A 55,064-nucleotide genomic window follows, 5' to 3' on the forward strand; every position below is an offset into this window, starting at 1 on the left:
TGTAGTGGCCAATCGATTCAAAAACATGACACGACCAGAGAACTTTTGAATTCAATGATAGACTTTAATACACCCTCGTATCAGAAAGCCGGAGAGCTCCGCAGACCCAAAGGACCCACAGAACACACCCTTTTCCAGAGCCCTGGCCCCAGTATTTATCCACATATGAGCCCATCCCCATATGTAAATTACGTTACATTCCAATCTGTGCGCCTGCTTGTTCAGCTCAATAATGCTCATACCTGCTTTCCGTCAGATTATAAATGATGACAATACCTTTGCTTTGTTCCTGCACTTAACTAAATGCATTCTTTGTTTGTGAATTATCTAAGATCAGCAGACTATGTGTCTCCTCAGTTTCTAGCGTGTCCAGCTATACTAAAAATACTATACATTCCTCTTATTTTACAGCCCTATGCTTTGGCTCTGTAATTAACTCTGTGTCCCTCTGCATGTGTGCCTTTACCTCAGAGCAACAGACTATGTGTCTTCTCTGTCATTCCTTCTGCATCTCTACGTCCTAAAAATATGCAAACTATGTCTATTGGTCATCAGTTAGTCATTTGACTGACCCCCTCCTTTGTTATATCCCTCTGGCCTTGGTATGTCCAGCTATCCTGGCAGCTATGTCACCTTTCCTTCATGTAGTCTGTTTTTAGTGTTCAACTATTCCATATATCTTATGCATTTGTCTATGTGTTACATCTGCAACCACAACAGTAGCTAGCTAGAATGGGGTTGGAGAGAGTCCTCTGGGTAGTAGCAGGACAGTAGCTAGAATGGGGTTGGAGAGAGTCCTCTGGGTAGTAGCAGGACAGTAGCTAGAATGGGGTGGGACAGAGTCCTCTGGGTAGTAGCAGGACAGTAGCTAGAATGGGGTGGGACAGAGTCCTCTGGGTAGTAGCAGGACAGTAGCTAGAATGGGGTGGGACAGAGTCCTCTGGGTAGTAGCAGGACAGTAGCTAGAATGGGGTGGGAGAGAGTCCTCTGGGTAGTAGCAGGACAGTAGCTAGAATGGGGTGGGAGAGAGTCCTCTGGGTAGTAGCAGGACAGTAGCTAGAATGGGTTGGGACAGAGTCCTCTGGGTAGAAGCAGGACAGTAGCTAGCTAGAATGGTGTGGGAGAGAGTCCTCTGGGTAGTAGCAGGACAGTAGCTAGCTGGAAGTGGGTGGGAGAGAGTCCTCTGGGTAGTAGCAGGACAGTAGCTAGAATGGGTTGGGACAGAGTCCTCTGGGTAGTAGCAGGACAGTAGCTAGCTAGAATGGGGTTGGAGAGAGTCCTCTGGGCAGTGGCAGGACAGTAGCTAGCTAGAATGGGGTGGGAGAGAGTCCTCTGGGCAGTGGCAGGACAGTAGCTAGCTAGAATGGGGTGGGAGAGAGTCCTCTGGGTAGTAGCAGGACAGTAGCTAGCTGGAATGGGGTGGGAGAGAGTCCTCTGGGCAGTGGCAGGACAGTAGCTAGCTAGAATGGGGTGGGAGAGAGTCCTCTGGGTAGTAGTGGTACAGTAGAGTCCTCTGGGCAGTGGCAGGACAGTAGCTAGCTAAAATGGGGTTGGCGAGAGTCCTCTGGGTAGTAGCAGGACAGTAGCTAGCTAGAATGGTGTGTGAGAGAGTCCTCTGGGTAGTAGCAGGACAGTAGCTAGCTAGAATGGGGTGGGAGAGAGTCCTCTGGGTAGTAGCAGGACAGTAGCTAGAATGGGGTGGGACAGAGTCCTCTGGGTAGTAGCAGGACAGTAGCTAGAATGGGGTGGGACAGAGTCCTCTGGGTAGTAGCAGGACAGTAGCTAGCTAGAATGGGGTGGGCGAGAGTCCTCTGAGAAGTAGCAGGACAGTAGCTAGAATGGGGTGGGAGAGTCCTCTGGGAAGTAGCAGGACAGTAGCTAGCTAGAATGGGGTTGGAGAGAGTCCTCTGGGTAGTAGCAGGACAGTAGCTAGAATGGTGTGGGAGAGAGTCCTCTGGGTAGTAGCAGGACAGTAGCTAGAATGGGTTGGGACAGAGTCCTCTGGGTAGTAGCAGGACAGTAGCTAGCTAGAATGGGGTTGGAGAGAGTCCTCTGGGCAGTGGCAGGACAGTAGCTAGCTAGAATGGGGTGGGAGAGAGTCCTCTGGGCAGTGGCAGGACAGTAGCTAGCTAGAATGGGGTGGGAGAGAGTCCTCTGGGTAGTAGCAGGACAGTAGCTAGCTGGAATGGGGTGGGAGAGAGTCCTCTGGGCAGTGGCAGGACAGTAGCTAGCTAGAATGGGGTGGGAGAGAGTCCTCTGGGTAGTAGTGGTACAGTAGAGTCCTCTGGGCAGTGGCAGGACAGTAGCTAGCTAAAATGGGGTTGGCGAGAGTCCTCTGGGTAGTAGCAGGACAGTAGCTAGCTAGAATGGTGTGTGAGAGAGTCCTCTGGGTAGTAGCAGGACAGTAGCTAGCTAGAATGGGGTGGGAGAGAGTCCTCTGGGTAGTAGCAGGACAGTAGCTAGAATGGGGTGGGACAGAGTCCTCTGGGTAGTAGCAGGACAGTAGCTAGAATGGGGTGGGACAGAGTCCTCTGGGTAGTAGCAGGACAGTAGCTAGCTAGAATGGGGTGGGCGAGAGTCCTCTGAGAAGTAGCAGGACAGTAGCTAGAATGGGGTGGGAGAGAGTCCTCTGGGAAGTAGCAGGACAGTAGCTAGAATGGGGTGGGACAGAGTCCTCTGGGTAGTAGCAGGACAGTAGCTAGCTAGAATGGGGTTGGACAGAGTCCTCTGGGTAGTAGCAGGACAGTAGCTAGAATGGTGTGGGAGAGAGTCCTCTGGGTGGTAGCAGGACAGTGGCTGGAATGGGGTGGGAGAGAGTCCTCTGGATAGTAGCAGGACAGTAGCTAGAATGGGGTGGGACAGAGTCCTCTGGGTAGTAGCAGGACAGTAGCTAGCTAGAATGGGGTTGGAGAGAGTCCTCTGGGTAGTAGCAGGACAGTAGCTAGCTAGAATGGGGTGGGAGAGAGTCCTCTGGGTAGTAGCAGGACAGTAGCTAGCTAGAATGGGGTTGGAGAGAGTCCTCTGGGTAGTAGCAGGACAGTAGCTAGCTAGAATGGGGTGGGAGAGAGTCCTCTGGGTAGTAGCAGGACAGTAGCTAGCTAGAATGGGGTTGGAGAGAGTCCTCTGGGTAGTAGCAGGACAGTAGCTAGAATGGGGTGGGACAGAGTCCTCTGGGTAGTAGCAGGACAGTAGCTAGAATGGGGTGGGAGAGCGTCCTCTGGGTAGTAGCAGGACAGTAGCTAGAATGGGGTGGGACAGAGTCCTCTGGGTAGTAGCAGGACAGTAGCTAGAATGGGGTGGGAGAGAGTCCTCTGGGTAGTAGCAGGACAGTAGCTAGAATGGGTTGGGACAGAGTCCTCTGGGTAGAAGCAGGACAGTAGCTAGCTAGAATGGTGTGGGAGAGAGTCCTCTGGGTAGTAGCAGGACAGTAGCTAGCTGGAAGTGGGTGGGAGAGAGTCCTCTGGCTAGTAGCAGGACAGTAGCTAGAATGGGTTGGGACAGAGTCCTCTGGGTAGTAGCAGGACAGTAGCTAGAATGGTGTGGGAGAGAGTCCTCTGGGTAGTAGCAGGACAGTAGCTAGCTGGAATGGGGTGGGAGAGAGTCCTCTGGATAGTAGCAGGACAGTAGCTAGAATGGGGTGGGAGAGAGTCCTCTGGGTAGTAGTGGTACAGTAGAGTCCTCTGGGCAGTGGCAGGACAGTAGCTAGCTAAAATGGGGTTGGCGAGAGTCCTCTGGGTAGTAGCAGGACAGTAGCTAGCTAGAATGGTGTGTGAGAGAGTCCTCTGGGTAGTAGCAGGACAGTAGCTAGCTAGAATGGGGTGGGAGAGAGTCCTCTGGGTAGTAGCAGGACAGTAGCTAGAATGGGGTGGGACAGAGTCCTCTGGGTAGTAGCAGGACAGTAGCTAGAATGGGGTGGGACAGAGTCCTCTGGGTAGTAGCAGGACAGTAGCTAGCTAGAATGGGGTGGGGCGAGAGTCCTCTGAGAAGTAGCAGGACAGTAGCTAGAATGGGGTGGGAGAGAGTCCTCTGGGAAGTAGCAGGACAGTAGCTAGAATGGGGTGGGACAGAGTCCTCTGGGTAGTAGCAGGACAGTAGCTAGCTAGAATGGGGTTGGACAGAGTCCTCTGGGTAGTAGCAGGACAGTAGCTAGAATGGTGTGGGAGAGAGTCCTCTGGGTAGTAGCAGGACAGTAGCTAGCTGGAATGGGGTGGGAGAGAGTCCTCTGGATAGTAGCAGGACAGTAGCTAGAATGGGGTGGGACAGAGTCCTCTGGGTAGTAGCAGGACAGTAGCTAGCTGGAATGGGGTGGGAGAGTCCTCTGGGAAGTAGCAGGACAGTAGCTAGCTAGAATGGGGTTGGAGAGAGTCCTCTGGGTAGTAGCAGGACAGTAGCTAGCTAGAATGGGGTGGGAGAGAGTCCTCTGGGTAGTAGCAGGACAGTAGCTAGCTAGAATGGGGTTGGAGAGAGTCCTCTGGGTAGTAGCAGGACAGTAGCTAGAATGGGGTGGGACAGAGTCCTCTGGGTAGTAGCAGGACAGTAGCTAGAATGGGGTGGGAGAGCGTCCTCTGGGTAGTAGCAGGACAGTAGCTAGAATGGGGTGTGGAGACAGAGTCCTCTGGGTAGTAGCAGGACAGTAGCTAGAATGGGGTGGGGAGAGAGTCCTCTGGGTAGTAGCAGGACAGTAGCTAGAATGGGTTGGGACAGAGTCCTCTGGGTAGAAGCAGGACAGTAGCTAGCTAGAATGGTGTGGGAGAGAGTCCTCTGGGTAGTAGCAGGACAGTAGCTAGCTGGAAGTGGGTGGGAGAGAGTCCTCTGGCTAGTAGCAGGACAGTAGCTAGAATGGGTTGGGACAGAGTCCTCTGGGTAGTAGCAGGACAGTAGCTAGAATGGTGTGGGAGAGAGTCCTCTGGGTAGTAGCAGGACAGTAGCTAGCTGGAATGGGGTGGGAGAGAGTCCTCTGGATAGTAGCAGGACAGTAGCTAGAATGGGGTGGGACAGAGTCCTCTGGGTAGTAGCAGGACAGTAGCTAGCTGGAATGGGGTGGGAGAGTCCTCTGGGAAGTAGCAGGACAGTAGCTAGCTAGAATGGGGTTGGAGAGAGTCCTCTGGGTAGTAGCAGGACAGTAGCTAGCTAGAATGGGGTGGGAGAGAGTCCTCTGGGTAGTAGCAGGACAGTAGCTAGCTAGAATGGGGTTGGAGAGAGTCCTCTGGGTAGTAGCAGGACAGTAGCTAGAATGGGGTGGGACAGAGTCCTCTGGGTAGTAGCAGGACAGTAGCTAGAATGGGGTGGGAGAGAGTCCTCTGGGTAGTAGCAGGACAGTAGCTAGAATGGGGTGGGACAGAGTCCTCTGGGTAGTAGGACCTCTGGGTAGTAGCTAGAATGGGTTGGGACAGAGTCCTCTGGGTAGAAGCAGGACAGTAGCTAGCTAGAATGGTGTGGGAGAGAGAGTCCTCTGGGTAGTAGCAGGACAGTAGCTAGCTGGAAGTGGGTGGGAGAGAGTCCTCTGGCTAGTAGCAGGACAGTAGCTAGAATGGGTTGGGACAGAGTCCTCTGGGTAGTAGCAGGACAGTAGCTAGAATGGGGTGGGAGAGAGTCCTCTGGGCAGTGGCAGGACAGTAGCTAGCTAGAATGGGGTGGGAGAGAGTCCTCTGGGCAGTGGCAGGACAGTAGCTAGCTATAATGGGGTGGGAGAGAGTCTTCTGGGTAGTGGCAGGACAGTAGCTAGCTAGAATGGGGTGGGAGAGAGTCCTCTGGGTAGTAGTGGTACAGTAGAGTCCTCTGGGCAGTGGCAGGACAGTAGCTAGCTAAAATGGGGTGGGAGAGAGTCCTCTGGGTAGTAGCAGGACAGTAGCTAGCTGGAATGGGGTGGGAGAGAGTCCTCTGGGTAGTAGTGGTACAGTAGAGTCCTCTGGGCAGTGGCAGGACAGTAGCTAGCTGGAATGGGGTGGGAGAGGGTCCTCTGGGCAGGACAGTAGCTAGCTGGAATGGGGTGGGGAGAGAGTCCTCTGGGTAGTAGTGGTACAGTAGAGTCCTCTGGGCAGTGGCAGGACAGTAGCTAGCTAAAATGGGGTGGGAGAGAGACCTCTGGGTAGTAGTGGTAAAGTAGAGTCCTCTGGGCAGTGGCAGGACAGTAGCTAGCTGGAATGGGGTGGGAGAGGGTCCTCTGGGCAGTGGCAGGACAGTAGCTAGCTAGAATGGGGTGGGAGAGAGTCCTCTGGGTAGTGGCAGGACAGTAGCTAGCTGGAATGGGTGAGAATAGAGTCCTCTGGGTAGTGGCAGGACAGTAGCTAGAATGGGGTGGGAGAGAGTCCTCTGGGTAGTAGCAGGACAGTAGCTAGCTAGAATGGGGTGGGAGAGAGTCCTCTGGGTAGTAGCAGGGCAGTAGCTAGCTAGAATGGGGTGAGGATAGTCCTCTGGGCTCCTAACCTTCTGCACTCATTATTGTACACTCCTGGTTACCCATGTCTATATCAAACACTGATTGACAGAAATAATAAACATCAGCAGACACTCAGGCCCCAGTTGCCTGGTTGCCTGGTTACCTGTTATAGAAGTTCTGATGGATATTATCGGTTCTATTCATGTGAATCTGTATTTTAACAGGGCTTTCTATTGTTAAAAGAGATGCAGAGGAGGAGGGAGGTGGCGGAGATGAGACCAACTCCGGTAATCACAGACCACAATAACCATTCATGGGGATGATAAAAGCTTTGGTTGTATCCACTTTGATAGTTTATAGTGTTTACGTAAGAGAACATTGATCTTAAAGAGATACACACGGTTCTCCGACCGTATTTAACCTGTAGTGTTGTCACGGAAACAGGAGGGGCGCCAACTCGGACACAGACAGTTCAGACGGGGAGAATGAACAGAGTTCGAACGCTCAGAGTGCAGTGGAGAAGCCACACCCTTGCTCCCAGTGTGGCAAGACCTTCATCACCGTGGGGAGCCTGAAGAGGCACACACAGACTCACAGCGGAGAGAAACCCCACCGGTGCTCCGTCTGCGGGGAAATGTTTCTCACGCTCAGATGACATGAAGAGACACCTCACCATCCACACAGGTTATTGTGAACAATTATTATTTTTCAGTATTTGGCATAGACTATTACAAGATAGAATATAGCTGTAAGCAGCCATGGTGGTGCTCAAGCCTTATTGCACCACAGCGCCAACTTCAGTACACCAGACCATGCCTGCCAATTATCACAACTCAACATCCAGCAGACCAGACCATGCCTGCCATAACATCACAACATCCACCTGACCATGTGGTATGCTTCTGGTGGATTTGGGACCATTTTTAGTGACGTCGACTACTTCTCTAAGTAGAAGTGCTGTGAAGTGTAGAGGTCTTCTCATGTAAATGCTAAATAAATCCGTATCCACACAGGAGAGAGGGGTCCGTCACATTTTAAAAGTTGTATGTATTATTATCATAGTAAGAGAGAGGTGAGCATGTGCCACACATCTAATGAGGGGCTGAATCAAACATATGTCTAGCAATGGGAAATATCACTTAAATGTATTATGTTTAGATGACAAAATGTTGGAATCGATATACAGTGGGGCAAAGTATTTAGTCAGCCACCAATTGTGCAAGTTCTCCCACTTAAAAAGATGAGGCCTGTAATGTTCATCATAGGTACACTTCAACTATGACAAAATGAGAAGGAAAAAAATCCAGAAAATCACATTGTAGGATTTTTAATGAATTTATTTGCAAATTATGGTGGAAAATAAGTATTTGGTCACCTACAAACAAGCAAGATTTCTGGCTTAGATGACAAAATGTTGGAATCGATATATATGGATGCTCTTGATCGACTTTATCGGTACCTCTAACTCATCCCTAGGAGAGAGGGTGAGCCACGTCTGTCATCAGTGTGGGAAGACTTTCACCAGTCTGGGAGGGCTGAAGAAACACCAGATGACCCACACAGGTGTAGTGCTCCTTCTTCCAGGTGTATAGAGGATGATGTCATGGGATGTTTGTTGATGATGAGGGCGCGCATCGTAGCCTAGTGGTTAGGGGCGTTGGGCCAGTAACCGAAATGGTTGCTGGATCGAATCCCCCGAGCTGACAAGGTCAAAATCTGTCGTTCTGCCTCTGAACAAGGCAGTTAACCCACTGTTCCCCGGTAGGCTGTCATTGTAAATAAGAATTTGTTCTTAACTGACTTGCCTAATTAAATTAAATAAAAATACATGATGTTAATGATATGACGTAATGTATTATAACAGATATTGATATTATAATTGCCTACAAATGTTATCAGTGTCTCAACTCTCTTTGATTGGGCCTCAATGTGTTTTTTTTAACTCTGTTATTTGTGACATTGAAACGTTCTGTCTGTCTATGTATCAGGAGAGAAGCCGTTCCAGTGTTCTGAGTGTGGGAAAGGTTTCACTGCGCAGGGTAACCTCAAGATCCACCAGCTCATCCACACAGGTCTGTTATATAATACATGTGCCGTTTTACCTCTCAGGTTTATATCTCTCAGAAAGACACTCAACGTTTTGTACCGGCTTTTAAATTAAAATGTATTTATGTTCATCTTGTTTGTCTACCATGTCATTGGTATTTATGTTCATCTTGTTTCTGTCTCCCATATCATTGGTATTTATGTTCATCTTGTTTCTGTCTCCCATATCATTGGTATGTGTTCTGTGTAGAGTTCTCATTCTCAGCCCGACGGTTTCAGGCTTGCCATGCTGTGTTAAGGGGGGGGGGGGGACTATGGAAGTCTGCCCACCTTTTCAGCCCACTACGTTTCTCTCTCAGCCGCAGCAGCAGCCAGGATTCCAGTAGTGGCTGGGCCAGAGACATTTGTGGCCATGATGAAACGTTTTGGAAAAAGTCAAGGGGTTGTGAATTCAGTCTGATGTACAGACAGCGATTTAAGTTGAATAAAATCTCATTGACTGATTATCAGACAAGACACAGGCTTTTGGTTGGGAGGAGGACAGGCTGCCACGCCAGAGAAGAGCAGAATCCACTTGTTAAGCTACATAACACGCTGGCAAAATGCTCTGATCACTTGATTCCAGTTTGCTCATATATTAAGTTACTCACTTAGCTAACATTTCTCCGGCCTAATTGTTGTCCAATATCCAAACGAACATTCAGCGAATTTAAAAAAATCTGCCATTTTAGTTAATTGATTTATCAAGACGAGTCACCCACACTCTTCTTAAAGCAATATGTGGTGGCGCTGTCCCAATCAAGTCAGTGCTGACATGATCATTTAGGTGACCACACACACACACACACGACTATTGCTTTAAATTAGTATAATGGTTGGATATGACATTGGCAGTTTCAGTATAAGCAAGTATCTGATACATGCCTTCAATTGCATTAGCTTATTTTATTGCATTTTTTTTTTTTACATTTTGATTCGTTGATTATAACTAAGCGCAGAGAGAAACTCCCTTATCTGTTTCTTCGTCCCCTCACTCCGCTGCCGCCTGCGCTTCTGCAAAGTAGTTTAAATCAATATAAACTTTATAAAAAAAAATGAAGTTATTCTATTCACAGGGGAGAAACCGTACCAGTGCTCCCAGTGTCAGAAAAGCTTCTCCCGGCTGGCCCACTATAAAGACCACCAGCAGACTCACCGGGAGGAGAAACCGTACCACTGCAATGACTGTGGGAAAAGCTTCTCCTACTTCAAGGTTCGTTGTTGTTTTACGGTCTTAATTGATCTATTTACTCCTCGTCTGCTGTTTAGTTTTTATCTTTCTCACGGTTTATTGATTTTATGTATGGGAAGCACTTTGCACTGCATTTTGTTGTAAGTAATGATCTAAATAAAGTTTGTTTTGATTGAAGTCGCTCAAGTGCCACCAGATGATCCACAAAGGGGAGAACCTCCACCACTGCTCCGTATGTGGTAAAGGGTTCGCCATCCGCGGCAACCTGAAGACCCATCTGCAGACACACACCAAGGAGAAACCACACCAATGCTCAGAGTGCGGGAAACGGTTCTCCCGAGCCCACGACCTGAAGAAACACAAGCTGCTCCACACGGGGCAGAAGACCTACCACATTTGCCAGTGTGGCAAGGTGCGTGTCAATTAAAGTTACCTTATGTAGCTTTGTGTACGAACCAACAGTTTTCAGATAGAAATGAGAGTTATAGATTTTCCATTCTCTTTGAAAGCAAGTCTTATAAGCCGTTATATGTGCGATATCTCTGTTTCCCCTCTTTCATTTGTGTCTTTTGTTTATCTGTCTCCAATCGAAGAGCTTCACGGAGCTGGGAACCTGCGGACCCACCAGAGAACCCACACCGGAGAGAAACCATTCTGCTGTTCCTTCTGCGGCCGAACCTTCTTGCGTGCTGGAGACCTGAAGAGCCACCAGCGGACACACACCGGAGAGAAACCTTTCATCTGCGCCATATGTGGGACCAGTTTCGCCCAATCTGGCAACCTAAAAGTGCATCAGATCACACACACTAAAGAGAGGCCGTACCCTTGTACTGTCTGTGATAAGGGGTTCACCACACCGGGGAGTCTGAAGCTACACATGAGGACACACACCGGGGAGCGGCCTTTCCTGTGTAGCGCATGTGGGAAAGGGTTCACGGCGTCAGGGCAGCTGAAGAGGCACCAAGAGTGTCACATGAGAGACACTGTCCAATCATCTCCTAGTGAAGACACGGCGGTGGCTTCAAAATAATAGTCCTCTCTAAGCGGACTACAAAATAAGAGTACTGGAAACGTGCCAATGTGTGTCTGAACTGTGATCATGATGGGAGGTTTTATTGCTTCATGATGTCCCTAATGGGACACCATTCACTATGGGCTCTGGTCAAACAAGACACCATTCACTGTGGGCTCTGGTCAAACAAGACACCATTCACTGTGGGCTCTGGTCAAATGGGACACCATTCACTGTGGGCTCTGGTCAAATGGGACACCATTCACTCTGGGCTCTGGTCAAATGGGACACCATTCACTCTGGGCTCTGGTCAAATGGGACACCATTCACTCTGGGCTCTGGTCAAATGAGACACCACTCACTATGGGCTCTGGTCAAATGAGACACCATTCACTATGGGCTCTGGTCAAATGGGACACCATTCACTATGGGCTCTGGTCAAATGGGACACCATTCACTCTGGGCTCTGGTCAAATGAGACGCCATTCACTATGGGCTCTGGTCAAATGGGACACCATTCACTCTGGACTCTGGTCAAATGGGACACCATTCACTCTGGGCTCTGGTCAAATGGGACACCATTCAGGACCTACACTAGTCCTCCCTTTTGCAGAACGTCAGTTGTTTACTCTGTGAGCTCAAATATGAGCTTTTTAAAGTGTCAGAATGTGATGTTTGACAAGAAATTGTTAATCTGAGTCCTGAATGACACCCAATTTAGTGCACTACGTTTGACCAGGGCTTATAGGGTTCTGGCTAAAAGTAGTGCACTATATAATAGGGAATAGGGTGCCATTTGGGACCCTGATCTGAATGGTAAAATGTCATCCATCCATTTAGAATGTGCACAATCTGATATTGATCATATAACATGATTCCCAAATGGCATCCTATTCCCTATATAGTGCTCTAATGTTGATCAGAGCCTATAGTAGTGCACTATATAAGGAATAGGGTGCCATTAGGGACACAAAACAGTGTATAGTATACTACAGTACTAATGAACACAGTCTCTGGTAAACACAGTTTACTGATTTTGTATTTTTTATTATCTGAGTATTGATCTGATTTTAATAAATAAACTATTCTACTAATGCGTTTCATCCTGTGAAAACTCAGTTTGAAATAATTAAGTTCCCCTGTCGTCATGTAGGTGGTGCTATTGAGTCGTATTCACAATGCAGTCCGTAGTTTCCCCTGTCGTCCTGTAGGTGGTGCTATTGAGTCGCATTCACAATGCAGTCCGTAGTTTCCCCTGTCGTCCTGTAGGTGGTGCTATTGAGTCGCATTCACAATGCAGTCCGTAGTTTCCCCTGTCGTCCTGTAGGTGGTGCTATTGAGTCGCATTCACAATGCAGCCAGTGAAGTTTGTTTATAGCCCATAGCGCTCTGTAGTGCACTGTATAGGGAATAGTGTGCCATTTGTTATGTAGCCTTAGTCCCTCCCTTTAGTTTCACACTAAAGTATGTTTCCTACTGATAAGGAACTCTTCCTCAGAATAAACATTGTATTAAAAAAACAGGTGGTTTATAATGAAGAATGGACTAAATTAGTCATACCAAAGACTGTAAACAAAATGGGGTGTCGGGGAACTACATGTAATTTAACTACACTGAACAAAAAATATAAATGTAATAATTTCAAAGATTTTACTGAGTTACAGTTCATATAAGGAAATCAGTCAAGTGCTTGCTCAGGTGAAATTTAAAAGCGGCTGGGCCAGTGGGCTTGAGAGATGTGGAGGGTCAACACCTTTAGTTTGCATCCCGCTTTGATTTCTAGATAAACATTCCTGTGTCTGATCTTCCCAGTTTTGGTTTTGCTTCCTGTCTTTTCAGTTTGGGTTTTATTTTGTTTGCCTCTTGGGAAAATTTAGTGGGTGTCTTTTACGTTCCGGTTGTTGTTGTTGCTAGTCAACTATCAGTGGACACCCCCATGAGTGTCTTTCAGAACCCCTCCTGTTTTGTTTTGGTTACACTTTATTTGGATAGTGCAGATTTGGTATCTATAGATCCTCTACAGTTGGTCATACTATCAACAAACAATCTGTTCATAAGCAACTGCTTGCCAAGGTTAGAATAAGGGTTATGGTAAGGGTACGTTTAGGGTCAGGATAAGGGTTATGGTAAGGGTAAGTTTAGGGTCAGGATAAGGGTTATGGTAAGGGTAAGTTTAGGGTTAGAATAAGGGTTATGGTAAGGGTAAGTTTAGGGTTAGGATAAGGGTTAAGGGTACGTTTAGGGTTAGAATAAGGGTTATGGGTACGTTTAGGGTTAGAATAAGGGTTATGGTAAGGGTAAGTTTAGGGTTAAGGTAAGGGTACGTTTAGGGTCAGGATAAGGGTTATGGTAAGGGTACGTTTAGGGTTAGAATAAGGGTTATGGTAAGGGTAAGTTTAGGGTTAGGATAAGGGTTATGGTAAGGGTACGTTTAGGGTCAGGATAAGGGTTATGGTAAGGGTACGTTTAGGGTTAGGATAGGGGTTATGGTAAGGGTACGTTTAGGGTTAGAATAAGGGTTATGGTAAGGGTAGGTTTAGGGTTAGAATAAGGGTAAGTTTAGGGTCAGGATAAGGGTTATGGTAAGGGTACGTTTAGGGTTAGAATAAGGGTTATGGTAAGGGTAAGTTTAGGGTTAGGATAAGGGTTATGGTAAGGGTACGTTTAGGGTCAGGATAAGGGTTATGGTAAGGGTACGTTTAGGGTTAGGATAGGGGTTATGGTAAGGGTACGTTTAGGGTTAGAATAAGGGTTATGGTAAGGGTAGGTTTAGGGTTAGAATAAGGGTAAGTTTAGGGTCAGGATAAGGGTTATGGTAAGGGTAAGTTTAGGGTCAGGATAAGGGTTATGGTAAGGGTAAGTTTAGGGTCAGGATAAGGGTTATGGTAAGGGTAAGTTTAGGGTCAGGATAAGGGTTAAGGGTACGTTTAGGGTTAGAATAAGGGTTATGGGTACGTTTAGGGTTAGAATAAGGGTTAAGGTAAGGGTACGTTTAGGGTCAGGATAAGGGTTATGGTAAGGGTAAGTTTAGGGTTAGAATAAGGGTTAAGGTAAGGGTAAGTTTAGGGTTATGGTAAGGGTAAGTTTAGGGTTAGAATAAGGGTTATGGTAAGGGTAAGTTTAGGGTTAGGATAAGGGTTAAGGTAAGGGTATGTTTAGGGTTAGAATAAGGGTTATGGTAAGGGTAAGTTTAGGGTCAGGATAAGGGTTATGGTAAGGGTACGTTTAGGGTTAGAATAAGGGTTATGGTAAGGGTACGTTTAGGGTCAGGATAAGTGTTATGGTAAGGGTAATTTTAGGGTTAGAATAAGGGTTATGGTAAGGGTAAGTTTAGGGTCAGGATAAGGGTTATGGTAAGGGTAAGTTTAGGGTTAGGATAAGGGTTAAGGTAAGGGTACGTTTAGGGTTAGAATAAGGGTTATGGTAAGGGTACGTTTAGGGTCAGGATAAGTGTTATGGTAAGGGTAATTTTAGGGTTATGGTAAGGGTAAGTTTAGGGTCAGGATAAGGGTTATGGTAAGGGTTAAGGTAAGGGTACGTTTAGGGTTAGAATAAGGGTTATGGTAAGGGTAAGTTTAGGGTCAGGATAAGGGTTATGGTAAGGGTACGTTTAGGGTTAGAATAAGGGTTATGGTAAGGGTACGTTTAGGGTCAGGATAAGGGTTATGGTAAGGGTACGTTTAGGGTTAGGATAGGGGTTATGGTAAGGGTACGTTTAGGGTTAGAATAAGGGTTATGGTAAGGGTAGGTTTAGGGTTAGAATAAGGGTAAGTTTAGGGTCAGGATAAGGGTTATGGTAAGGGTAAGTTTAGGGTCAGGATAAGGGTTATGGTAAGGGTAAGTTTAGGGTCAGGATAAGGGTTATGGTAAGGGTAAGTTTAGGATAAGGGTTAAGGGTACGTTTAGGGTTAGAATAAGGGTTATGGGTACGTTTAGGTTAGAATAAGGGTTAAGGTAAGGGTACGTTTAGGGTCAGGATAAGGGTTATGGTAAGGGTAAGTTTAGGGTTAGAATAAGGGTTAAGGTAAGGGTAAGTTTAGGGTTATGGTAAGGGTAAATTTAGGGTTAGAATAAGGGTTATGGTAAGGGTAAGTTTAGGGTTAGGATAAAGGTTAAGGTAAGGGTATGTTTAGGGTTAGAATAAGGGTTATGGTAAGGGTAAGTTTAGGGTCAGAATAAGGGTTTAGGGTTAGAATAAGGGTTATGGTAAGGGTACGTTTAGGGTCAGGATAATTGTTATGGTAAGGGTAATTTTAGGGTTAGAATAAGGGTTATTTTAAGGGTAAGTTTAGGGTCAGGATAAGGGTTATGGTAAGGGTAAGTTTAGGGTTAGGATAAGGGTTAAGGTAAGGGTACGTTTAGGGTTAGAATAAGGGTTATGGTAAGGGTAAGTTTAGGGTCAGGATAAGGGTTATGGTAAGGGTACGTTTAGGGTTAGAATAAGGGTTATGGTAAGGGTACGTTTAGGGTCAGGATAAGTGTTATGGTAAGGGTAATTTTAGGGTTATGGTAAGGGTAAGTTTAGGGTCAGGATAAGGGTTATGGTAAGGGTAAGTTTAGGGTTAGGATAAGGGTTAAGGTAAGGGTGCGTTTAGGGTTAGAATAAGGGTTATGGTAAGGGTAAGTTTAGGGTCAGGATAAGGGTTATGGTAAGGGTACGTTTAGGGTTAGAATAAGGGTTATGGTAAGGGTACGTTTAGGGTCAGGATAAGGGTTATGGTAAGGGTACGTTTAGGGTCAGGATAAGGGTTATGGTATGGGTAAGTTTAGGGTCAGGATAAGGGTTATGGTAAGGGTAAGTTTAGGGTTAGAATAAGGGTTATGGTAAGGGTAAGTTTAGGGTTAGGATAAGGGTTAAGGGTACGTTTAGGGTTAGAATAAGGGTTATGGGTACGTTTAGGGTTAGAATAAGGGTTATGGTAAGGGTAAGTTTAGGGTTAAGGTAAGGGTACGTTTAGGGTTAGAATAAGGGTTAAGGTAAGGGTACGTTTAGGGTTAGAATAAGGGTTAAGGTAAGGGTACGTTTAGGGTCAGGATAATGGTTATGGTAAGGGTAAGTTTAGGGTCAGAATAAGGGTCAAGGTAAGGGTAAGTTTAGGGTTAAGGTAAGGGTAAGTTTAGGGTCAGGATAAGGGTTATGGTAAGGGTAAGTTAGGGTTAGAATAAGGGTTAAGGTAAGGGTACGTTTAGGGTCAGAGAGAGAGGGGTTGGAGAGTGGCATGGCAGGCAGAGAGAGAGGGGTTGGAGAGTGGCATGGCAGGCAGAGAGAGAGAGGGGTTGGAGAGTGGCATGGCAGGCAGAGAGAGAGAGGGGTTGGAGTGGCATGGCAGGCAGAGAGAGAGAGGGGTTGGAGAGTGGCATTGAAGGCAGAGAGAGGGGTTGGAGAGTGGCATGGAAGGCAGAGAGAGAGAGGGGTTGGAGAGTGGCATGGAAGGCAGAGAGAGAGGGGGGTTGGAGAGTGGCATGGAAGGCAGAGAGAGAGGGGTTGGAGAGTGGCATGGAAGGCAGTGAGAGAGAGGGGATGGAGAGTGGCATGGCAGGCAGAGAGAGAGGGGTTGGAGAGTGGCATGGCAGGCAGAGAGAGAGAGGGAGAGTGGCATGGCAGGCAGAGAGAGGGAGAGTGGCATGGAAGGCAGAGAGAGAGAGGGGTTGGAGAGTGGCATGGAAGGCAGAGAGAGAGAGAGGGGGGGGGTTGGAGAGTGGCATTGCAGGCAGAGAGAGAGAGGGGGTTGGAGAGTGGCATGGAAGGCAGAGAGAAAGAGGGGTTGGAGAGTGGCATGGAAGGCAGAGAGAGAGGGGTTGGAGAGTGGCATGGCAGGCAGAGAGAGAGGGGGGTTGGAGAGTGGCATGGCAGGCAGAGAGAGAGGGGTTGGAGAGTGGCATGGAAGGCAGAGAGAGAGGGGGGTTGGAGAGTGGCATGGAAGGCAGAGAGAGAGGGGTTGGAGAGGGGCATGGAAGGCAGAGAGAGAGGGGTTGGAGAGTGGCATGGAAGGCAGAGAGAGAGGGGTTGGAGAGTGGCATGGAAGGCAGAGAGAGAGGGGTTGGAGTGTGGCATGGAAGGCAGAGAGAGAGGGGGGAGAGAGAGAGGGGGGGTTGGAGAGTGGCATGGAAGGCAGAGAGAGAGAGGGGTTGGAGAGTGGCATGGAAGGCAGAGAGAGAGGGGGTTGGAGAGTGGCATGGAAGGCAGAGAGAGAGGGGGTTGGAGAGTGGCATGGAAGGCAGAGAGAGAGAGAGGGGGGGTTGGAGAGTGGCATGGAAGGCAGAGAGAGAGAGAGAGAGTGCAGATATTCTTGGGGAAGGAGTGGCAAGTGAGATTGGAAAAGTTTGAGGAGAGAGAGAGGCGGCGAGTGGAGAGTATGAGTGTGGAATATGTGTGTGGCTATTTCTGGGTGTACACAGTTTAAGTGGTTTCAGATTTCTCATCCTACTTCACACAGGCTCAGAATATACTACTGTGTCCGTGAGAAGCAGGGCTATTGCTCAAGTCCATGTAGAATAAGAGCACCTCCTCCCAGCTGCCCACTGCTCTGAGGCTAGGAAACACTGTTACCACCGATAAATCCACTATATTTGAGAATTTCAATAAGCATTTCTCTACGGCTGGCCATGCTTTCCACCTGGCTACACCTACCCCGGTCAACTGCTCGGCACCCTCCACAGCAACCCGCCCAAGCCCCCACCATTTCTCCCTCACCCAAATCCAGATAGCTGATGTTCTGAAAGAGCTGCAAAATCTGGACCCCTACAAATCAGCCGGGCTAGACAATGTGGACCCTCTCTTTCTAAAATTATCTGCCGAAATGGTTGCAACCCCTATTACTAGCCTGTTCAACCTCTCTTTCGTATCGTCTGAGATTCCCAAAGATTTGGAAAGCTGCCGTGGTCATCCCCCTCTTCAAAGGGTTAACAAACAGATCACCGACCATTTCGAATCCCACCATACCTTCTCCGCTGTGCAATCTGGTTTCAGAGCTGGTCATGGGTGCACCTCAGCCACGCTCAAGGTCCTAAACGATATCATAACCGCCATCGATAAGAGACATTACTGTGCAGCCGTATTCATCGACCTGGCCAAGGCTTTCGACTCTGTCATTCACAACATTCTTATTGGCAGACTCGACTGCCTTGGTTTCTCAAATGATTGCCTCGCCTGGTTTACCAACTACTAGTTCAGTGTGTCAAATCGGAGGGCCTGTTGTCCAGACCTCTGGCCGTCTCTATGGGGTGCCACAGGGTTCAATTCTCGGGCCGACTCTCTTCTCTGTATACATCAATGATGTAGCTCTTGCTGCTGGTGATTCTCTGATCCACCAATACACAGACGACACCATTTTGTATACCTCTGGCCCTTCTTTGGACACTGTGTTAACTAACCTCCAGACGAGCTTCAATGCCATACAACTCTCCTTCCGTGGCCTCCAACTGCTCTTAAACGCAAGTAAACTAAATGCATGCTATTCAATCGATCACTGCCCGCACCTGCCCTCCATCATCACTACTTTGGACAGCTCTGACTTAGAATACGTGGACAACTACAAATACCTAGGTGTCTGGTTAGACTGTAAACTCTCCTTCCAGACTCGCATTAAGCATCTCCAATCCTAAATTAAATCTAGAATTGGCTTCCTATATCGCAACAAAGCATACTTCATTCATGCAGCTAAACATACCCTCGTAAAACTGACCATCCTACCGATCCTCGACTTCTGCAATGTCATTATAAATTAGCCTCCAACACTCTACTCAACAAATTGGATACAGTCTATCACAGTGCCATCTGTTTTGTCACCAAAACCCCATATACTACCCACCACTGTGACCTGTACGCTCTCGTTGGTTGGCCCTCGCTTTATACTCGTCGCCAAACCCACTGGCTACAGGTTATCTACAAGTTTCTGCTAGGTAAAGCCCCGCCTTATCTCAGCTCACTGGTCACCATAGCAGCACACACTCGTAGCACGCGCTCCAGCAGGTATATCTCACTGGTCACCCCCAAAGCCAATTCCTCCTTTGGTCACCTGTCAATGACTGGAACGAACTGCAAAAATCACTGAAGCTGGAGACTCATATCTCTCTCACTAGCTTTAAGCAGCAGCTGTCAGAGTAGCTCACAGACCACTGCACCTGTACATAGCCCATCTGTAAACAGCCCATCCAATCTACCTCATCCCCATACTGTATTTATTTATTTATCTTGCTCCTTTGCACCCCAGAATCTCTACTTGCACATTAATCTTCTGCACATCTACCATTCCAGTGTTTAATTGCTATATTGTAATGACTACGCCACTATGGCCTATTTATTGCCTTTAACTCCCTTATCTTACCTCATTTGCACTCACTGTATATAGACGTTTTGTTTAGTTCTTTCTACTGTATTATTGACTGTATGTTTTGTTTGTCCATGTGTAACTCTGTGTTGTTGTATGTGTCGGAATTGCTATGCTTTATCTTGGCCAGGTCGCAATTGTAAATGAGAACTAGTTCTCAACTAGCCTACCTGGTTAAATAAAGGTGAAATAAATGTAAAAATAAAAATGCAAGCCATTTCAATATACGGTGTCCACACATTTATGTTGTCAGACAGAACCAGTACCTCACAGGTTCGCTAAGCAGGGAACTTCAGCTTCCTATTGGAATCCAGCCAGAGTGAGGATAGCCAACAATTAGAATGTTTGTTCACCCCCCAATCTGCATTCAGAATGATTGACAGGGTTAGAGAGATAAATACATTAGACTCCCTTAACCATCTAACACTAACTACTCAAACAACCATTTCAGTAACAGGTGCAATAAATCCAACTAACAGATTATTAGTTTAGGAACATGTTTGTTATTAATCTGTGTGTAGCATGAGATTAATTGTATCAATAAATGCACATGTAAAAACACATAGAAACAAAAACATTCTAAAAATCAAACTGTACTAGAGCATGCTGGGAAATATGATAATGATGAGTGAGTGTGGTTTTGCCAGCTAGACCAGCTTGGTCACCAGCATCACCAGCTTGTCCAGCTAGCCTAACCAGTTAGACCAGCTGTAAAAAAAAAAAAAATGTGATTTGATTTGACTGACAGGAATATCAAACCTACATGCTTCACAGAGGGAGGCCAGTGTCAGAAACAGCTGGACATCACAGTTTATAGTGAGTGATGTTTCTCTCTAGTGGGTTTTTTTTTCCCCTTTTTCCTGGTATCCAAATTGGTAGTTACAGTCTTGTCCCATCGCTGTATCTCCGTACTAACTCAGGAGAGGCGAAGGTCGAGAGCCGTGCATCCTCTGAAAACACTACCCAACCAAGTCGCACTGCTTCTTGACACAATGCCCACTTAACCTGGAAGCCAGCTGCACCAATGTGTCGGAGGAAACACCTGGCGACTGTGTCAGCATACACTGCTCCCGGCCCGCCACAGGAGTCGCTAGTGCATGATGGGACAAGAACATCCCTGCCAGCCAAACCCCACTCCTAACCTGGACGACGCTGAGCCAATTGTGCGCCGCGCCATGGGTCTCCCGGTCGCGGCCCGGCTGCGACAGATCCTGGACTCGAACCCAGAATCTTAGGTGGCACAGCCAGCACTGCAATACTACTCGGGAGGCCCCTTCACTGGTGTTTCTGAATGTTTACTGCAGTATGACTCTGCACTGTTTAATCAGTGTGTGTGTGTGTGTGTGTGTGTGTGTGTGTTTCCATTCCTCCACAGAGCTTTCAGACTGTGTGTCCATCAGCTATTTGCTGCAGCCTCCACCCTCTGGTCTAATGGTTGAAGGGGGATCAGGACCAGCTAGTGTGGTGACCATGGAGTTGAGGGGGATCAGGACCAGCTAGTGTGGTGACCATGGAGTTGAGGGGGATCAGGACCAGCTAGTGTGGTGACCCATGGAGTTGAGGGGCATCAGGACCAGCTACAGTGTGGTGACCATGGAGTTGAGGGGGATCAGGACCAGCTACAGTGTGGTGACCATGGAGTTGAGGGGGATCAGGACCAGCTACATTGTGGTGACCCATGGAGTTGAGGGGGATCAGGACCAGCTACAGTGTGGTGACCATGGAGTTGAGGGGGATCAGGACCAGATACAGTGTGGTGACCATGGAGTTGAGGGGGATCAGGACCAGCTACAGTGTGGTGACCATGGAGTTGAGGGGGATCAGGACCAGCTACAGTGTGGTGACCATGGAGTTGAGGGGGATCAGGACCAGCTAGTGTGGTGACCATGGAGTTGAGGGGGATCAGGACCAGCTAATGTGGTGACCATGGAGTTGAGGGGGATCAGGACCAGCTACAGTGTGGTGACCATGGAGTTGAGGGGGATCAGGACCAGCTACAGTGTGGTGACCATGGAGTTGAAGGGGATCAGGACCAGCTACAGTGTGGTGACCATGGAGTTGAGGGGGATCAGGACCAGCTACAGTGTGGTGACCATGGAGTTGAGGGGGATCAGGACCAGCTACAGTGTGGTGACCATGGAGTTGAGGGGGATCAGGACCAGCTACAGTGTGGTGACCAAGGTACTGCTCTCATTGACAGCCTCACTGTGACCTTCTACAGGCGCCAAGAGTGTTGAACAGACAACTATACACACAAACAGCCATTTCATTTGGGGGGTGTGACAGCTTTTTCTGAGGACTTCTTCCCTCGTCTTGGTGATGATTTGATTGTGACTGACAGGAAGATCAAACCTTCGTGCTTCACAGAGGGAGGCCAGTGTCAGAAACAGCTGGACTTTACAGTTTATAGTGACAGCAGCTGTTTCTGGAGGACTTCTTCCTTAGTAGTGGTGATGATGAGGCCCTGTTCTGGAGTTCTGGAGTTCTGGAGTTCTGGTGTTCAACCTCAATCAAAAAAAAAGCTATTATGCATTGAAACAACTTCACACTCAAACATTACAATGTTTGGTTTATGGCCCCTCAAAGATAATATTTGCTTATGATCAGCTTATATACTACTTCCCCAAGTCAGATTCAGCATGGGTCTACAATACTTCTATATTGTTAGAGTATTGGTACATAGCAGAAAAACGCTCTGAGCCTGATTTAGATATAGTCGACATGATAACTTTTCAGCTAGCTAGCTAGAAGGCGTGGTAGACGATGGAATGAACACACGTCAGTCCAATCAAAGTAACCGGAGAAAATACGTTGACGTATTAGTGGCTGATGACCTCAAGCCTTATTGGACTGGCATTGCCAATGTAACTATGGCAGCACCCAAGTGCGCAGAAGTTGCCTGTTTTTTTTGTTTGCTAACTGATATGATATAATGTTTGGAGGTGTAACTTGTAGGAGGCGTGGCCTTAAAAATCGCTCGCTGTGAACACCAGTGGGAGGAAGTGTCAACGCCAAATTGTCTGGTATGTTGACAATAAAGATGAAACTTGTACGTTGCCAGTTCTGTAGTCTTAATGAGACTGACTTAAAATCACGCGATACCAAAGAGAACGTTAGGGTTCTATTTTCAAGACAGTGAACATTTTATCACGATATTGTGACACGAATGAATGGCAGAATTAGGTGTACTTACTCTTTCTCTCTCTTACCCTCTATCCTTTATCTCTAACTTTTATTTTATTTTTTTATCTCTCTTACAATAGCTTACAGGGGGATATCCGGGGGGCTTGAGGTACCGGAACGCATGAGAAAAAAAAGTGTCAACCACAAAGTAGCAGCGCAGCAGAGTAAACAGCCAAGTAGCCTACTATATATGGTGGTGAAACGGACAGCGCGCTTCAAGGTGATGATTCCTTCAAACCATTTTAGACGTCACTACTGAACACCCGTCATACGCATAGCCTATACCAGGGGTAGTCAACTCTGACCCTACGAGGTCCGGAGCCTGCTGGTTTTCTGTCCTGCCTGATAATTGATTGCACACACCAGGTGTAAATCATTCCCTGATTAGAAGGGAACCATTTTTAAAATCTACAGTGGAACTGGCTTCAAGATCCAGAGTTGAGTTTGAGGGGCCTATAGTATGCCAACCTACTCGAGTTTAGCTGTGGGGCTTAAACAAGTCTGAATTTCTTATAGCCTAATTTTCGAGACATCAATATTGAGCAACATGTTTAGACAGTTATTGCAGAACAAGGGCCATATGCACATGAACACACACAGCTGTGGGCCTTACAACAAATCAATGTAACAGTAGAACAAATATCAGAATATAACTTCAAATAAAATAAATCAATGTAGACTACAGCAGAACACACACTCTGCTGTGGGCCTTACAACACATCAATGTAACAGTAGAACAAATATCACAGTATCAGAATATAACTTCAATCATTGTAGACTACAGCAGAACACACATGAGGATATATCGGCCTCGTTCTGTTATAATATGAAGCACGTTCATGTTAACTTCACAGTACACAACTGTGTTCCTGTCTTAGTTTTCTCAACCTTCCCACAATGCCTTTCCACATGTCAAGTCTATTTAACTCCTGACAGTCAATGTATTGTGACTGTGACATGTATCCTCTTTGTAAGTCTGTTCGAAAGACTTAATTTTGAGTGTTTACTATAAGCTGGATGTACTCTTTAGCTTGGTCTACAATACTTGCTGCCACTAAATGCACCTTGGTTCGGGATGTTCCATTTCTTGCTCAAAGCCATTGTAAGGCTGTCAGGAAGACTGCATATTTTCTTTCTCTCTGTTGGATCTAGTCAACTTCCTGCCTTCCTGCAGATTCACTTCCTCTGTTTAGCTCCCCGGCGACTGGACCAACATGACCTTTACCATGGAGACACCGTGAACTTAATTGATCGGGGAATATGAGAAAATATCAATAGAATGTGTTTTTCAGGGGTTTCAGAGAGAAACACCAATGATTCTTTCATTCTGGTTCTGTTTGATTAAAGTGACACCTCTAACCTAAACAACACTCTATTATAGACTACTGTCCTGATCTGGGTCACTGTTATTGTTACTGTTTGATGAAAGACACCTCTAACCTAAACAACACTCTATTATAGACTACTGTCCTGATCTGGGTCACTGTTACTGTTTGATTAAAGTGACACCTCTAACCTAAACAACACTCCATTATAGACTACTGGGTCACTGTTACTGTTTGATGAGAGACACCTCTAACCTAAACAACACTCTATTATAGACTACTGTCCTGATCTGGGTCACTGTTACTGTTTGATGAAAGACACCTCTAACCTAAACAACACTCTATTATAGACTACTGTCCTGATCTGGGTCACTGTTACTGTTTGATTAAAGTGACACCTCTAACCTAAACAACACTCTATTATAGACTACTGTCCTGATCTGGGTCACTGTTACTGTTTGATGAGAGACACCTCTAACCTAAACAACACTCTATTATAGACTACTGTCCTGATCTGGGTCACTGTTACTGTTTGATTAAAGTGACACCTCTAACCTAAACAACACTCTATTATAGACTACTGTCCTGATCTGGGTCACTGTTACTGTTTGATGAAAGACACCTCTAACCTAAACAACACTCTATTATAGACTACTGTCCTGATCTGGGTCACTGATACTGTTTGATGAAAGACACCTCTAACCTAAACAACACTCTATTATAGACTACTGTCCTGATCTGGGTCACTGATACTGTTTGATGAAAGACACCTCTAACCTAAACAACACTCTATTATAGACTACTGTCCTGATCTGGGTCACTGATACTGTTTGATGAAAGACACCTCTAACCTAAACAACACTCCATTATAGACTACTGTCCTGATCTTCACTGATACTGTTTGATGAAAGACACCTCTAACTAAACTCTCTACTGTCCTCTCTCTCTCTCTCTCTCTCTCTCTCTCTCTCTCTCTCTCTCTCACTCACTCACTCACTCACTCACTCACTCACTCACTCACTCACTCACACACACATATATATATATAGATTGGACACCAGTGTCAGTGATAGAATTATGTGTGTGACAATGCAGATGTTGGTTGACTGGTTGATATCTGCCCTGCTGCCTCTATACCCTCTTCCTCTCCACCCCTGCCCTCTATCCTCTCCTATTGTCCCATACACTAATCTATACTCTTATTTATGCTTTGGGCGAGTGCACTGCAGTTCTCCCTCGAGTTCGTGACCCCGACTATGAATATCACTGCTGTAGATAATAGAAGACTCAGAGAGAGAGAGAGAGAGGAGGAAGAGGAGGGGTCGTTGGGGCGTTACTTTCACTTTCAACGAGCGCATTTCTTCTTCAGCTCGTCGAACAGAACAGCGGAATACTTCGCCGAGGGACGTTCGTTTGAGTGACGTTCGTTTGATGGACAATGGCGATTTTCATTGGTCTACTTATTTCATCATTGTCTCTGTATTGTGACTTCATCGGTAAGTTAGACTTCTGTCTAATTCCACAACCCTGTGGCGGAATTAAGTTGAGTTTAATAGTTTAGGTATTTTTTCTGTTTTGTTTCCTTAAACAAATGTTGGTACTGTGCATTTGATTTCAAGTATTTTAGATAACTAATGACTGACAGTGAATGGTTGAATTCTTTCCCTCCTGCCATGGTTCAATGACGTACTAAATTCCATGTGTGTGTAGTTGTTAGTGGTGCGCAGGTCAGCTGTTTGTTCAACCGCACCCGCCCGGAATTGCTAATAACCCATCCACAACAACCCGACTAGATGTGATAAAGTGAAAATCTGAGGGCCGCACCCAACCCTAACCCGCAAATATAGAAAATATGCAATAGGCTACAGTCAAAGAGAGCGGAACGATTTTTTTTGACAGGGGGAGTAGTTTTTTTATAAACCTGATTTAGATTTAAATGATCATTTCCTACATTTTGGTAGGCTATTTGTTCGTCGACTATTCTATAATTAGATGCATGTAGCTTCTCCTTTGTCATTATATGTTGACCTAGAATACTACATAAACCCTTGATCAACATAATAATGTAATAGATCGATAGAATGAACGCTTCAATCTAGTTGACATCCGTAAAGTTCCCGCTGTCATCTTTCGCAGAGCGAAGACGTTTAGGGACCGGCGAGAAAATACAATGACGCAACAAAAATAAAACGGAAAAGATTTTCTGTGCAAAATGTCCAAATTACATCAATTTGACCGGTTGTAAAGGAGAAAGAAAGCTGTGAAAATGAAACCCAATATGTTTCTGATGAGATTGCAGTTCGGCTTTTATGTGGTTGAAATACTATCAGGTTTTATGATGTTTAATGATGAAGACGGCACCTCTACAGATGGTATCTAACGGAGCTTTGTATTCTCTCAAGAAGGCAGAAATAAAGAATTCGTATTTCTACGCTCCTGTTTCCAAGTCCACATTTTGTCAACATTTGGTGTATCATTTTACTGCAAGACATGCTTAGTTCTGCAAGAGTTCATATTATGGCTATATGAGAAGTTATAGACCTACCAACAGATTTCCGTTTCCATGTCAACAGATGTCATAGTAATACATCTGAACAGAAGGCTGCAGTTCCCTTGATGTGCCATAGCCCCTATTTCCATGTAATACATCTGAACAGAAGGCTGCAGTTCCCTTGATGTGCCATAGCCCCATGTCCATGTAATACATCTGAACAGAAGGCTGCAGTTCCCTTGATGTGTCATAGCCCCTATTTCCATGTAATACATCTGAACAGAAGGCTGCAGTTCCCTTGATGTGTCATAGCCCCTATTTCCATGTAATACATCTGAACAGAAGGCTGCAGTTCCCTTGATGTGTCATAGCCCCTATTTCCATGTAATACATCTGAACAGAAGGCTGCAGTTCCCTTGATGTGCCATAGCCCCATGTCCATGTAATACATCTGAACAGAAGGCTGCAGTTCCCTTGATGTGTCATAGCCCCATGTCCATGTAATACATCTGAACAGAAGGCTGCAGTTCCCTTGATGTCGCTCTGGATAAGAGCGTCTGCTAAATGACTTAAATGTAAATGTAAATAGCCCCTATTTCCATGTAATACATCTGAACAGAAGGCTGCAGTTCCCTTGATGTGTCATAGCCCCTATTTCCATGTAATACATCTGAACAGAAGGCTATTTGAAGTCCCGTCTTGTGACTGTCGAATATATATATTACCTCCCAATCATCTCTTTTACCACTTCTTTTCCAAACGTTACTTTTCTGGCTCTCCTTTCTCTTTATTTTTCAACTTGCCCTTCGCAGCATTTCGTCTTATTTAATTAAACTTCGACAATGTCCCTTTTTGCCCTCCGTGGATTGACGTTAACTTTTGCTGCCAAAAGCACTATTTGCCGATTGTCCGTTTCGGCTATTTGCCGATTGTCCGTTTCGGCTATTTGCCGATTGTCCGTTTCGGCTATTTGGCAAGTGTGCAGTTAAGCTCTAAAGTTTAGGCTTATACACTAATACCAGATAGCCTAAAACAATGAAAGAAAAACCTCCATTTAGTCTGTATAAAGTGCACAAGATTTATACATTTATAGATTTATTTAAGCTATACTTCCTCTTTTTTCAACCCACTCAACCCGCCCTTCAGCCACACACAATTTAATGACCATATGAGTCAACACGTGCATCACTAGTGTGTGCGGTATGTGTGTATGCGTGTGCATGTTGCTCTTCGTGTGTGTGTGTGGCAACTTCTGGGTTATGGAGTGTAACATGTAGTTGATTAACATACAGATAGATATAAACATGAGACAATAATATCGTCCTGTTTGGTTTGAACAATAAAATCAACATTAACAGAACAATAAAGTTTTCACTTGTCCTTGGTCTTCCAGATGCTGAGTGCCTGGTGATCAGTCCTGCCAGGCTGGTGGTGAAGTATGGAGACCCAGCCTCCTCTAACTGCAGCTCAGATACCCCTGTAGAGATGGGCTGGGAAGCCACCCAGGGAGGAGTTGGTCTAACAGACAACAAGGTGAAGATCCTAAACTGGAAGGCGGACCGGTAAGAGAGGCAGACACAGCTGAGACTTTTAAAACTTGTAAAAAACAACAACACCTTTTTAGTTTGACTTTAATGTTATTTAGCTTCGATGGTCTTTAATGAGGTTTTACTGTTATTTTATAAATTTATTCATCGCTTGTATTTCCTTCTGTTTTTTTTTTTTTTCATTGATTTATTTTAAATACACTTTAAATATTTCATTTGTTTTGACAGTGTGACTGACTGGAAGATCAAACCTTCATGCTTCACAGAAGGAGGCCAGTGTCAGAAACAGCTGAACATCACAGTTTATAGTGAGTGACATCTCTCTCTTATCTTCTCTGGTGTTTCTGAATGTATTCTTAGTGTGGCTCTGCACTGTTAATCACTGTGTTTCCATTCCTCCACAGAGCTTCCAGACAGTGTCTCCATCAGCTACAGGAAGTACCCTGATCCGATGGTTGAGGGGCATCAGTACCTGCTGCAGTGTCTTGTCCAGAACATCGCTCCTATTGGGAGCCTCAGGGTGACCTTCTTCAAAGTCTCTACCACTGGTGAACGGACAGAATTAGACACACAACAGAAATCCAAGGACAACATCAAGACACCAGAGAATGGGACCTACACCCTGGACTTCACCCCTGGTAGTGTTGACGACGGGGCCCAGTTGTTGTGTTCAGCCATGTTGGATCTGGGACCAGAGGGACCCCAACCTCCTCCTGTAATGGACTCAAACTGCCTCAACACCAACGTGCACTGTGAGTCCTTCTGGTTCTCTGTCTACACACATTTAGTACAACAGTTAGTTAGATACCAGACGAGTCATGACGTTGACAGATGTTGTTTTCACTTCATTTTCTCTCATTAATCAACTTGTTTCTCATCTCTCTTTATCGCTCATTAATCAACTTGTTTCTCATCTCTCTTTATCTCTCATTAATCAACTTGTTTCATCTCGTTCCCCCCCAGACAAGCCTCAGATCACTAGTCCTGGATGTTTCTCCATGAGCATCACGGAGGCGACACCCTATCACTTAACTGTAGTGCAAATGGTAACCCTGCCCCCTCCTACAATTGGTTGCTCCCCCATGCCGACCCCAACACCATGGAAGAGAGATCCGTAGTGACCATCACCAACATAGCCAAGTCTCACTCTGGAGATTACACCTGCATCGCCAGAAACACCCTGGGAAAAAGCACCTGTACTGTTAACGTGGAAGTCACAGGTGAGATGGATGGATGATTGGTAGGTTTGTTGAAAGATTGGTTGGATGGCTGGTAAGTTGGAAGATTGATTGGTTGTTAGGTTAGTTGGATGATAGTTTGGTTGGTAGGTTGATAGATTCGGTCGTCCATCGGTCTTGGTCTGTCGAGAAGGTCCTGTTATGGAAAAATATATATATGTTAAAAATGAAACAATAGAATTCACACATGGTATAATGAAAAACCTCTGTGACCGCGCTCTCCTTGTAATGACAAGCCCTCCTATTACCTCTGTGACCGCGCTCTCCTTGTAATGACAAGCCCTCCTATTACCTCTGTGACCGCGCTCTCCTTGTAATGACAAGCCCTCCTATTACCTCTGTGACCTCCTTGCAAGCTCTCCTTGTAATGACAAGCCCTCCTATTACCTCTGTGACCGCGCTCTCCTTGTAATGACAAGCCCTCCTATTACCTCTGTGACCGCGCTCTCCTTGTAATGACAAGCTCTCCTATTACCTCTGTGACCGCGCTCTCCTTGTAATGACAAGCTCTCCTATTACCTCTGTGACCGCGCTCTCCTTGTAATGACAAGCCCTCCTATTTCCTCTGTGACCGCGCTCTCCTTGTAATGAAAAGCCCTCCTATTTCCTCTGTGACCGCGCTCTCCTTGTAATGACAAGCCCTCCTATTACCTCTGTGACCGCGCTCTCCTTGTAATGACAAGCCCTCCTCTCCTAACCTGTGACCGCGCTCTCCTTGTAATGACAAGCTCTCCTATTACCTCTGTGACCGTGACTCTCCTTGTAATGACAAGCTCTCCTATTACCTCTGTGACCGCGCTCTCCTTGTAATGACAAGCTCTCCTATTACCTCTGTGACCGCGCTCTCCTTGTAATGACAAGCCCTCCTATTTCCTCTGTGACCGCGCTCTCCTTGTAATGAAAAGCCCTCCTATTACCTCTGTGACCGCGCTCTCCTTGTAATGACAAGCTCTCCTATTACCTCTGTGACCGCCCTCTCCTTGTAATGACAAGCCCAATACAAGCACTGTGATGTTGACATTCCAGGTGTGTTTATGTTATATTCGATGTGTCCCCCCCCCATATACTGCTAACATAGAGCAGGTCAACTCTGACCTCATGACTATACGATGTGCCCCCCATATACTGCTAACATAGAGCAGGTCAACTCTGACCTCATGACTATACGATGTGTCCCCCCATATACTGCTAACATAGAGCAGGTCAACTCTGACCTCATGACTATACGATGTGTCCCCCCCCCATATACTGCTAACATAGAGCAGGTCAACTCTGACCTCATGACTATACGATGTGCCCCCCCATATACTGCTAACATAGAGCAGGTCAACTCTGACCTCATGACTATACGATGTGTCTATTCTGTAGTTGAATTGTGAATAATTCTCCCCCCCCCCACATACTGCTAACATAGAGCAGGGTTCTCCAACCCTGTTCCTGGAGAGCTACCCTCCTGTAGGTTTTTAACTCCAACCCTGTTCCTGGAGAGCTACCCTCCTGTAGGTTTTAACTCCAACCCTGTTCCTGGAGAGATGCCCTCCTGAAGGTTTAAACTCCAACCCTGTTCCTGATTAACACTGATGTAGTCTCTGATAGGGCAGCAGTAACACTGATGTAGTCTCTGATAGGGCAGCACTAACACTGATGTAGCCTCTGATAGGGCAGCAGTAACACTGGTGTAGTCTCTGATAGGGCAGCACTAACACTGATGTAGTCTCTGATAGGGCAGCACTAACACTGATGTAGTCTCTGATAGGGCAGCAGTAACACTGATGTAGTCTGATAGGGCAGCACTAACACTGATGTAGTCTCTGATAGGGCAGCACTAACACTGATGTAGTCTCTAACACTGATGTAGTCTCTGATAGGGCAGCACTAACACTGATGTAGTCTCTGATAACACTGATGTAGTCTCTGATAGGGCAGCACTAACACTGATGTAGTCTCTGATAGGGCAGCACTAACACTGATGTAGTCTCTGATAGGGCAGCACTAACACTGATGTAGTCTCTGATAGGGCAGCACTAACACTGATGTAGTCTCTGATAGGGCAGCACTAACACTGATGTAGTCTCTGATAGGGCAGCACTAACACTGATGTAGTCTCTGATAGGGCAGCACTAACACTGATGTAGTCTCTGATAGGGCAGCACTAACACTGATGTAGTCACAGCAAACACTGATGTAGTCTCTGATAGGGCAGCAGTAACACTGATGTAGTCTCTAATAGGGCATTATTAACACTGATGTAGTCTCTGATAGGGCAGCACTAACACTGATGTCGTCTCTGATAGGGCAGCAGATAACTCCCTCGGGTAGATAACGTCGGTAGTCCAGTTGTGAAGGCCTGGTGGGGAGGATAGCTCCCTCGGGTAGATAACGTCGGTAGTCCAGTTGTGAAGGCCTGGTGGGGAGGATAGGTGATTGTAGCCCAGGAGTGACTGATGGAACTCTTCAGCTGGCTAGCTCCGGAATAATTGATGTTTGCTCCGGAATCGACGTAAGCCGATAGTCACACGGATAGCAGCTAGCTAGCTGCGAGATCCAGGTATAAATGTCCAGAGTTAGTGGTTGAAATCCGGGGACATGGAGAGAAAAATAGGTCCGGTATGTTCCGAGCTGCGCCGTACAAAACTGGCGATAGATTTTCGAGCTAAAGGATAGCTGATGACCACAAACTGTGGTTAGCTGAATACTAACGATTAGCCAGTAAAGAAGCTAACTAGCTTCTGATTAGCTTCAGGCTAGCTTCTGGATTATCTTCTGGCTAGCTTCTGGATTAGCTTCTGGCTAGCTTCTGGTTAGCTTCTGGATTAGCTTCTGGCTAGCTTCTGGTTAGCTTCTGGATTAGCTTCTGGCTAGCTTCTGGTTAGCTTCTATGGAGGATTACAGATTTGAGGTAAATAATACTTTATTTTTTTATAAATATAAATTGGTGAGGCGGGTTGCAGGAGAGTGTTTTGAAGATGAGTTTATGGAAAATAAAACATATATATAAAAAGGTATGCGAAGAAAGTTGTAAATATATACATATATATATACGGACAAGGACAAAAGACGTCTAAACTGCTATGCCATCTTGGAGCAGAGGAAGGATGCAATGCTCATTTCCTCTCTCTGTTCCGTTAAACTTTGGGGTGGTAGTCTTGGTAACGGTAGGTCATATGCAAAACCACTTCAGTGTAAAAAAAAAAATGAATCTGAGCATCCTTGTATATGGAGTATGGGAATTGTATCAGGATTGAGATCCACATATGAATGTAGTTTAAATCAAAACTGAAAAGATAAACTCATGTCGTTTTTTGAGCTGTTGACATATTGGGGGGAAAAAAATCAGATATATATCAGGCATGCCAATTTATTGTCAAATGATCAGAATTGGGTTGCCTGTGTAAACGCAGCCTAAACGTCTGTTTCCCTCCTCAGGAGCTTCCTGTCAGACTGCTGGAAGTGCCTTGGTGGCTGTGCTGCTCCTCCAACTCATTCATTGGCTTTAAGACCACTTCCTGAACCCACTGATTGGCTGAATACATGTGCTTTTATTTTTTTCTTCTTCAAAATCCCTAACTGTGATTGGTGGCTGTCTGTCCACTTTCTGCTAACTATTGATTAATTTTTTTTTAAATTATTGATTGATTGATAACCATGACAACAATACTTTGATAATATTACCTTGTAACTTTATGATTTTGCCTTAAATCAACAGTTTGGATCCACCTACACATTAAAGGGTTTTTCTTTATTCGTACTATTTTCTACATTGTAGAATAACAGTGAAGACATCAACTATTATGCTGTACCAATAGTAGGACACACCTACTATTCCATGGTTTCCATGGTTTCTATATATGTATATGTATATGTGTATATGTATATATATTTATCATGGATTTAATTCATTTTACACCTACTATTCCATGGTTTCTATATGTGTATATATATCATGGATTTAATTCATTTTACAGTGTTATTGCCTGTGTTTTATTTCACTATCTCTGACCATTCGTGATCTTCGTCAGCTATGACACATAATACTTCACTTCACATTTCCTTATTAAGTGTTATGGTGTCAGATAACATACAATGAAACTAGACTTTTGTTAATATACAAATGACCTTGTTCCAGATGAGGATGTTGTTCTGCACTAGTGTGTCAATAGCAGGACATCTTTGACTCTAGATTACACCTACTAATCATATTACATTGTTTGGTGGGTATGTTGTTCTGCACTAGTGTGTCAATAGCAGGGCATCTTTGACTCTGGATTACACCTACTAAACATATTACATTGTTTGGTGGGTATGTTGTTCTGCACTAGTGTGTCAATAGCAGGGCATCTTTGACTCTGGATTACACCTACTAATCATATTACATTGTTTGGTGGGTATGTTGTTCTGCACTAGTATGTCAATAGCAGGGCATCTTTGACTCTAGATTACACCTACTAATCATATTACATTGTTTGGTGGGTATGTTGTTCTGCACTAGTGTGTCAATAGCAGGGCATCTTTGACTCTGGATTACACCTACTAAACATATTACATTGTTTGCCAGATCAGACGTTGTATATTATTCTAATCATCCGAATGTTCATTGTAGGCAGTTGCTTTCATTTCAGAGCGTCTAATTTGTAAACGTTTTGACTGTATTAAATGATAATTTTGTCGATTCCGTGGGGCCATGTGCACATGAACACACACTCTGCTGTGGGGGCCATTACTGGGGCCATGTGCACATGAACACACACTCTGCTGTGGGGGCCATTACTGGGGCCATGTGCACATGAACACACACTCTGCTGTGGGGGCCATTACTGGGGCCATGTGCACTAACACACACTCTGCTGTGGGGGCCATTACTGGGGCCATGTGCACATGAACACACACTCTGCTGTGGGGGCCATTACTGGGGCCATGTGCACATGAACACACACTCTGCTGTGGGGGCCATTACTGGGGCCATGTGCACTAACACACACTCTGCTGTGGGGGCCATTACTGGGGCCTGTGCACTAACACACACTCTGCTGTGGGGGCCATTACTCATCCATGTGCACTAACACACACTCTGCTGTGGGGGCCATTACTGGTGCCATGAACACTTGAACACTTGCTGTGTAACACACACTCTGCTGTAACACACACTCTGCTGTAACACACTCTCTGCTGTAGGGCCTTACCAGACATCACTGTAACACACACTCTGCTGTAGGGCCTTACCAGACATCACTGTAACACACACTCTGCTGTAGGGCCTTACCAGACATCACTGTAACACACACTCTGCTGTCAGGGCCTTACCAGACATCACTGTAACACAACTCTGCTGGGGCACTTACCAGACATCACTGTAACCACACTCTGCTGTAGGGCCTTACCAGACATCACTGTAACACACACTCTGCTGTAGGGCCTTACCAGACATCACTGTAACACACACTCTGCTGTAGGGCCTTACAGACATCACTGTAACACACACTCTGCTGTAGGGCCTGGCCAGACATCACTGTGGAACACACACTCTGCTGTAGGGCCTTACCAGACATCACTGTAACACACACTCTGCTGTAGGGCCTTACCAGACATCACTGTAACACCACTCTGCTGTAGGGCCTTACCAGACATCACTGTAACACACACTCTGCTGTAACACACACTCTGCTGTAAAGCCTTACCAGACATCACTGTAACACACACTCTGCTGTAGGGCCTTACCAGACATCACTGTAACACACTCTGCTGTGTAACACACACACTCTGCTGTAACACACACTCTGCTGTAGGGCCTTACCAGACATCACTGTAACACACACACTCTGCTGTAGGGCCTTACCAGACATCACTGTAACACACACTCTGCTGTAGGGGGACATCACTGTAACACACACATGTGCTGTAACACACACTCTGCTGTAGGGCCTTACAAGACGTCACTGTAACACACTCTGCTGTAGGGCCTTACCAGACATCACTGTAACACACACTCTGCTGTAGGGCTTTACCAGACATCACTATAACACACACTCTGCTGTAACACACACTCTGCTGTAGGGGCCTTACAAGACATCACTGTAACACACACACTCTGCTGTAGGGGCCATTACCAGACCATGTGCACTGTAACACACACTCTGCTGTAGGGCCTTACCAGACATCACTGTAACACACACTCTGCTGTAGGGGCCTTACCAGACGTCACTGTAACACACACTCTGCTGTAGGGCCTTACCAGACATCACTGTAACACACACTCTGCTGTAGGGGCCTTACCAGACATCACTGTAACATACACTCTGCTGTAGGGCCTTACCAGACATCACTGTAACACACACTCTGCTGTAGGGCCTTACCAGACATCACTGTAACACACACTCTGCTGTAGGGCCTTACCAGACATCACTGTAACACACACTCTGCTGTAGGGGTTTACAAGACGCACTTAACAGACACTCTGCTGTAACACACACTCTGCTGTAGGGCCTTACCAGACATCACTGTAACACACACTCTGCTGTAGGGCCTTACCAGACATCACTGTAACACACACTCTGCTGTAACACACACTCTGCTGTAGGGGATTACAGACATCACTGTAACACACACTCTGCTGTAGGGCCTTACCAGACATCACTGTAACACACACTCTGCTGTGGGCCTTACCAGACATCTGCTGTAACACACACTCTGCTGTAGGGCCTTACCAGACATCACTGTATAACACTCTGCTGAAACTGTGTGTCTGTACACAGAGGGACAGAGCTGTACACACACTCTGCTGTAGGGCCTTACCAGACATCACTGTAACACACACACTCTGCTGTAGGGCCTTACCAGACATCACTGTAACACACACTCTGCTGTTGGGCCTGACATCACTGTGTTACCTCTGCTGTAACACTCTGCTGTAGGGCCTTACAAGTTGCTCACTGTAACACACTCTGCTGTGTTAGTCCTTGTTGCTGACATCACTGTAACACACACTCTGTTGTGACTTTACCAGACATCACTGTAACACACACTCTGCTGTTGCACACTCTGCTGTCCTGGGCCTTACAAGACATCACTGTAACACACACACTCTGCTGTAGGGGCTTACCAGACGTCACTGTAACACACTCTGCTGTGTTAGTCCTTACCAGACATCACTGTAACACACACTCTGCTGCTGAGGGGCCTTACCAGACGTCACTGTAACACACACTCTGCTGTAGGGCCTTACCAGACATCACTGTAACACACACTCTGCTGTAGACTGGGCCTTGTTGACATCACTGTAACATACACTCTGCTGTTAGGGCCTTACCAGACATCACTGTAACACTGCTGTTAGTCCTTACCAGACATCACTGTAACACACACTCTGCTGTGTTGCTGACTGTGTTACCAGACATCACTGAACATGCTGTAGTCCTTACAGACATCACTGTAACACTCTGCTGTAGGTCCTGTGTTGCTGACTGTAACACACACTCTGCTGTTGCCTTACTCACTGTAACACTGTGTTGCTGACTCTGTGTTAGGGGTTTACAAGACGTGACTGTAACCTGTGTTCTGACTGTGTAACACTGTCTGCTGACTGGGCCTTAGTCCTGACATCACTGCTGACTGTGTTAGTCCTGTGTTGCTGACTGTGTTACCTGTGTTGTCACTGTAACACACACTCTGCTGTGTTAGTCCTGTGTTGTGACTGGGATTACAGACGTCACTGTAACACACACTCTGCTGTAGGGGATTACAAGACATCACTGTAACACACACTCTGCTGTGGGGCCTTACCAGACATCACTGTAACACACACTCTGCTGTAGGGGCAGAGGATCCACTATATAACAGCTGAAACTGTGTGTCTGTAATGAGAGGGACAGAGGATCCCCTATATAACAGCTGAAACTGTGTGTGTGTTTCCTGCCTGCATGGCTTTCCTGTGTTGCTGACTGTGTTAGTCCAGTGTTGCTGACTGTGTTAGTCCTGTGTTGCTGACTGTGTCAGTACCGTGTTGCTGACTGTGTTAGTCCTGTGTTGCTGACTGTGTTAGTCCTGTGTTGCTGACTGTGTTAGTCCTGTGTTGCTGACTGTGTTAGTCCTGTGTTGCTGACTGTGTTAGTCCTGTGTTGCTGACTGTGTTAGCCCTGTGTTGCTGACTGTGTTAGTCCTGTGTTGCTGACTGTGTTAGTCCTGTGTTGCTGACTGTGTTAGTCCTGTGTTGCTGACTGTGTTAGTCCTGTGTTGCTGACTGTGTTAGTCCTGTGTTGCTGACTGTGTTAGTCCTGTGTTGCTGACTGTGTTAGTCCTGTGTTGCTGACTGTGTTAGTCCTGTGTTGATGACTGTGTTGCTGACTGTGTTAGTCCTGTGTTGCTGACTGTGTTAGTCCTGTGTTGCTGACTGTGTTAGTCCTGTGTTGCTGACTGTGTTAGTCCTGTGTTGCTGACTGTGTTAGTCCTGTGTTGATGACTGTGTTGCTGACTGTGTTAGTCCTGTGTTGCTGACTGTGTTAGTCCTGTGTTGCTGACTGTGTTAGTCCTGTGTTGCTGACTGTGTTAGTCCTGTGTTGCTGACTGTGTTAGTCCTGTGTTGCTGACTGTGTTAGTCCTGTGTTGCTGACTGTGTTAGTCCTGTGTTGCTGACTGTGTTAGTCCTGTGTTGCTGACTGTGTTAGTCCTGTGTTGCTGACTGTGTTAGTCCTGTGTTGCTGACTGTGTTAGTCCTGTGTTGCTGACTGTGTTAGTCCTGTGTTGCTAACTGTGTTAGTCCTGTGTTGCTGACTGTAAGCAGACTGTGTGTAACACACACTCTGCTGTAGGGGATTACAAGACATCACTGTAACACACACTCTGCTGTAGGGGCCTTACCAGACATCACTGTAACACACACTCTGCTGTAGGGGCAGAGGATCCACTATATAACAGCTGAAACTGTGTGTCTGTAATGAGAGGGACAGAGGGTCCACTATATAACAGCTGAAAGTGTGTGTCTGTAATGAGAGGGACAGAGGATCCACTATATAACAGCTGAAACTGTGTGTGAGAGGGACAGAGGGTCCACTATATAACAGCTGAAACTGTGTGTCTGTAATGAGAGGGACAGAGGGTCCACTATATAACAGCTGAAACTGTGTGTTGTGTTTCCTTTGCCTGCATGGCTTTCCTGTGTTGCTGACTGTGTTAGTCCAGTGTTGCTGACTGTGTTAGTCCTGTGTTGCTGACTGTGTCAGTACCGTGTTGCTGACTGTGTTAGTCCTGTGTTGCTGACTGTGTTAGTCCTGTGTTGCTGACTGTGTTAGTCCTGTGTTGCTGACTGTGTTAGTCCTGTGTTCCTGACTGTGTTAGTCCTGTGTTGCTGACTGTGTTAGCCCTGTGTTGCTGACTGTGTTAGTCCTGTGTTGCTGACTGTGTTAGTCCTGTGTTGATGACTGTGTTGCTGACTGTGTTAGTCCTGTATTGCTGACTGTGTTAGTCCTGTGTTGATGACTGTGTTGCTGACTGTGTTAGTCCTGTGTTGCTGACTGTGTTAGTCCTGTGTTGCTGACTGTGTTAGTCCTGTGTTGCTGACTGTGTTAGTCCTGTGTTGCTGACTGTGTTAGTCCTGTGTTGCTGACTGTGTTAGTCCTGTGTTGCTGACTGTGTTAGTCCTGTGTTGCTGACTGTGTTAGTCCTGTGTTGCTGACTGTGTTAGTCCTGTGTTGCTGACTGTGTTAGCCCTGTGTTGCTGACTGTGTTAGTCCTGTGTTGCTGACTGTGTTAGTCCTGTGTTGCTGACTGTGTTAGTCCTGTGTTGCTGACTGTGTTAGTCCTGTGTTGTTGACTGTGTTAGTCCTGTGTTGCTGACTGTGTTAGCCCTGTGTTGCTGACTGTGTTAGTCCTGTGTTGCTGACTGTGTTAGTCCTGTGTTGCTGACTGTGTTAGTCCTGTGTTGATGACTGTGTTGCTGACTGTGTTAGTCCTGTATTGCTGACTGTGTTAGTCCTGTGTTGATGACTGTGTTGCTGACTGTGTTAGTCCTGTGTTGCTGACTGTGTTAGTCCTGTGTTGCTGACTGTGTTAGTCCTGTGTTGCTGACTATGTTAGTCCTGTGTTGCTGACTGTGTTAGTCCTGTGTTGCTGACTGTGTCAGTCCTGTGTTGCTGACGGTGTTAGTCCTGTGTTGATGACTGTGTTGCTGACTGTGTTAGTCCTGTGTTGCTGACTGTGTTAGTCCTGTGTTGCTGACTGTGTTAGTCCTGTGTTGATGACTGTATTGCTGACTGTGTTAGTCCTGTGTTGCTGACTGTGTTAGTCCTGTGTTGCTGACTGTGTTAGTCCTGTGTTGATGACTGTGTTGCTGACTGTGTTAGTCCTGTGTTGCTGACTGTGTTAGTCCTGTGTTGCTGACTGTGTTAGTCCTGTGTTGCTGACTGTGTCAGTCCTGTGTTGCTGACTGTGTTAGTCCTGTGTTGCTGACAGTGTTAGTCCTGTGTTGATGACTGTGTTAGTCCTGTGTTGCTGATTGTGTTGCTGACTGTGTTAGTCCTGTGTTGCTGACTGTGTTAGTCTTGTGTTGCTGACTGTGTTAGTCCTGTGTTGCTGACTGTGTCAGTCCTGTGTTGCTGACTGTGTTGCTGACTGTGTTAGTCCTGTGTTGATGACTGTGTTGCTGACTGTGTTAGTCCTGTGTTGCTGACTGTGTTAGTCCTGTGTTGCTGACTGTGTTAGTCCTGTGTTGCTGACTGTGTTAGTCCCGTGTTGCTGACTGTGTTAGTCCTGTGTTGCTGACTGTGTTGCTGACTGTGTTAGTCCTGTGTTGATGACTGCGTTGCTGACTGTGTTAGTCCTGTGTTGCTGACTGTGTTAGTCCTGTGTTGCTGACTGTGTTAGTCCCGTGTTGCTGACTGTGTTAGACCTGTGTTGCTGACTGTGTTAGTCCCGTGTTGCTAACTGTGTTAGTCCTGTGTTGCTGACTGTGTTGCTGACTGTGTTAGTCCAGTGTTGCTGACTGTGTTAGCCCTGTGTTGCTGACTGTGTTATCCCTGTGTTGCTGACAGTGTTAGCCCTGTGTTGCTGACTGTGTTAGTCCTGTGTTGTTGACTGTGTTAGTCCTGTGTTGCTGACTGTGTTAGTCCTGTTTTGCTGACTGTGTTGCTGACTGTGTTAGTCCCTTGATGCTGACTGTGTTAGTCCTGTGTTGCTGACTGTGTTAGTCCTGTGTTGTTGACTGTGTTAGTCCTGTGTTGCTGACTGTGTTAGTCCTGTGTTGCTGACTGTGTTGCTGACTGTGTTAGTCCCGTGTTGCTGACTGTGTTAGTCCTGTGTTGCTGACTGTGTTAGTCCTGTGTTGCTGACTGTGTTAGTCAGTCTCACTGTTGTTCATAGGCTCGGTCTTAACTGGGGAGGAGAGGAAAGAAATGAGGGCAGAGTTCACCGGATATAATAGCAGAAACTGTGAGTATGTGTAATGAGAAGGGCGCAATTCACAGGATATAATAGCAGAAACTGTGAGTGTGTGTAATGAGAAGGGCGCAATTCACAGGATATAAACCGTGTGTGTGTGTGTGTGTGTGTGTGTGTGTGTGTGTGTGTGTGTGTGTGTGTGTGTGTGTGTGTGTGTGTGTGTGTGTGTGTGTGTGTTGTGTGTGTGTTAGATGAGGAACAGTGACAAAGGAAATCAGAAGTAACAGTTAAGTCATACTTACCAGAACAGTACGAACTGTCATATATCCACCTGGATGATATGGGTCGTAACTCAGAACACAAACACACTTGATGGCTGTTAAACATGGTTACTAAGCCCATGTATGTGGTATTACTGATTGGCTATCAACTCCATCTCCTGGGTAACGATTAACCAATGATATAATATTAAACATGGTTACTAAGCCCATGTATGTGGTATTACTGATTGGCTATCAACTCCGTCTCCTGGGTAACTATTAACCAATGATATAATATTAAACATGGTTACTAAGCCCATGTATGTGGTATTACTGATTGGCTATCAACTCCGTCTCCTGGGTAACGATTAACCAATGATATAATATTAAACATGGTTACTAAGCCCATGTATGTGGTATTACTGATTGGCTATCAACTCCGTCTCTTGGGTAACGATTAACCAATGATATAATATTAAACATGGTTACTAAGCCCATGTATGTGGTATTACTGATTGGCTATCAACTCCGTCTCCTGGGTAACGATTAACCAATGATATAATATTAAACATGGTTACTAAGCCCATGTATGTGGTATTACTGATTGGCTATCAACTCCGTCTCCTGGGTAACGATTAACCAATGATATAATATTAAACATGGTTACAAAGCCCATGTATGTGGTATTACTGATTGGCTATCAACTCCGTCTCCTGGGTAACGATTAACCAATGATATAATATTAAACATGGTTACTAAGCCCATGTATGTGGTATTACTGATTGGCTATCAACTCCGTCTCCTGGGTAACGATTAACCAATGATATAATATTAAACATGGTTACTAAGCCCATGTATGTGGTATTACTGATTGGCTATCAACTCCATCTCCTGGGTAACGATTAACCAATGATATAATATTAAACATGGTTACAAAGCCCATGTATGTGGTATTACTGATTGGCTATCAACTCCGTCTCCTGGGTAACGATTAACCAATGATATAATATTAAACATGGTTACTAAGCCCATGTATGTGGTATTACTGATTGGCTATCAACTCCGTCTCCTGGGTAACGATTAACCAATGATATAATATTAAACATGGTTACTAAGCCCATGTATGTGGTATTACTGATTGGCTATCAACTCCGTCTCCTGGGTAACGATTAACCAATGATATAATATTAAACATGGTTACTAAGCCCATGTATGTGGTATTACTGATTGGCTATCAACTCCGTCTCCTGGGTAACGATTAACACACACACACATAACATGTTACAAAAGAACACAACTTCATTTTTACTTTGATTGATATTCTGCTATTAGCAGTACTGCAGCTCTGCTGTATGTCTCTCTGCTATTAGCAGTACTGCAGCTCTGCTGTATGTCTCTCTGCTATTAGCAGTACTGCAGCTCTGCTGTATGTCTTTCTGCTATTAGCAGTACTGCAGCTCTGCTGTATGTCTTACTGCTATTAGCAGTACTGCAGCTCTGCTGTATGTCTTACTGCTAGCAGTCTGCTGTATGTCTTTCTGCTATTAGCAGTACTGCAGCTCTGCTGTATGTCTTACTGCTATTAGCAGTTGCAGCTCTGCTGTGTGTCTTACTGCTATTAGCAGTACTGCAGCTCTGCTGTGTGTCTTACTGCTATTAGCAGTACTGCAGCTCTGCTGTGTGTCTTACTGCAATTAGCAGTACTGCAGCTCTGCTGTGTGTCTTACTGCTATGAGCAGTACTGCAGCTCTGCTGTATGTCTTACTGCTGTTCTGCTGTACTGCAGCTCTGCTGTTGTCTTTCTGCTATTATAGCAGTACTGCAGCTCTGCTGTCTTTCTGCTATTAGCAGTACTGCAGTGCTGTACTGCTATTTGCAGTACTGCAGCTCTGCTGTGTGTCTTCTGCTAGCAGTACTGCAGCTCTGCTGTATGTCTTACTGCTATTAGCAGTACTGCAGCTCTGCTGTATGTCTTACTGCTATGAGCTCTGCTGTATGTCTGCTGCTCTGCTATTAGCAGTACTGCAGCTCTGCTGTGTGTCTTACTGCAGCTCTGCTGTGTGTCTTAGCAGTACTGCAGCTCTGCTGTGTGTTAGTGCTATGTCTTCTGCTGCTATTAGCAGTACTGCAGCTCTGCTGTGTGTCTTACTGCTATTAGCAGTACTGCAGCTCTGCTGTGTGTCTTACTGCTATTAGCAGTGCAGCTCTGCTGTGTGTCTTACTGCTATTAGCAGTACTGCAGCATGTCTTACTGCTATTAGCAGTACTGCAGCTCTGCTGTGTCTTACTGTATTAGTCTGTCTGCTGTACTTTCTGCTATTAGCAGTACTGCAGCTCTGCTGTATGTCTTTCTGCTATTTAGCAGTACTGCATTAGCAGTACTGCTGTGTGTGTCTTTCTGCTATTAGTCTCTGCTGTATGTCTGCTATTAGCAGTACTGCAGCTGTGTGTCTGCTGCAGTACTGTCTTACTTTCTGCTATTAGCAGTACTGCAGCTCTGCTGTGTCTGTCTCTGCTATTAGCAGTACTGCAGCTCTGCTGTATGTCTTACTGCTATTAGCAGTACTGCAGCTCTGCTGTGTGTCTTTCTGCTATTAGCAGTACTGCAGCTCTGCTGTATGTCTTACTGCTGTATGTCTGCTGTGTCTGCTATTAGCAGTACTGCAGCTCTGCTGTATGTCTTACTGCTATTATTAGCAGTACTGCAGCTCTGCTGTGTGTCTTACTGCTATTAGCAGTACTGCAGCTGCTGTATGTCTTACTGCTATTAGCAGTACTGCAGCTCTGCTGTGTGTCTTACTGCTATTAGCAGTACTGCAGCTCTGCTGTTATCCTTAGTGTTTAGCACTGCAGCTCTGCTGTGTGTCTTACTGCTGTTAGCAGTACTGCAGCTCTGCTGTGTGTACTGCTATTAGCAGTACTGCAGCTCTGCTGTATGTCTTACTGCTATTAGCAGTACTGCAGCTCTGCTGTGTGTCTTCTGCTATTAGCAGTACTGCAGCTCTGCTGTATGTCTTACTGCTATTAGCAGTCCTCTGCTGTGTGTCTTACTGTGCAGCTCTGCTGTATGTCTTACTGCTATTAGCAGTACTGCAGCTCTGCTGTGTGTCTTTCTGCTAATAGCAGTACTGCAGCTCTGCTGTATGTCTTACTGCTATTAGCAGTACTGCAGCTCTGCTGTGTGTCTTTCTGCTATTAGCAGTACTGCAGCTCTGCTGTATGTCTTACTGCTATTAGCAGTACTGCAGCTCTGCTGTGTGTCTTACTGCTATTAGCAGTACTGCAGCTCTGCTGTATGTCTTACTGCTATTAGCAGTACTGCAGCTCTGCTGTATGTCTTTCTGCTATTAGCAGTACTGCAGCTCTGCTGTATGTCTTACTGCTATTAGCAGTACTGCAGCTCTGCTGTATGTCTTTCTGCTATTAGCAGTACTGCAGCTCTGCTGTGTGTCTCTCTGCTATTAGCAGTACTGCAGCTCTGCTGTATGTCTTACTGCTATTAGCAGTACTGCAGCTCTGCTGTGTGTCATGTCTTACTGCTATTAGCAGTACTGCAGCTCTGCTGTATGTCTTACTGCTATTAGCAGTACTGCAGCTCTGCTGTGTGTCTTTCTGCTATTAGCAGTACTGCAGCTCTGCTGTATGTCTTTCTGCTATTAGCAGTACTGCAGCTCTGCTGTATGTCTTACTGCTATTAGCAGTACTGCAGCTCTGCTGTATGTCTTTCTGCTATTAGCAGTACTGCAGCTCTGCTGTGTGTCTTACTGCTATTAGCAGTACTGCAGCTCTGTGTGTCTGCTATGTCAGCTCTGCTGTATGTCTCTCTGCTATTAGCAGTACTGCAGCTCTGCTGTGTGTCTTACTGCAGCTCTGCTGTGTGTCTCTCTGCTATTAGCAGTACTGCAGCTCTGCTGTATGTCTTTCTGCTATTAGCAGTACTGCAGCTCTGCTGTATGTCTTACTGCTATTAGCAGTGCTATTAGCAGTACTGCAGCTCTGCTGTATGTCTTACTGCTGCAGTATGCAGCTCTGCTGTATGTCTTACTGCTATTAGCAGTACTGCAGCTCTGCTGTGTGTATTAGCAGTACTACTGCTGTATGTCTTATGCTATTAGCAGTACTGCAGCTCTGCTGTATGTCTGCAGTACTGCAGCTCTCCTGTATGTCTTACTGCTATTAGCAGTACTGCAGCTCTGCTGTATGTCTTACTGCTATTAGCAGTACTGCAGCTCTGCTGTGTGTCTTACTGCTATGGCAGTACTGCTCTGCTGTATGTCTTTCTGCTATTAGCAGTACTGCAGCTCTGCTGTGTGTCTTTCTGCTATTAGCAGTACTGCAGCTCTGCTGTATGTCTTACTGCTATTAGCAGTACTGCAGCTCTGCTGTACTGCTATTAGCAGTACTGCAGCTCTGCTGTGTGTCTTTCTGCTATTAGCAGTACTGCAGCTCTGCTGTATGTCTTACTGCTATTAGCAGTACTGCAGCTCTGCTGTGTGTCTTTCTGCTATTAGCAGTACTGCAGCTCTGCTGTATGTCTTACTGCTATTAGCAGTACTGCAGCTCTGCTGTATGTCTTACTGCTATTAGCAGTACTGCAGCTCTGCTGTATGTCTTACTGCTATTAGCAGTACTGCAGCTCTGCTGTATGTCTTACTGCTATTAGCAGTACTGCAGCTCTGCTGTGTGTCTGCTATTAGCAGTACTATCTGCTGTAGCTCTGCTGTGTGTCTTACTGCTATTAGCAGTACTGCAGCTCTGCTGTATGTCTTACTGCTATTAGCAGTACTGCAGCTCTGCTGTATGTCTTTCTGCTATTAGCAGTACTGCAGCTCTGCTGTATGTCTTACTGCTATTAGCAGTACTGCAGCTCTGCTGTATGTCTCTCTGCTATTAGCAGTACTGCAGCTCTGCTGTGTGTCTTACTGCTATGAGCAGTGCTGCAGCTCTGCTGTGTCTCTCACTGCTATGAGCAGTACTGCAGCTCTGCTGTATGTCGTACTGCTATTAGCAGTACTGCAGCTCTGCTGTGTGTCTTTCTGCTATTAGCAGTACTGCAGCTCTGCTGTATGTCTTACTGCTATTAGCAGTACTGCAGCTCTGCTGTATGTCTTACTGCTATTAGCAGTACTGCAGCTCTGCTGTGTGTCTTTCTGCTATTAGCAGTACTGCAGCTCTGCTGTATGTCTTACTGCTATTAGCAGTACTGCAGCTCTGCTGTATGTCTTACTGCTATTAGCAGTACTGCAGCTCTGCTGTATGTCTTTCTGCTATTAGCAGTACTGCAGCTCTGCTGTATGTGCTGCTGCAGCTCTGCTGTATGTCTCTCTGCTATTAGCAGTACTGCAGCTCTGCTGTGTGTCTTACTGCTATTAGCAGTACTGCAGCTCTGCTGTGTGTCTTACTGCTATTAGCAGTACTGCAGCTCTGCTGTATGTCTTACTGCTATTAGCAGTACTGCAGCTCTGCTGTGTGTCTTTCTGCTATTAGCAGTACTGCAGCTCTGCTGTATGTCTTTCTGCTTTGCAGCTCTGCTGTGTGTCTCTCTGCTATTAGCAGTACTGCAGCTCTGCTGTATGTCTATTCTTTCTCTGTTTGTCTCTGTTTGTCACGTCTCTGTTTGTCTCTGTTTGTCTCTGTTTGTCTCTGTCTCTGTTTGTCTCTGTTTGTCTCTGTCTCTGTTTGGCTCTGTCTCTGTTTGTCTCTGTTTGTCTCTGTTTGTCTCTGTCTCTGTTTGTCTCTGTCTCTGTTTGTCTCTGTTTGTCTCTGTCTCTGTTTGTCTCTGTTTGTCACATCTCTGTTTGTCTCTGTCTCTGTTTGTCTCTGTCTCTGTCTCTGTTTGTCTGTTTGTCTCTGTTTGTCTCTGTTTGTCTCTGTTTGTCTCTGTCTGTCTCTGTTTGTCTCTGTCTGTCTGTTTGTCTCTGTCTCTGTTTGTCTCTGTTTGTCTCTGTTTGTCTCTGTCTCTGTTTTGTCTCTGTCTCTGTTTGTCTCTGTTTGTCTCTGTCTGTCTCTGTTTGTCTCTGTCTCTGTCTTGTTTGTCTCTGTTCTGTTTGTCTCTGTTTGTTTGTCTCTGTTTGTCTCTGTTTGTCTCTGTCTTGTCTCTGTTTGTCTCTGTTTGTCTCTGTCTCTGTTTGTCTCTGTTTGTCTCTGTCTCTGTTTGTCTCTGTCTCTGTTTGTCTCTGTTTGTCTCTGTTTTGTCTCTGTCTCTGTTTGTCTCTGTCTCTGTTTGTCTCTGTTTGTCTCTGTCTCTGTTTGTCTCTGTTTGTCTCTGCTGTCTCTGTTTGTCTCTGTTTGTCTCTGTCTGTTTGTCTCTGTCTCTGTTTGTCTCTGTCTCTGTCTGTCTCTGTTTGTCTCTGTCTCTGTTTGTCTCTGTTTGTCTCTGTTTCTCTGTGTCTCTGTTTGTCTCTGTCTCGGTTTGTCTCTGTTTGTCTCTGCTGTCTCTGTGTCTCTGTTTGTCTCTGTCTCTGTCTGTTTGTCTCTGTCTCTGTCTTGTCTCTGTTTGTCTCTGTCTCTGTTTGTCTCTGTTTGTCTCTGTTTGTCTCTGTTTGTCTCTGTTTGTCTCTGTCTCTGTTTGTCTGTTTGTCTCTGTTTGTCTCTGTCTCTGTCTCTGTTTGTCTCTGTTTGTCTCTGTTTGTCTGTCTCTGTCTCTGTTTGTCTCTGTTTGTCTCTGTCTCTGTTTGTCTCTGTTTGTCTCTGTCTCTGTCTCTGTTTGTCTCTGTCTCTGTTTGTCTCTGTCTGTCTCTGTTTGTCTCTGTCTCTGTTTGTCTCTGTTTGTCTCTGTCTCTGTTTGTCTCTGTCTCTGTTTGTCTCTGTCTCTGTTTGTCTCTGTCTTGTCTCTGTTTGTCTCTGTTTGTCTCTGTCTCTGTTTGTCTCTGTTTGTCTCTGTTTGTCTCTGTCTCTGTTTATCTCTGTCTCTGTTTGTCTCTGTTTGTCTCTGTTTATCACTGTCTCTGTTTGTCTCTGTCTCTGTTTATCACGTCTCTGTTTGTCTCTGTTTGTCAGTCTGTCTCTGTTTGTCTCTGTCTCTGTTTGTCTCTGTCTCTGTTTGTCACTGTCTCTGTTTGTCTCTGTTTGTTTGTCTCTGTTTGTTTGTCTCTGTTTGTCTCTCTGTTTGTCTCTGTCTCTGTTTGTCTCTGTTTGTTTGTCTGTCTGTTTGTTGTCTCTGTCTCTGTTTGTCTCTGTTTGTCACTGTCTCTGTTTGTCTCTGTTTGTCTCTGTTTGTCTCTGTTTGTCTCTGTCTCTGTTTGTCTCTGTCTCTGTCTTGTCTCTGTCTGTCTCTGTTTGTCTCTGTCTCTGTTTGTCTGTCTCTGTTTGTCTCTGTCTCTGTTTGTCTCTGTCTCTGTTTGTCTCTGTCTCTGTTTGTCTCTGTTTTTCTCTGTTTGTCTCTGTCTCTGTTTGTCTCTGTCTCTGTTTGTCTCTGTTTGCCTCTGTTTGTCTCTGTCTCTGTTTGTCTCTGTTTGTCTCTGTCTCTGTCTCTGTCTCTGTTTGTCTCTGTTCTGTTTGTCACTGTCTCTGTTTGTCTCTGTCTCTGTTTGTCTCTGTCTCTGTTTGTCTCTGTCTCTGTTTGTCTCTGTTTGTCTCTGTCTCTGTTTGTCTCTGTTTGTCTCTGTTTGTCTCTGTTTATCTCTGTCTCTGTTTGTCTCTGTTTGTCTCTGTTTGTCTCTCTGTCTCTGTTTATCACGTCTTGTCTCTTTGTCTCTGTTTGTCACGTCTCTGTTTGTCTCTGTTTGTCACGTCTCTGTTTGTCTCTGTTCTGTCTCTGTTTGTCTCTGTCTCTGTTTGTCTCTGTCTTGTTTGTCTCTGTTTGTCTCTGTCTCTGTTTGTCTCTGTCTCTGTTTGTCTCTGTCTCTGTTTGTCTCTGTTTGTCTCTGTCTCTGTTTGTCTCTGTTTGTCACGTCTCTGTTTGTCTCTGTTTGTCTCTGTCTCTGTCTCTGTCTCTGTTTGTCTCTGTCTCTGTTTGTCTCTGTTTGTCTCTGTCTCTGTTTGTCTCTCTGTTTGTCTCTGTTTGTCTCTGTCTCTGTTTGTCTCTGTTTGTCTCTGTCTCTGTTTGTCTCTGTTTGTCTGTCTCTGTTTGTCTCTGTTTGTCTCTGTCTCTGTTTGTCTCTGTCTCTGTTTGTCTCTGTCTCTGTTTGTCTTGTCTCTGTTTGTCTCTGTTTGTCTCTGTCTCTGTTTGTCTCTGTCTCTGCTTGTCTTGTCTCTGTCTCTGTTTGTCTGTTTGTCTCTGTTCTATCTCTGTTTGTCTGTTTGTCTCTGTTTGTCTTGTCTCTGTGTCTCTGTTTGTCTCTGTGTCTCTGTCTCTGTTTGTCTCTGTCTCTGTTTGTCTCTGTGTCTCTGTTTGTCTCTGTCTCTGTTTATCACTTCTCTGTGTGTCTCTGTTTGTCTCTGTTTATCACATATCTGTGTGTCTATGTTTATCACTTCTCTGTGTGTCTCTGTTTATCACGTCTCTGTTTGTCTCTGTTTGTCTCTGTCTCTGTTTATCACGTCTCTGTTTGTCTCTGTTTATCACGTCTCTGTTTGTCTCTGTTTGTCTCTTTTTATCACGTCTCTGTTTGTCTCTGTCTCTGTTTATCACGTCTCTGTCTCTGTCTCTGTTTATCACGTCTCTGTTTGTCTCTGTTTGTCTCTGTTTATCACGTCTCTGTTTGTCTCTGTTTATCACATATCTGTGTGTCTCTGTTTATCACTTCTCTGTGTGTCTCTGTTTATCACGTCTCTGTTTGTCTCTGTTTGTCTCTGTCTCTGTTTATCACGTCTCTGTTTGTCTCTGTTTATCACGTCTCTGTTTGTCTCTGTTTGTCTCTGTTTATCACGTCTCTGTTTGTCACGTCTCTGTTTGTCTCTGTTTGTCTCTGTCTCTGTTTATCACGTCTCTGTTTGTCTCTGTTTATCACGTCTCTGTTTGTCTCTGTTTATCACGTCTCTGTTTGTCTCTGTTTATCACGTCTCTGTTTGTCTCTGTCTCTGTTTCTCTGTCTCTGTTTATCACGTCTCTGTCTGTCTCTGTTTGTCTCTGTCTCTGTTTGTCTCTGTTTGTCTCTGTTTGTCTCTGTTTATCACGTCTCTGTGTATAAAACCTGTCCATGTTTTAGTGTTTTTTGTTAATATTAATGGTTTCATCCCTGATGTTTGGCAATTTTTGTTAATAGTAATAAACCATACAATTCGGAGAACACATTTGTTATAAAATAATATTTTTATTAGTGTTGCTATGTTATATAAAGTATTATAAACTGGGTGCTTCGAGCCCTGATTGCTGATTGGCTGACAGCCGTGGTATATCAGACCGTATGTATACCAAAGGTATGACAAAACATTTATTTTTACTGTGCTAATTATGTTGGTAACCAGTTTGTAACAGCAATAAAGCGTCTCAGGGTTTGTGATATATGGCCAATATACCACGGCTACAGGCTGTGTTCTATCTTCTTCTTTTATTTATTTAAATGTTTTAATTATTTTTTACTTCAGTTTATTTTAGTAAATATTTCCTTAGCACTTATTTTTCTTAAAAAGGCATTGTTGGTTAAGGGCTTGTAAGTAAGCATTTCACTGTAAGTCTTTATACCTGTTGGATTTGGCGCATGTGACAAATAACATTTGATTTATCCAGGCACTCTGCGTTGGGTCATGCATTAAGAACAGCCCTCAGCCGTGGTATATTATGGCCATATACCACACACCCTCGGGCCTTATTACTTAATCATAAAATGTGTGGTTTGCATCACTTAACAACCCATGTTAAATATAAGCAACATGAATTTTAAGTGGCTATACTATACGTCTCTGGACATCTAATGAGCATTTCGCATTGAACTCACCTTTTTGACCACAGACTGTTTCGGAGGAGCAGAACTGCCTTGTTGACAATCTGCAAAGGCGTGCAATTTAGAATGATGATTTCTGGTCTGGTAATTACAAAGATCGGCCACTAGATGGTGACAAAACTGTTTATTTCTAGGATCTCGTCTAAGATTAAAAAAAATTAAAAATCATGTTTTGATCGGCTACAGGCACGATAGACCTGCACCAGAGGCTCCTCTGTCCTCCACTCATTACCTGTATTAATGGCACCTGTTTGGCACGATAGACCTGCACCAGAGGCTCCTCTGTCCTCCACTCATTACCTGTATTAATGGCACCTGTTTGGCACGATAGACCTGCACCAGAGGCTCCTCTGTCCTCCACTCGTTACCTGTATTAATGGCACCTGTTTGAACTTGTTATCAGTATAAAAGTTCACAACCTCAAACAGTCACACTCCAAACTCCTCTATGGCCAAGACCAAAGAGCTGTCAAAGGACACGAGAAACAAAATTGTAGACCTGCACCAGGCTGGGAAGACTGAATCTGCAATAGGTAAGCAGCTTGGTTTGAAGAAATCAACTGTGGGAGCAATTATTAGGAAATGGAAGACATACAAGACCACTGATAATCTCCCTCGATCTGGGACTCCATGCAAGATCTCACCCCGTGGGGTCAAAATGATCACAAGAACGGTGAGCAAAAATCCCAGAACCACACGGGGGGACCTAGTGAATGACCTGCAGAGAGCTGGGACCAAAGTAACCAAGCCTACCATCAGTAACACACTACGCCGCAAGGGACTCAAATCCTGCAGTGCCAGACGTGTCCCCCTGCTTAAGCCAGTACATGTCCAGGCCCGTCTGAAGTTTGCTAGAGAGCATTTGGATGATCCAGAAGAAGATTGGGAGAATGTCATATGGTCAGATGAAATCAAAATATAACTTTTTGGTAAAAACTCAACTCGTCGTGTTTGGAGGAGAAAGAATGCTGAGTTGCATCCAAAGAACATAATACCTACTGTGAAGCATGGGGGTGGAAACATCATGCTTTGGGGCTGTTTTTCTGCAAAGGGACCAGGACGACTGATCCGTGTAAAGGAAAGAATGAATGGGGCCATGTATCGTGAGATTTTGAGTGAAAACCTCCTTCCATCAGCAAGGGCATTGAAGATGAAACGTGGCTGGGTCTTTCAGTATGACAATGATCCCAAACACACCGCCCGGGCAACGAAGGAGTGGCTTCGTAAGAAGCATTTCAAGGTCCTGGAGTGGCCTAGCCAGTCTCCAGATCTCAACCCCATAGAAAATCTTTGGAGGGAGTTGAAAGTCAGTGTTGCCCAGCAACAGCCCCAAAACATCACTGCTCTAGAGGAGATCTGCATGGAGGAATGGGCCAAAATACCAGCAACAGGGTTTGAAAACCTTGTGAAGACTTACAGAAAACGTTTGGCCTCTGTCATTGCCAATAAAGGGTATATAAAAGTTATTGAGATAAACTTTTGTTATTGACCAAATACTTATTTTCCACCATAATTTGCAAATAAATTCATTAAAAATCCTTACAATGTGATTTTCTGGATTTTTTTCTCATTTTGTCTGTCTATAGTTGAAGTGTACCTATGATTAAAATTACAGGCCTCTGTCATCTTTTTAAGTGGGAGAACTTGCACAATTGGTGGCTGACTAAATACTTTTTGCCCCACTGTATATATACACACACACACATGCTGTCATCAAGGCAAAGGGTGGCTACTTTGAAGAATCTAGAATATGTTTTCATTTGTTTAACGCTTTTTAGTTTTTTTGGTTAAGTGTGGGTAGTCAGTACCAAGGGTAGTCAGTACCAAGGGTAGTCAGTACCCAGGGTAGTCAGTACCCAGGGTAGTCAGTACCAAGGGTAGTCAGTACCAAGGGTAGTCAGTACCCAGGGTAGTCAGTACCAAGGGTAGTCAGTACCAAGGGTAGTCAGTACCCAGGGTAGTCAGTACCAAGGGTAGTCAGTACCAAGGGTAGTCAGTACCCAGGGTAGTCAGTACCAAGGGTAGTCAGTACCCAGGGTAGTCAGTACCCAGGGTAGTCAGTACCAAGGGTAGTCAGTACCAAGGGTAGTCAGTACCAAGGGTAGTCAGTACCAAGGGTCAGTACCAAGGGTAGTCAGTACCAAGGGTAGTCAGTACCAAGGGTAGTCAGTACCAAGGGTAGTCAGTACCAAGGGTAGTCAGTACCCAGGGTAGTCAGTACCCAGGGTAGTCAGTACCAGTAGTCCCAGGGTAGTCAGTACCCAGGGTAGTCAGTACCAAGGGTAGTCAGTACCCAGGGTAGTCAGTACCCAGGGTAGTCAGTACCAAGGGTAGTCAGTACCAAGGGTAGTCAGTACCAAGGGTAGTCAGTACCAAGGGTAGTCAGTACCAAGGGTAGTCAGTACCAAGGGTAGTCAGTACCCAGGGTAGTCAGTACCAAGGGTAGTCAGTACCAAGGGTAGTCAGTACCAATGCCAAGGGTAGTCAGTACCAAGGGTAGTCAGTACCAAGGGTAGTCAGTACCAATGCCAAGGGTAGTCAGTAGCAAGGGTAGTCAGTACCAAGGGTAGTCAGTACCAAGGGTAGTCAGTACCCAGGGTAGTCAGTACCAAGGGTAGTCAGTACCCAGGGTAGTCAGTACCAAGGGTAGTCAGTACCAAGGGTAGTCAGTACCAGGGTAGTCAGTACCAAGGGTAGTCAGTACCAAGGGTAGTCAGTACCAAGGGTAGTCAGTACCCAGGGTAGTCAGTACCAAGGGTAGTCAGTACCAAGGGTAGTCAGTACCCAGGGTAGTCAGTACCAAGGGTAGTCAGTACCCAGGGTAGTCAGTACCAAGGGTAGTCAGTACCCAGGGTAGTCAGTACCAAGGGTAGTCAGTACCAATGCCAAGGGTAGTCAGTACCAAGGGTAGTTAGTACCAAGGGTAGTCAGTACCAAGGGTAGTCAGTACCAAGGGTAGTCAGTACCCAGGGTAGTCAGTACCCAGGGTAGTCAGTACCAAGGGTAGTCAGTACCAAGGGTAGTCAGTACCCAGGGTAGTCAGTACCAAGGGTAGTCAGTACCCAGGGTAGTCAGTACCCAGGGTAGTCAGTACCAAGGGTAGTCAGTACCCAGGGTAGTCAGTACCCAGGGTAGTCAGTACCAAGGGTAGTCAGTACCAAGGGTAGTCAGTACCAATGCCAAGGATTGTCTGTACCAAGGTCAAGGGTAGTCAGTACCAAGGGTAGTCAGTACCCAGGGTAGTCAGTACCCAGGGTAGTCAGTACCAAGGGTAGTCAGTACCAAGGGTAGTCAGTACCAATGCCAAGGGTAGTCAGTACCAAGGGTAGTCAGTTCCCAGGGTAGTCAGTACCAAGGGTAGTCAGTACCCAGGGTAGTCAGTACAAGGGTAATAGGTGCCAAGGCCAAGGGTAGTCAGTACCAAGGGTAGTCAGTACCAATGCCAAGGGTAATAGGTGCCAAGGCCAAGGGTAGTCAGTACCAAGGGTAGTTAGTACCAATGCCAAGGGTAGTCAGTACCAAGGATAGTCAGTACCAATGCCATGGGTGTTAGGTGCCAAGGCCAAGGGTAGTCAGTACCAAGGGTAGTTAGTACCAATGCCTAGGGTAGTCAGTAGCAAGGATAGTCAGTACCAATGCCAAGGGTAATAAGTGCCAAGGCCAAGGGTAGTCAGTACCAAGGATAGTCAGTACCAATGCCAAGGGTAATAGGTGCCAAGGCCAAGGGTAGTCAGTACCAAGGGTAGTTAGTACCAAGGCCAAGGGTAGTCAGTAAAGGCCAAGGGTAGTCAGTAACAAGGGTAGTCAGTACCAATGCCAAGGATTGTCTGTACCAAGGTCAAGGGTAGTCAGTACCAAGGGTAGTCAGTACCAAGGCCAAGAGTAGTCAGTACCAAGGGTAGTCAGTACCAAGGGTAGTCAGTACCAAGGCCAAGGGTAACAAGTGCCAAGGCCAAGGATTGTCAGTACCAAGGCCAAGGGTAGTCAAGGCCAAGGGTAGTCAGTACCAAGGGTAGTCAGTACCAAGTCCAAGCTTAGTCAGTAGCAAGGCCAAGGGTAGTCAGTACCACGGGTAGCCAGTACCAAGTCCAAGCTTAGTCAGTACCAAGGGCAAGGGTAGTCAGTACCAAGGCCAAGGGTAGTCAGTACCAATGGTAGTCAGTACCAAGGCCAAGGGTAGTCAGTACCAAGGGTTGTCAGTTCCAAGGGTAGTCAGTACCAAGAGTAGTCAGTACCAAGGGTAGTCAGTACCAAGGGTAGCCAGTACAAAGTGTAGTCAGTACCAAGGCCAAGGGTGTTCATGTCCCAAATGGCACACTATTCCCTACATACTACTTTTAACCAGAGCTTTAACTTTGTCTGTTTCATGCCTCACTCTGCCTCTCCTCTCCCAGCAGCAGTAGTCCTGTTGTTTCTGATGGATAGAAACTCTGTGTGTGTGTGTTTGTATTTCCCTTCTGATAAGAAACTCTCCCTTCCTCTGAGTAAACACATACCACTCAGAGTCGGGGGAGCTGGATGAGTGAAAAAGAAGGAAGGGGTAGAGAGTGAGCTTGAAAAGTTAGAGGAGAGAGGGCAGAGGGATTGGGGAGAGAGGGAGAGGGATGTAGGGAGGGGGAGGGCAGATGGAATGAGGGAGGGATGTAGAGAGGAAGGGAGAGGGCAGATGGAGGGAGGGAGGGCAGAGGAGATAGAGAGAGCGAAGAGAGGGAGATAGAGAGGGCGAAGAGAGGAGATAGAGAGGAGATAGAGAGGGCAGGGGAGGGAGAGGTACATCTGAGAATCTGACTGAACACTACTTGAATGCACCATTAACAGAGACATTATAAACTCCT

General features: G+C 45.8%; 2 protein-coding genes and 1 long non-coding RNA gene across 4 annotated transcripts; 2 read left to right on the forward strand and 1 right to left on the reverse strand.

Annotated features, from left to right (window-relative positions):
• Window positions 1–6,808: 6,808 nt before the first annotated feature.
• Window positions 6,809–11,764, forward strand: LOC135567639 (gastrula zinc finger protein XlCGF49.1-like). Of its 2 annotated transcripts, XM_065014942.1 has the most exons (6): window positions 6,809–7,063; window positions 7,856–7,942; window positions 8,368–8,451; window positions 9,541–9,677; window positions 9,835–10,068; window positions 10,250–11,764. In XM_065014942.1, exons 1-6 carry the CDS (start codon window positions 7,036–7,038, stop codon window positions 10,355–10,357), a joined length of 678 nt encoding a protein of 225 aa, XP_064871014.1. In that variant the 5' UTR covers window positions 6,809–7,035; the 3' UTR covers window positions 10,358–11,764. The 2 variants fall into 2 exon arrangements, with proteins under 2 accessions (XP_064871014.1, XP_064871013.1); XM_065014941.1 differs by lacking the exon at window positions 6,809–7,063 and having other exon boundaries at window positions 7,076–7,942.
• Window positions 11,765–19,721: 7,957 nt separating this feature from the next.
• On the reverse strand, window positions 19,722–26,317 carry LOC135567638 (uncharacterized). Its single transcript, XR_010462379.1, has 2 exons — window positions 26,052–26,317; window positions 19,722–21,503 (listed from the first exon to the last, which is right to left on the reverse strand). It is a non-coding gene; the product is annotated as an uncharacterized LOC135567638 (long non-coding RNA).
• LOC135567637 (uncharacterized) lies at window positions 24,851–33,451 on the forward strand. The gene is made up of 6 exons (XM_065014940.1): window positions 24,851–25,002; window positions 27,391–27,559; window positions 27,773–27,852; window positions 27,949–28,296; window positions 28,508–28,764; window positions 32,209–33,451. Exons 1-5 carry the CDS (start codon window positions 24,945–24,947, stop codon window positions 28,660–28,662), a joined length of 810 nt encoding a protein of 269 aa, XP_064871012.1. The 5' UTR covers window positions 24,851–24,944; the 3' UTR covers window positions 28,663–28,764; window positions 32,209–33,451.
• Window positions 33,452–55,064: the final 21,613 nt, after the last annotated feature.

Source organism: Oncorhynchus nerka, unplaced genomic scaffold, assembly GCF_034236695.1.
Source record: "Oncorhynchus nerka isolate Pitt River unplaced genomic scaffold, Oner_Uvic_2.0 unplaced_scaffold_1910, whole genome shotgun sequence".
Taxonomy (NCBI): Eukaryota; Metazoa; Chordata; class Actinopteri; order Salmoniformes; family Salmonidae; genus Oncorhynchus; species Oncorhynchus nerka.

What these genes read in the sequence shown, in the direction of transcription:
- LOC135567639 (XM_065014941.1), top strand. Translation starts at nt 7,783, where the DNA reads ATGACAAAATGTTGGAATCGATATATATGGATGCTCTTGATCGACTTT. An exon ending in ACACCAGATGACCCACACAG is followed by an intron (nt 7,943 to 8,367) that starts GTGTAGTGCTCC and finishes TCTATGTATCAG; the next exon opens with GAGAGAAGCCGTTCCAGTGT. An exon ending in AAAGCTTCTCCTACTTCAAG is followed by an intron (nt 9,678 to 9,834) that starts GTTCGTTGTTGT and finishes TTTTGATTGAAG; the next exon opens with TCGCTCAAGTGCCACCAGAT.
- LOC135567637 (XM_065014940.1), top strand. Translation starts at nt 24,945, where the DNA reads ATGGCGATTTTCATTGGTCTACTTATTTCATCATTGTCTCTGTATTGT. An exon ending in TCTGTATTGTGACTTCATCG is followed by an intron (nt 25,003 to 27,390) that starts GTAAGTTAGACT and finishes TTGGTCTTCCAG; the next exon opens with ATGCTGAGTGCCTGGTGATC. An exon ending in CTAAACTGGAAGGCGGACCG is followed by an intron (nt 27,560 to 27,772) that starts GTAAGAGAGGCA and finishes TTGTTTTGACAG; the next exon opens with TGTGACTGACTGGAAGATCA.